The sequence below is a fragment of the Cricetulus griseus genome, chromosome 2, assembly GCF_003668045.3.
Source record: "Cricetulus griseus strain 17A/GY chromosome 2, alternate assembly CriGri-PICRH-1.0, whole genome shotgun sequence".
Taxonomy (NCBI): domain Eukaryota; kingdom Metazoa; phylum Chordata; class Mammalia; order Rodentia; family Cricetidae; genus Cricetulus; species Cricetulus griseus.
In genome coordinates this window covers 207,289,461-207,361,549 of record NC_048595.1, presented here as the reverse complement: position 1 = coordinate 207,361,549, position 72,089 = coordinate 207,289,461, and positions in this window count along the sequence as shown.

The window sequence follows — 72,089 nt, the reverse complement described above, 5'->3', positions numbered from 1 at the left end:
ACTGATTTAATTGTTTTTGCACAACTATGAAGTAAGCATGATGGTTTCCATCTGACAGGTGGGAAAACAATGAGTTACTTTGTCAAGGTCACACAAGGAGTTAATGACAGAAATTTGGGGTTAAATTTTGTTCTGTCGAAATAACTCAGTGACATTAAATATTGTTATAGAAAAATCAGTCCTACATCAGGGAAACTTTTCATTAAAAGATCTAATTCCGCCGGGGCATTGGTGGTGCACACCTTTAATCCCAGCACTTGGGAGGCAGAGGCAGGCAGATCTCTGTGAGTTTGAGGCCAGCCTGGTCTCCAGAGAGAGTGCCAGGATAGCTCCAAAGCTACACAGAGAAACCCTGTCTCGGAAAAAAAAAAAAAAAACTAATTCCCTAAGAGAGAGGTATAGAATGCTTCTGAACCTAAGATCTTACTAGGTCCCCTGCCAATATAAACTGATATATCTATAGAAATGCAGACAATATGGATAAGGTGGTGAACAACATGATGAACATTTCTGTACCTATATCTTATCAATACCTGAATCATTACTTGAAGGATGCTCATTTTCAATGGAAATTAATCATTGGTGTCTTGGATTCTATCTGCAAGGAATGAAATGGTTAAATGGTCCCTTTATAAGATCAGTCTTTCCAACATCTAACAAAAGAACATACTAGTAACTGCCAGCATAAGCTTGCAATTTTGATGCTCCTATGTTATTACCAGAGTGAGTCACTCTAACCAAACTCACAGAGAACAGTCCTTTCTAGTGACTTCTGAAAAGGTGGAAATGAGTGATTGGGACCCTGAACTCACAAGGCTTTTAGAGTTCTGTCCCACAGTGATAATTTTGACAGGCAAAGAGTGGTCAACAGATCTAGGAAATGGCTCTTATATAATACCAGTTGTTGTCCTTCATAGAATAGTCTATTATCCAGGACACCTACATAGTGAAAAGAGAAAAGTCTGGTTTGGACTCATCTTTCTTGCTTGCTCTGAAACAAAAGCTGCTTTGAACTCATGGTTATGTGCCTCCAGACCTGTCTTAGATCCATATTCTCCATTGGAAAAAATCAAATCAATGAACCTGGTGGTTCAGACCTCTAATTCCATCTCAAGAGGATAAAGCCTTGGGTACAGAAAGAATCAAGATCAGACTGGGGAAACTATCAAGACCTTGCCTCATAAATAAAGCTATGTATTCAAATCAGTGTTAGAGCACTTTTGTTTTATACGTGAGAGAACCAAGATTCAATCTTAAATACCATAACACAATTACAAAATCATCAGCACACACACAGTCAGAGAGAGACACAGAGAGAGACAGACAGACAGAGAGACAGAGAACATCAGTAACACAAAGTTCCTTTGGAGGCTAAAAGTGAGGTAGCTACAGCAGAAGCAGTGGACAGGGCTAAACACAGGATGGTAGGCAGGTAGTGCTGAATTGCTAGACTTTTATGCAACCCATTGACCCAAAGTTCTGAAGACACAGCCTGCTGAAACACTTACAATAAGAGCCTTGGGAGTTGTGTGTCAGAGAGACTTTGGGAGGCAGAGGAACATCAGAGTTTGGCCCTGAGCTCCTGGCTTCTCCCAAAAGCTAAGCCAAGTCATTGAAATATGAGGGACTGGCTTGCAGGTCCCTAATCTCAGCTGACACACTGGGCCTGGGAGAAAGTCAGCCTTCAAGGTTCCTAGATAACCTCCACGTCTAGGACAAGATACATTCAGTGACACAGTGGAATCAGTCATAGAGAGACCTAAAAATGACAGCCTGAGCCTCTTAGATTATAATGAAAGGAGTAAAAAAGTTCTTTCTCTCTCTCTTAACATAACGGGTGAGGCTAGGAATGTATTAAATGTGTGTAAACTGTTTATATGAAAGGCTCATGGGAAAATTATTTGAAAATTCATTGAAGAGATTAAACACTGAACAACAACTATATCAAGTAGAGAAAAGTGTGTCCAGAGAAAACTTAATGTTGTTAGACCAGATTTTCAGTGTTTTATGGACAAGCTCCATGACCCCCAGAAGTTCCTCTGAACCCCCATTTTATCACTCAATTATCGAGTGTGGGCACACAGGCCAGAAACAAGCTTCCAATTTTCTACCCATACCCTACTTAGTCTTAAGCCACTGACGCAATAACACTCCATAAAAATTCGCTAAAAGATTGTCTCCACTGGAAAGAAATGTTAAAAATATTGTTCTTGATGATAAAATTAAAGAGGTTACCAACAAAACTAGCATGATCCAAAGATATCTATTAGGTGTAAGTCTTAAAACCTAGGTCATTTGTCAACTTGCCATTTCTTTGCAACATGATGAAAGTGGAATCTCAAGTTATGCATAGACTGTTAGAACATGAAGCTTGCCATCTTGATCTGCCTCCAGAAAAGGACAGCACAGGTGCATTGATCCCAAGGGTCTTGCTCCGAACTTCTGGGTGTCATGAGAATAGACTGTCATGAGCACAGAAAAGGGCCTTATAAAATATAAAAGTCATGAACCTCTACCAGCATTAGTCCCCAGCCAAACAATGAAAAAACTGTCATCGGGCTGGCTTTTCCCTTCCCTTCCCTTCCCTTCCCTTCCCTTCCCTTCCCTTCCCTTCCCTTCCCTTCCCTTCCCTTCCCTTCCTTCCTCCTCTCCCCTCCTCTCCTCTCCTCTCCTCTCCCCCTCCCCTCCCCTCCCTCCTCTCCTCTCCTCTCTTCCTCTCCCCTCCCCTCCCCTCCCTCCCTCCTCTCCTCTCTCCTCTCTCTCCTCTCCTCTCTCCTCCCCCTCTCTTCCTCTCCTCTCCTCTCCTCTCCCCTCCCTTCCTCTCCTCCTCTCCTCTCCTCTCTCCTCTCCTCTCTCCTCTCTCCTCTTCCCTCTCCTCTCCTCTCCCCTCCCCTCCCCTCCCCTCCCCTCCTTTCCTCTCCCTTTCCCTTCCCTTCCCTTCCCTCCTCTCCTCTCCTCTTCTCTCCCACATCTTTCCTTTCTTCCTCTTTGCATATATTTATTTCCTAGGTGATAATGTAGTTCTGAGCAATATTGCAAAGGCCTGAGAGTTCTTTGTGGGAGAACAAGCACTGTTAATCCTTGAGAGTAACAGCTGGCTGGGTTTGATGACCATAGTTAACCCACTAAATTTTTTGTTCAAAGTTTCTCACCTGTAAAGTAGCAGGGCTTTCATCAGCGAGCTTTTAAACCCCCATGTCTGTGCAATGATACTAAACAAATGCTGATGCCTTCTCCCTTTCCCTTGGTTCACTGTCACTGTTGTGATATTCCATTGTCACCACTGTTCTGGCCTTCCACTGTGTAACTTGGCTGTAGATTGTTTATCCATGCCACCATTTGGGAATATTTGGGCAGTGTCATGAGATGTTCAATGATAAAACTGCTCTGCATATCTTGTCTATGTCTTCATAAAGAGTGAGTATCCCTACATGAAAATTTACATGAAAATTTAAAATTCAATGGTTAAAATCCCAGAATTTCTTTCTGTGATGCTACACATCAAACTAGGAGGCCTGAAGGTATTCTGTGAATATCCAATCACTGGTCTACATCCTCAGGTCTTGGTTTATTGAGATAGGTCTCTCTACAGAGCCCAGGCTAGTTTTGAACTAATGATCTGACTGCTTCTACCACCCTAGTGTTGTGATATAAAGCAAGAGCTACCACGTTTGGCTTCAAAACTCCTGAGCAACAACATGACACAGCACATGGTAAACTCCACACTTTACCTGGGTGAGTCACAGCCAGAAAACAAATCTGCTTTTAAAAATAAATTACATAACATTTTCTGCAGACCACATGTGTAAGTATACATTAAAAATATAAATGAGTTTTGTGCTCTTCATCCCAAGATATCTCACTAATTATGCATGCTACACTCAACTACAAAATTGCAAACACTTTTGGTCATGAACATTTCAGCTAAGTGACATTTAATCAGTCATTTAGCTTTCTGATGTGCCACCACTAAGTGTTTTCAATCATTTCGGTGTGTCAACTTCATTGTGACATCTTTCTAAGTCTTCCCACTTCCATCTTCTCTGTCCTCAAGCTGGTTTAAGCTCCATCACCACTGATGTGAGTGATCTGAGTGCATTCTAGTCCACCTCTACCTTTAATCTGTGATATCTAGCAGATACAGTTGTCTTTTCAAAACATAATGGCATCCGTCACCATTGCTTAAAATCATCCCTGGGTTTCCATTTAAAATAAAAGAGATATTATAGAGTATACCATTTCTCACAAGGTTCCATTGGAACTGGTCCTGCATACATCTCTGAACTGCCCTTTTTACAGACTTCTTCCCATAATTCTTCCTGCTCTGAATATTTACAAAGCAGGGCTTCCTTTTCTCACTTAGGGTTCCTAACAATAGAATACCAACATAAATATCTCTCCTGACCCTCCAATCTGAAAGAAGAACTTCATGCCACTCTCCATTCAAATAAACAGAAGTCAGTCCACTACCCCATACTCTGCAACAAATGTCCTTTCTGATGGCTAGCTATTCTTCATATTTCCCTGACATAAGATTTATATAGCAATAGACAAAGTTCATTCTATACGTGTGAAGCTTACTGGGGTTTATTGTACTCCCAATATTTAATTTAAGAAATTTTGGGCTTGGCAGTGGTGTAAACCACCTTTAGCCCAATCACTTGGGAGGCAGAGGCAGGTAGATTTCTGGGAGTTTGAGGCCAGGACAGTCAGCCAGAGCTATGCAGAGAAACTCTGTCTTGAAAAACTAAAAGTGGAGGGGGTGTGCCATGCCCCAAGCATCTCTGTACTTCTGTATCCATTAACAATAAGTGAGCAATATGCTCCCATCAGTTTTCCTAAGCCTCTAGCAGCAACTAGCTTACTTCCTGTAGCTATGGATTTGAATATTCAGGATAGTGAATATAACTAGAGTCACACAAAGTACAACTTGGTATAGCAGTGTTTTCAAATGTTTAGCACATTGTAGCACATATCAACCTATATTCCTCTCCCTCTGACAGGTGGGACACCATGATACTGATACAACACATGTTGCCCACCTGATGAATAGCTGCTGGACACTGGGATTATCTCCACTCTCTCTCTCTCAGTTCTTCTATATATGCTACTATGAATGCTTGAGTTAGTGTTTTGTATGGATGTCTATTTTTATTTCTCATAGGCATAGTTCCAGCAGTTGTTAGCTGGCTCTTGAAACCAGGCTGTCATTCAGTTGCCATAGGAGCACACACTTCTGACCAGCACATGACAGATATTGACCTACATTGGTTAATTCACATAAGATCCCAAAGCAGGGTTAATCAGAGCTGATTATGTTGTACATTTTATCTAAAACTCTAGGGTCATTTACATTTCAACTGCCTAGCAAAAATCCCTTAGGGAAAAGCTGCTTTTGTGAGCTAACTCTCACAATAAATAGTACATACTGATAATTACTCTCTGATAGAGAGATCTGAACTACAAAACACACAAAACAGCTTAACAGAAAGAGCAATTCATGAATAAGTATTCAAAGGAAGGCACCCCAACTCTGTCCACTTCTGCAGGTGATTATGCCTGCAGGAACCCTGGGGAGGATTCCCTATGGAATCAGTGAAGAAACTCTTTCAAGCTAAGCATGTGAGGTCCCCTCAGACACGCTGAGACAGAAGACAAAGTAAATGAAGCAGATGACTTTAAATATTTGGACTGCTGTTTACATCAAAAGCAGAGTCAAATATTGTTATCTTCACAGCTGTGGGAATTTATCTCCAAATCCTTTTAGAACTGCATTTATCTCTCAGCAAGGTTGTTTAAGACCATCAAAGCCAAGAGCTACCCCAGTGGAACCAGACCAATGGTCCGTCCAGTGCAGGATCTTGCCTCTGAGAGTACCCAATGAGGAATAGTGTGGAAAAAAGAAGCAAAAGTTCTTACTAAAATGCACCTAATTGTGCAATGTCAGGGCAGGGGGCTTGGAGCAATCTCTTCTATGCCCAGCTGGTGGCCAGCTTCTGCCCTGAAGCAAGAATCCTGATGGCCCTTGTAAGTCTTAGCCAGCAAGAGTGGCTGCAGGCTCCTGTGCAAAGCACAATTTCCCTCCCCTGGTGTTTTTAGAAAAGAAGGTTGGATATTTACCACCCAACAAGTCTGCTACTCTCACATTACAGTGGGCCATTAGCCTTAATCCATTTGCAAAGGAGAAGATCTTCAGGGAATGGGGGTGTTTAAGTTGAAAATTGAGATAATTTGCTACCACTTCCTCAAAAATATTTTTCTTAGTTTTAAGCCATCTTTAATTTATTTTTTAATGGAAAACAGACTTTGTTATTGCTTTGCTTAGCTGTGTTCTCTTAAACAAAGCTGGCATTCCCAGATAAGTCTTTGTGTATAACAGGCAGGCCAGCCAGAAGCATGAGAAATGAAGAAAAGTTTGGGAATAGATGACTTCCTCTGTGCTTCCTGGCTGCCTTTATTTCTAGGTTTCTGATAAAAGAAAAGCAAATTATTCATTCATTTATTCTTTCATAAAATATTTAGTACTAAAACCTAGGCTAGATCTTGGGAATTACTATGGTGAAAAAGACAGATTTTTAGGCATGTGGCCATAGGGCTTGTAGTGCAGTAAAGTGATAGGGAAAGATGCAAAGAAATACACAAAAGAATCTGAGTATTCATGCATTGCTGCAGAGCTCACATAATATAAGTAAGAAAGAGAGGGAATAAAAATAATTTTCTATCAGATAAGGATGTTAAATCATTGAGATATTCCAACAGAGAGCAAAGATGATCCAACAGAACCACACACCAAATCTCTGAGCCAGCAAGGGACTGGATACTTCAGAATTGAGAAATGATATCATCTGGGAAGAAATAAGACATAGGAAGACCCTGAAGTCCAGACAGTTCTATCATATGCAGCTTTATATGCAATAAACAAAAGTTTAGATTTTATTCTTATAAAATGGAAAAGGAAGCACTTGGGGCTGTCACTGAATCAGTTAACAGTTCCCCAGTAGTTCCCTAAAGTGAATGCAGTTGTCTCAGGAGAAGTTGACCTGGCTCCCTGTTGTCAAACAGCACTTCTTGGATGTGTGTGACTCCTCTGTAATTCTATGTGGTTCCATCATAGACACAATCAGGGGGAATGTGTAGCTAATGAGGCCATAGAGATGCTGCTTCTGGGATTTTGAGCTGTGATATGACTTGGCATACTTCTCTTAGATTTGACCTTAACTTAAACTAGATAAATTATAAATGTAGCCATGCTCTGATGTTCAGAAGTCTAGATGATGTTGCTTTTTTTGGATCTGATGTTTTGATCCAGGAGTCCTATTCCTGAACCTTTCCCTGTATCATAGATGTTGCTGACCTTAGAGCATCTAACCCCACTGGGTAGCTCTTCTAACCCCTGAACTCAGGTTCCATCTGAAAATTCAGTTAAACTTCATAAACACACATTTTATCTTTGAAATTAGCCATGAAAGTGAAAATAATCCAGGATTGAGTACAAATAAAAAGTAGGAACTTCATAATTTTGGAATTTGGCTAATGAACAAGCATGGTAAAGGCTTACAGCAGAGAGAAGCGGCTGTGAAGAGCTTCCTGTTCAGTGAAAGACAAGGGAATACAGTGGAGGTTCCTAGAGAAGACATCCAACATCCTTCTCTGTCCTTCACTTGTGCTTGCACAGGAACAAGCATGTGGACATTTGTATACATAACACACACAAGCATACTCATACACACGTACAAACACATATAGAGATATAAACACATGTTTATATACAAAGCCACATGCACAAATAGACTCACACACATACAGACACACATATAGACATAAACAGGGACACACAAAGTAGACAAACATGGAGAAACACACACACACACACACACACACACACACACACACTACAGTTTCAGCTTCACCTAATGGAGATCTCAGAAGACAACTCCAAGTGTATGGAGCTGATGTTTCTCTGGCCAGTGGGACATAGGGTTTTTGTGCACAAAGAAAGTGAAATAAGGTGAAGAGACTCACAGCGCTTTCTTCCCAATGTCATCTCTTTGAGAACCAAAGGAATGGCTCCTTTTAAGTAGCTAATTTCTGTCAAAGCTTAAACTCTTCTTGTAACCCCCCTAGAGGCTGCAGTTGGATAGTGAGGTGCATCCCACTGCCTGGGGGTCTTTCCTTGATGCAGCTTCCTCTGCTCCACCTGATAGGCTGAGCCTTAGATAGTAAGTAGTTTCCAGAAATGTAACAATGACCACCACTATAGGAGGACTTCTCTGTTGTGCCACACTGTAAGATGGGTACAAGCAGCCCAGAGACCCACATATAAAAAAGCCCAGCAGTTTCTCTTAAAGGACCCTTGGCTGGGACAGCTCATTTTTAGGGACCAGATTCTCAAGGTTTTCTAAATGAAAGATTCCTTCACACTCTCACACTTCAGCATTTCTCAAAGATCATGTCAGAGCATCCCCCAGGGCATCAGACTCTATGTTCTTCTTTACAGAGTAACAGGTCTGGGTTGCAAACATATGGGGACAATCTGAAACATATAAATGGAAAACGTGTTTCCTGCCTTAAAGTAACACTTTATAAATATCCGTGCTTGTCTTCTGAGATCTCCATTAGGTGAAGCTGAGACTGTTGTGTGTGTGTGTGTGTGTGTGTGTGTGTGTGTGTGTGTGTGTGTGTGTGTGTGTGTGTGTGTGTGTGTGTTTCTCCATGTTTGTCTACTTTGTGTGTCCCTGTTTATGTCTATATGTGTGTCTGTATGTGGGTGAGTTAATGACAAAACAAACAATAATAAATAAAAAACTACATTAAACGTCAAAAAATGCCCAATCATGTACCTCACCACAAGCATGGCTTGTTTGGCCTGTATGGTCACTATTTAACAATTACAAGATTTCATACAGTGATCAAGATTTTGAGCTTTGTGTGTGTGTGTGTGTGTGTGTGTGTGTGTGTGTGTGTGTGTGTGTACTCTGTGTGTGTGTGTGTGTGTGTGTGTGTGTGTAGGCTTGCATGTGTCCCAGTGAACTTTTGTATACCAAGATCAACCTTAGATTTGCTCCTTATCATCCAGCTTGATTTTCAAGACAAGATTTCCCACTGACACCTGGGACTCATCTATTAGATCCTATGAGTGAACACTAGGAATCCCCCAGTCTCTGCCCCACAGTGTGCTACCACATCTGCCTTTGTAAGTAAGTGAATGATGGACTCAGACTCAGGTCTTTGTGTTTATGTGACATGGCAAATACTTTACTGAGTTTCTCTTGATTTTTAACTTTTTATAGAAACATTGGAAGTACTGGTGGCATGTTGAGTGAACAGTAGAGCCAATTGGAAATCCATCTCCTTTGGCTGGCCTTCCTGAGATTCCATTACTTATGCTGTCTCACCTTCCTTACTTCTTGTTGCCTCTGGAGTATTTGTGTCTGCAGGGCTAGCTCCACAAGTTGATAGAAAAGTAAAGACAGAGTTCAAGAACCAAGACTTAACTGAGAATATAGATTGTATATTAGATTTCCAACCAATGTAAATTAAAATAAAAAATAGAAGACTTTAAAATCTCCAACCATAATAAGAGAAAGCAACTTTCATTTACTTTTACTTTGTCTTAACTGGCTTCAACAGGATTCATTGATGAAGAAAGCATCTAGCTCTTCTTAAAACCTGTAACTTTAACACATCAAGAAAGAAGCAGCGAAGCTGGGAGATTTGTTCTGGGCTTTGCCACAGCTCACCTCTTGCAGAGTAGTGAAGGCTACTACCATGAGTGTTTCTGAAAGTAAATGGCACTCACCTATCCATATAGTTTGCAAATTGAGTAGAAAATGCTGGTTCTCAGATGTGGTGCCCTGGAGACATTAAAAGTCAGAGTTCGAAAATGGATGACAAGAAGGTACACATCTCTCTACAAAGCCCAGGCAAGAGACTGGGCTACAGGATGTTGCCATGGATGTTGGACTCCACTATTCAACATTCTCTGAGCCTGTAAGAAGTACAAACCAATTGTGATCTGAGGGCCTCAAAGGAGATACTTCAATAATTACACACTGGAGTCAGGAACCATGAATCTTCTTTCACCCTAGCATTTTCAAAACCTAAAACTTAACTAGGGGAATCTCAGGCCTTATGGAAAATGAAGGGGGACTAGGTTTGAAAATAAGAAAGGAAAGTCCAAAACATCCAAACCAGAGTTTCTAAAGTTGGCCGATGCAGTGTTGCTGAGACCCAGCCGTTATTTTTTTAATCTCATTGACAAGATGAAGCTTTCTGCACAATGGGACTTGGGATTTGTTATCTCCACTTCATTGGCATTTTTTGCCAAGAATAGCAGGTCAGATAAAACACAGACTTCAGTCAGCAGGGGAAGAGGACTGGACAGGGAGACTCTGGGGACACTCGGGCACAGCAACAGCTTTCCCTATAGAGCCTGCAGGCTGTTTATTCAGTGAGCTGAGTGTGTACCTGAGGAGAGTAGTAAGAAAGGAGGAAAAGAGAAAGGAGAGGGCAGCAGGAGGAAGTGGGGAAGGAATAAGTCATGGGACAGAGGGCAGGAGGAAGGTAAGGAGGTTTTAATAATGGATTCGAATTTTCTCTCCATTATGGACCTGCCGTCTTAAAACACAAAAGCACTAAGTGAACAGCATGACATTTTCTCACTTATTTCTGTAATGTTTATGGAGGAAATTGGAGGGCATTCTTACACTTTGTCCCTAGCTAGTCGCCTTAAACCCATTCTAGGCTTTTGTCATCTATATTTCCCCCATGAGGTCCTAGCCCTCTACCCAGAAATTCTGTCCTCCCTGTGTCTGAATATGAGGCTGGGGTGAGTGAAGAGAGGGCATGGCACAAAGCAATCCAGTCATTTGAAAATAGCCATGGAGTGCATGGTTTGAGGAACAGAAAGCTGAAGTGAAGGCCGGAATTGGTGGTAGAAGAGGTCTTATGTGGGACACCTGTGAGATATGACACCAATAGAGGAAGGACCAGAAGCAGAGAGTGGGAAGGTGTGCCACCATAACATAACCCTGTATGGTATGCCTCATGATTAGACATGTGCAGTTACACCTAGGGAAACTTGGCCTTTGACATTGGTTTTCTAGGGTCAACAAGACCATTTTTGAGTCTGTTCCTTTGACCCTGTTGACTTTCCCATCAGTACACTTTGCCCACCCAGAAACAGTGAATCTGAGAGGTTTTCTGGAGCAGGTGGTGTAGCTTCTCTGATTCACCAATTGAGGTTTCACTGTGAATTTTTACTTACCTAGAAGCATCCATTGGTTACAGCAGGGTCATGGAACCTTACAAAAAAAAAAAGTGATAGTTCAAAGTTGCAGTGGTGTCCCAAGCATTGACTGAATTATCCAGTCCTCCAGGTGAGGTCACCTGCTGAACACCAGCTCAAAAACAATGCATCTGTTCTCCTGAATGTGTACCCATTGACTTTCCTCTCATTTGTCACTCTCTCTGCTTCCACTTTCCTGCCACACTCTCCTGAGTTATCTCCATTCTTTCTTGAAAACACTCACAAACCCATTTCTTTGTTTGCCATCCTTCACAGCTTTGTATAGCAACCCAAACTCTAAGTGAGGCCATGTTGTCTAACCTTCATTCCTGGTTTGAGTAAGAATGGACTCTATAGGCTCAAAGATTTTAATGCTAGGTCACCAGGGAGGTGATTAGGAGGTGTAAAGTAGGTGTGGCCCTGTTGGAGAAAGTATGTCACTGGGGACAGGCTTTGAGGTTTTAAAAGTGCAAGACAAGTCCAGTGTGTCTTTCTGCTGCCTGCTGTTCTCTATGTTGAACTATCGGCTCTTTGTCCAGCACCATGCCCGCTGCATGGCACCATGCTTCCCACCGTCCTGAAAATATAATAAACCCCTGAAACTGTAAACTCCAGCCCCAATTAAATGCTTTCTTTTATGAGTTGCCATGGTTATGGTGTCTCTTCACAGCAATAGAACAGGGACAAACACACCTTCTTAGTATCTTTTATGAACCATAAGAGTCTGTAAGATCATGGTAACAATTTTAAACATATACCCAGCTTCACCCACTACACTCATTCCCTCTAATGCACACAGTTTCTGTCTTATCAGGCTTGACTTTGTACCTCTTTTATGTTTGTCCTCTCTTTACCACATTGGCCTAATAACCTCCCTCTTCTCTGTATTAAATTGGGAAAATCAGAAGGTACAGGCTACATTTTCCAGCCAAATTTATTAGTCAATCAACATGAATTCCTTCTTCTTCTTCATCTCTCTGCCTCCTACATCTTAAGATAAAAATAAAGCCAACATGTGAAATACCAGTCTTCTGCCACTGTACCCAGGGTATCTATAGAATAGCCTACCATGCTGTTTCTGTCTTCACCTCTTTCCCATTTTGTCATTTGTTTCTGTCTAACTTCCAGTGTTCAGCTAAGACTGTTCTTCATTGCTGTAGCACTGAACTCCATCCTCCCCAGGTTGTGCTCTTTCCTTTCCAGGATCACAGAGCATCACCTGCCATGTTTTCCTCCAGGTTCCTTGGTAACTACTTCAAAGTTCTTTGTCTGGGCTCTCCTGTGCCTGACAGCTGACTGCTACAGTCATTTGGTACTTTTTTCCACTTTGCTTTTTTTTTTTTCTTGACAATATTGCTTTAGTCCTACAACACTAATTGACATAATCATTTTAAAGATTGTTTTTAGCATGACCCTAAATATATTCAAGAACCTTATGTGTGAAACCAAACCTAGGAAACACATTTCTAATACTTTTTCTGGAAATTTTACTCTTTGTTTTCCATGAAAAAAGAGTAGAGGCATGGTATTGATTATGATACGTGTTTACCACCTGCCAAGTATTTTATCTGCATACTTCCACAAAAGCAAAAAGAAGATTGAAATTTGTGTGCACATGTGTGTTGAGTTTATTACTATAAAAATAACTGCAGACAAATTAGAATCTCACTAGAGCAGAGCAAAATTTCATCCCTGATGTTAAATCCCCTCAAAGGTGTCAAGATTATATCCAAACTAAAGTTCAGTGTTCCAGACAGTTATGGTTCTATTCCCAGGCTCCAAGGCACTACTACCTAGGAGCTGATGTTCTGGCCATTCTGAATTGGTAAGAAACCATCACAAAGTGGAATACCTAGGTAGAAATAAAGTTACTGGCACATGAAAGGACAGAACTGAGTTCCTCTGAGGAGCAGTAAATAGCTTCAGATAAGCAGTGTGGGAAGAATTCCAAATGAAATTTCCCATATGTTAGTTTAACTATCATGCAGCTGGGTGGGTGGTGTACTTACCAGTTCCTCAAGAGATCTGATAGCCACTGCCACCCTCCTTACTCTCTTGGCAGAGTGTGGATTGGTTTCTTCTACTTCCTTCTCTGGAGTCTCTCAAGGAACATCCCGGGCTATAAAAAATGGCCTTCAGTAGGTTATTTCTCTTTCAAAAATTTTAAACATTTGTTTGACTTTATTTTCTATACAGAGATGGAAAGGGGCACATGGATTCTGCTTGGGTGCCATATCTATGACTATGCTCTTCAAACAATATACATTGAGCAGCAGAACTTTATTAGACAAAAAGTACCATCAGTATTTAGCTTCAAATGAACTGAATGCTGAAGAGATAATATTTTTGACTTATTTGCTTATTTTTTTGTGTTAACCCATATGATAAAGCCTGAATTTCAACAATTTTGAATGGGATATATGTTCACACATTTATTCAAAAGGCTAAGCAGGTGTCAAAAGACACCTGTGTTTCAGGGTGTCTGCCTTGGCTACGAGAGTATATTGCCAGCACGATGATTGTTAAAAACACGACTCCTGCATTTTGTATTTCTTCCAGAAAACCAACTTTGCAAATGTTGTCCCGAGTGTTGGTTAGTAACATGGTTTTATCAAGACTATAGATGCTGGTTAAACAAATACTTAAATTTCAGTCTAGAGGTGGACTGCTATTTTTCCATGCCACAGATAGTAGCTATATTTGATGATTTACTGTGATATCTCTCCCTCTCTCCCTTCCTCTTTCTTTCACACACTGCTTGCTTATTATTTCCCCACAGATAACTATAGGACGGATTTGGCCGTCAAGATAGCTCATGCCTCCAGTAGCTCAGTAAGGCAGTTTCTGTGATGCCCCTGATTCCATTTGTCACAGAGCCTTTATGAGGAGACAGAAGATATGACTTCGCCTCGTTTTTCATTTCCTGTTATCTCTCTGATTTCAGTCTTCAGCTGCTCTGTTTTCCTGTACCTAAACTGGAGCCGACATTATCAGAACACCACCTGCTACCACCACTGCAGCTGGGGCTGTCAGTAGTTACAGGGGGAGCAGCTGGGAATTCTCTCTGAGCCTTACCAAACTCAGTTCATGGTGATGTCCACAGAGACAGAGCAAAGTGAAGGCACTCAGTGAAAAAGGAAAAAGGAAAGAAGAATCCGAGGCTTACAAAGCATTTCCAGCACACCGTGATTGAACACCGTGTCACCTTTGGTCAGTAGCAGCTTGGAAGGCAGTAGGAGGACTCTTTACAGTCAGAAGGAGCCTAAGAATAAGTGAGGGAATAGTATGTGGAGTGGGTGCTGAGGTCCTCTGGCTGAAGGTGTGCAAAGAAAGGTGGCATATGCAGCAAGACAAGAAGGGCACGGTAAAATGAGGTGATTTAGAGTTTTCAGAAGGAAGTAAAGGAACAGAAGGAAGTAAGCTTTGGCATTCAGAGAATAAGAGACAGGGGGACTCACCAAGGGACCACATGACAGGTCATCAAGAGATCATGTGAACAGTACCTGGGAGCATTTGAATGTGGAGTTGTGAGTACAGAATGGGGCATTGGTGGCTTCACACAGTCCTACAGTGCTTTTCACTGACATCTTTTCTTAGAGTTCATGCCTCCTTGAGGAATCCACTAACTTGGATATGCCTTTTGCCCTTTCCCTTGTTTTTAGAAGGTCTCTCTTCCTTGCTCATAGTTTCTGGATTAAAGGCTCTTATCACTTAGAAAAAATTAATTGGACCCTATTAACACAGATGTAGTAGGGATGTGTTGGTCTTTTTTCTTTATACTTACCACCCCATCTCCTTTCTCCCTTCACACAGTCCTGCTCAGTATCTAGATATAGCTCAAACTGAGGTTTTACTCCCAGTTGTACTGTGCAGTGTGGTCACTAATGCCAATCTTCATCACAAGCTCACACCTTTGATTCCAAAAGGATGGTCTCAGGATAATCCATACCTTTACTAAGCTGGTGATAAGGGCTCTAACCTGCTGGACTGATATCTCAGAATGAGTTCCTAGGCTAGTCCACCTATGAACAAGCTCATCCTATGCATTTCACATGTTTCTGCAACCTAAAATTTTTACTAAGGAGAGAACTCTGTTCATTTCAGATGTCTGAAACAGATGTCTTCCTTAGATTGCATTGTTTTTCATGTTTCTTTATTGTCTTTTTCATTTTGTTTTGTTTCACTCAGCATCAAAGAACATACAGTAAAACTACTCTCAAACTTACAGGACCTAGATGAGACCCAGGGATATGCTATCTTGTCTTCCATTTTTCTATACCTCTCAGCTTTTTGCATTCAAGCATGTTAGTATGATAAAGAGGCCACTGTCAAGTTGATTTCAAGATAACTCACATCCCAGATATATTTGGAGAGATGCATACTGCAGGACAGTTTAGAGTATCAGAGAGAAATGAATAAACTTGAGAAAAGACACATTAAAGTTTTGTTATCATGGAAACTTGAGAAGAGAACCTTGCAAACAAAGATGGGCTACACCTGGTCCTGTGATACCCCATCATGTTAGCACACTCATATGTCTTAACATATTTGTGCAGTCAAATAATAAACAGCACAGAATTAACTTTTTATGAAAAATAGAAATTTAATTTGTTCAGCTCTTTGGATGGAAGACCAATATCAAAGTGTTAGCAAAATCACCATCCACCTTATGAGTTCATACTTGACTGCCTTCTGTGTTTTGTGGGGTCTCCATTATACAGTGATTAATCACATCACTAGGTCTTCACCATTGTGACCTAAACACAGCCCTAAAACCCCATCTTCTCATTCCTTCTCCCTGGAAGCAAGGGCTTCAAAAAAAAAAAAAAAAACTATGGAGAAATGGAAACTTTCTCTTTACAGCACTGGGCTTCTATGTTGTGTTGTTAGTATTTTCCTTCAATAAAAGGCACCATCTTTATTACCACATATCATGTGATCTATTACACCAAATAAAACATGATTAATTGTGTTTCTCTGATACTAAAGATGTATGTGATCTTGCCATCAAAAGGACCTAAATGGGATGATTCTTAGAAAGGAGCAATTTGCAAGGTATTGAAGTCTAACTGATGCTGGAGAGATTGCATACATGTTTTTGCACATATGGTAGGGCAGACAAAGATGAAGAGAAATCAATATATGTAAAACTATATATACTTGAAGGACTAAAAACAGCCTCCTCAGAAATATTATTAGCCATTAGTAACCTTATTGTTTGATACCTTTCCTATAACTTGGCTTCTGAAACAAAAGGGAATTCCAGTTGCTGAACTCCGATCACTGTCCCATCCAAAATTTTTATTGATATGTCTGTGTGTGTCTGTGTCTGTGTGTGTGTGTGTGTGTGTGTGTGTGTGTGTGTGTGTGTGTGTGTGTAGAACTAGAACGTCAACATTAAGTATTTTCCTAACTAGCTACCCAACTTTTGGTTTTTGTTCCAGTCTCTCACTGAACCTTGACCTTGGTGTATCAGCTAGGTTGCATAGCCAGTGAGTTCCAGGGGTCCACATGTCTCCAGACATGGGGTTATAGATGGGTGTCACCATACCAGGCTCTTACATGGTGCTGGGAATTCAACTTAGGTTCTCATGCTTGCATGGCAAGTACTGTACCTAATGAGCCATCTCTCTAATCCCACCTTTGAGAGTTTCTTGGAATTTGTGATAAATTTAACACTAAACTGTGGTGATTGAGAACTGAATTTTCTCAACTATGAAGGGCTGCAGATAGTTTTATGTGTTCCACAAGTTCCCAAATAAAATTGAATTCCATAGTGACAGAGTGATTCCCTTTTCAATTCTCTTTCTCATCCTTTTGATGACACGAAGGATAAATTCTCAGTCTGGAAATTTACTACTTTACCATCTCTCTAGAACTTGCTATTCTCTACTGGCAAGGAAAATGTATGCTAGAAGTTATGGTACATTTCTAAAAATTAGTTATACTCGTTATACAATACTACAAAAGATAATTTCCAAGTTAAGAAGAGTGAACTGATGAAATATAAATATGGATTGAGATTTTATCAATAGGAAGACAAAAAAGACAGCTAACAAGACACAGGAAATGGGTAAATTGGGAGATCTATGTGAAAATGCCTGGCTGCAAACTCTGGCTTCATTTAGTCACAATTTCGGCATTTCCAATAGGCTTCAGAATCCTCTCTCACTTTTCCTGATGTTTTGTCACCTTTTGCCTAAATAATCATTCAGTTGAATGCATCTTGATCGGCACTACAGTTAAGTATACAACCCTTTGGGATCCACAATTTCATTCTGCTGCTGCTAGCTTCATTGATAGCTTAGAATCTTATAAAGGAAAGAGCAGTTTAGCATGGTGTGGGATGGGCAGCAGACTTTATCTTTAGCAATGAAAACTGACTCAGGCAGAGCAAGATATACAGATACATGACAAAGAACACACAGTCTTCTAACCTGCCCCCTCATACATCTCCCTGTCTGGGGACCAGCAGGAAAGTATAGAGAGACCACAGACCATGTATTTGGTTAATGTTTCCCAAAATGAAGTGGAATCTCCTTTTTGCCCCTTTCTTCTCACCTATTTACACCAGCATATTGTATTACCCACAATGAATTTGTCTGTGTAGGTCTATGCAGACATGATGAGGCATTGTTGGGTTTAGCTATTGTTTCTGAACAGAGTATAAAAGGGACATAAAATGTAAGTGAATCAAGCCCTCAGCTAGCATTTAATTGATAAGAACTAAGGCTAATATTAGATAACAAATAAATGGTCTGTTGCACAGGCATTTAATTAAACACCAAATTAATGCAGTAATGACCTACTGGAACTAACAGCCAGGAATGCTTTGCTGCACTCCAGCATCTGGATGCTTTCACCTTCCAATCCCCATCCTGCTCCCCTCCCTTACCTCCAGAGACAGAGATCATAAAGAAATATATTCACTCATCTACTCTGTCTTCCTGTTCTCAGGTCCCAACTCATTATGTGCAATCATCTACTTTGCCCAAGAAAACTTGGCTATTTAGCCAACTATCTCTCTCTCTTCTTGCCCATCAAATGTCCCAACTGCCTGCATTTGGGACCATTTGAAACCATTCTTGTAACCCTTGACTGATTACATCTGCCTTGAAGATTAATTGCAGACAGTTTTTCAAATAATGGTCTCAGGCAGAGCATGCAAAACCATGAGGATGAGTTGGGGAATTGATATATAGCATTCTCTGGTTCTATTGGGAAACTAGGTCACACACTAAAACACATAATGTGCAAAGGAGAGTAGCATTTCTCACTCCTATCTCCTCTTTGAAGTCTCATACTGTCATTTGCATATTTTATGTGCCAAAAATTGAAAGATAAACACTGGAAACACATTGGAACACACTTGATAGGCAGATACCATATATTTTAATGTAGATGTTACCTTCTTCCTATAGTCTGAGATACTCTTCCTTCCCTGACTATCACAGGAAAAAATCCTTGGAGAACCTCTGTTTTTCTAGTTTCTATTTCTGATTTAGAAGAAAACACATTCTAAGTGCATGTAACTCACTCTAAAAAAACATATACCCACATCATTCCTGTGCTGGGCCTAAAAATAAGACATCAAATGTGAACATCAACCCAATCACAGAACCTTTGATCTACAATCTGTCTTGCCTGCAAAGTATGCTAGAGAAATGGAGGCACAGAAATTGTGGGAGTAGCCAGTCAATATCTGGTTTGACTTACTGCCCACTCTACAGGAAGGAAGTCATACCCAACACTTCTTGGGTAACCAAGAAGCAGAGACTAGATACCTCAAAGACCTAGGTTAAAACTAAATAGGACTGGTCAAAACAAATAAAAACAAAATAAACCAAAAACCAAACCAAACCAGAAAAACAAACAAAACACACACACACACACACACACACACACACACTAAAATGATTCCTAATGATATCCTGCTATACTTATAGATCAGTGTCTTCCTTATCCAGTCATAATCAGAGAGGCTTCCTTTGGCAGCAGATAGGAACTGAGGCAGAGACCCACAGCCAAACATTATGCAGAAAGAGAGCCTAAATGCCGGTTCTCTATCAAATCCCTCTTCTCAGAAGTAAGAGAATCCCTCAAGTGGAAAGATTGTAAGAGTCAGAAGGGATTGGAGGACAAGGAGAGCACCACCTTCTAAGTCAACTAAGCAAGGCGCATATGAGGTTGAACAGCAAGCACAGGGCCTACGTTGACCTGCACCAGGTCCTTTTATGTATATCATAGCTATTATCTTAGTATTTTATGGGATTCCTGACTGTCAGAATCAGTGAGTCTCTCTTTACCTGCTCTTGGAACTCTTTTGTTCCTGTTGGGTTGCCATGCCCAATTTTGATACTATGGTCTTTGCTTCATCTTGTTATATTTTAAATTGTCCTTTTTGATTGTTGTCTCTTAGACATCTGTTTTTTTCTAATGAGAGACAGAAAGGGAGTGAATCCAGAGTGAAAGGGGGGAAACCTATAATCAGAATATATTGTATTAAAAAATAAAGAATTTATTTTCAATAAAAAGAGAAAGAAAAAGTGGGGTTTGGGTGAATTTCTAAAATATGTCTTCAGAACTTCAGAACCCTCCATCACTCAATTCTCTTAGAGCTGGGGAAGAACATGGCAGTGTACTCAACCATAGCCCTTACAGAACTTTTCTCATAGGTATCTAACATGATGTGAACAGATGCTGTTTCTAACAAATGGAGGTAGATCCCACATGGGTTAGTAAGTGTGATACAACAATCCATGTTTATTTATATCTGCTTATGTAACTATTGGATATGAGTGTGCACTCATATTGTGTCTGAGATATGATAATTTCAGGAGTCGATTTCTGGATTTTTATTTATTTGCTTGTTTGCTTGATTGCTTTTGAGACCATGTCTTAATATATTGTCCACACTGCATTAGAACCCGTTACCCACAGCCCATGTATCAGCATAGCTGGCAAGAGTTAGATTACTCTTTCATACTCTGTCTACTCTACCAAAATCTGTTTCTTTTTATCACAATATATCTCCTAACAACAATTTCTCAAGTTCCAACTTCTGTCTCTTTATTTGGATCCTTGTGACTTCATCTTCCCCAAGGGTTTTCCTTGTAATAGTTCACACATACAAGAACTTTCCTGTCCCTTGAAATAAAGAGACTAGAAGTTAGCAGTAACATCAATGAACTCTTTCCTTTTGTAAAAAGACTAAAGGGATGATCCCTAGTGGTGGAATTTATTGAGAATTTAAGGTGAGTAGGGAGAATTTCAGAGGTCTGAGGGATGTCACCATCTCTTGATGTCAATATCCATCTTTCTTTCTGCTTGTTTGGTTAGCTATACATGATTAGTAGGTTTCAGTATCAGTCCCTGCATCTTTGGTACTCAAGGGAGATACATGAGGTCTTAGTGACAAAGAAATAAGATCTTATTGATTACTTGCATGTGTCTCACACAGCTCTGAATTTAGAGAAGTTCCTTTTAAATCATAAAACATTTTTTCATTATCTTTCTGAACATTTGTTCAGATCCTGTTTTCTCATCAATTCCTAGTGCTGGCAATTGTTTTTTCCTAAGGTTGAAAGTGCCTAGTACTGAGTTTATTTAAGTTCCCAAATCATTGTGAACATCAGTTGTATATCATGGACATACTCGTCGCCTCTGTAAAATAACCTGAGCAGATATTACTGACCATTTTGAAATAAATTTCTAAAATCCAGGGAACTTTTAAAAAGCTCCCATCACTTCAGAGTTGAAACTAGAAGGAAAACTTGACTTTTAACTCAAGGTGGTTTTTCATGATATCACATAGTCATTTGTCCCAAAAGACTGCTGTAACAAACTAGCTGGGCAAAGGCAATCATGTAATAAATTTCAAAAATAAATAAAGAGATATTAAATTGTCGCCTCTAATTTTTGTTCTCCAGTCATATGTTTTATCCCAGGATAGCAAATTGTTTACAAGCAATTATAGTAATTAAGCATAAATATACCCCAGTGAGGCAAATATTATTATCCACTTTTTAACAGATGGGAAAGCAGAAGTGACGAGATCCATAATGACCTGCCCAAGGCCAAACAGGGTGTCTGTCTGCAGCAGTGCTGACAGGGAGAGCCCAGGTATGTGAACACCTCAAAGTTGTCCATCGACCTCTGGATGACCTACTGTCATTCAAGAAGGCTTGACAATCTACAAAAGGGGAATGGACATGAGAGATGATGGTGACTGGTGGCAGGGCCAGGGAGAGAGGCATCAAAAAGAACAGTCACTAGGAGGTGATTCTGTAAGAGATTGGATTTGACATAACTCATTACCTCCCAGGCATTGAGACAAGGCTGACATTTAGCAAAGGGGGTCATTGTCAGAGTTCCTTTTCTGTTACTGCATTACAATGCCATGACATAAGCAACTTAATGAAGAAAGGATTTCTTTTTGACTCACAGTTTTAGGTAGAATGCATTCTGGCTGGGAAGTCATGTTGGGTGGTAGCTGTCTGAGGAACATGGTCATGTTACATCTGCTTTCAGAAGAAGAAATCCATGAATGCATTCATGTTAGTACTAAGCTCACCTTCTCTATTTGATGTTCTAGTAACTCTTGTTTCAGGAATGGTCCTGCCTATAATTGAACTGACTCTCCTAGCATTAATTAAAGTAATCAAAACTGTCTCCTACAGGCATCATCCCAGGTGGTTCAATGTCCTGTTACATTGACAACACCAACTGCCAAAGCCCCCCACACACACACTTAGCAATAGAAGAAGTCATAGATAGCACATAAGAGAGTCAATTCTAGGAAATAAGAAAGCCCTGGGTAGTTTTTTGTTTGTTTGTTTGTTTGTTTGTTTGTTTGTTTTGGCTTACTACTTTTCTTTTTACTTTTTTTCTCCATTTTTTATTTGAATTAGAAAAAAGATTGTTTTATATGTCAATCCCAGTTCCCTCTCCCTCCCCTCATCCCCTGCCCCCTCCTCAACTAACACCCTACTATCCCACACCCTTTCTGCTCCCAAGGGAGGATGAGGCTTTCCATAGGGTGTCTTCAGAGTCTGTCAAATCCTTTGGGATAGGGCCTGGGCCCACTCCCGTGTGTCTAGGCTCAGGAAGTATCCCTCTATGTGGAATGGGCTCCCAAAGTCCATTCCTATGCTAGGGATAAATACTGATCTACTACAAGAGGCTCCATAGATTTCTGAGGTCTCCTCACTGACATTCACATTCATGGGGGCTGGAACAGTCCCATAATGGTTTCCCAGCTATCAGTCTGGGGACCAAGAGCTCCCCCTATTTCAAGTCAGCTGTTTCTGAGGGTTTCACCATTCTGGTTATGACCACTTTGCTCATCCCTCCTCCATCTCTGCAACTGGATTCCAGTTTAGTGTTTAGCTGTGGATGTCTGTTTCTACTTCCACCAGTTGCTGCATGAAGGCTATAGGATGGAGGCCCTGAGTTTTATCTCAGCTCTGTGTCTTCCAACTGATCCTGAGCCTAAAAAAAATGATCCGTGGGACCACAAACTGGGACAATGTGCTCATGGATTTTCCTTCCAGAAGGGAACTGGAACCTGTAAGCCAAATGTATACTTTCATTAATATTAGGAAAGTATTACATCTGAGGAAATGAGCAAAAGGCAAGTATACTAACTTCCTGAGGTTTTGTCTTTCTGACCATTATCACACTTGAAGTACAGTCTGAATTCAAGCAGAAAGTAGAAAACCAAATAGAGTAAGACATGACTGAAGCAATGGTATGTGGCTAATGAAGCAGATCCTGGATGAGAGGTCAGTGGAAAACTCTTCTGCTCTATCACTGAAATCCAAAGCAAATTCTTCTTTGATTTTTTTTTCTGTTGAAACATTTGGGGGATGATTTTATCTCTGTTACCACTTATCATTATCATATGAAATAAAAGAGAGGGAATTTGAAAGCCTTCCACAGACAGGTTTAGAGGGTTGTATGTATAGGATAGAAGAAGTAACTATACACTCATTTATATATTTTCAAAGGTATCTCTTTTTTTTTCTTATGTCTATGTGTAGCACTGTCGGTGCTTTCTTCCTTACCAGAGATGAGCAAACCCAATTGGAGACAATTACAAACCACAGTAATCAAATGAGCTATGCCTTGTTCCCAACCCAACCACACAAGTCAACAGTGCAACCATACATTCCTCTCCTAAGGAGTAACAAATGAGACTGTCTGCTCCATGCCCAGCTGGAGTTGCCAGACATTTAATGTGACATCTAAGCAGAGTCACTTTTGGATTTTTTTTTGTCAAGCTTAGGTTTCAATTCCTCCCACTGGGTCAGATTTACATGGTCTGTTGTTTTTCAAAGTCTCTGAAGTCATGAGTACGCACCATGACACCACTGACTTCCTGAACAAGTGGATCCCCCGGCAACTACCTCCACAATCTCCCACTTTATCATCTGGAAGTTCAGATGTTTAGTGCAAATAATTATGAGGCTTTAAATGATTTATTTCAAAGCCAATTGCCACATCATTGTTGTTTAATATCTTAAATTTTCTTTATATCTCCTTTGAGCTAAACAATGAAGCTATGGCTTTGGAGAACTTAAAATTAACTTTTTACTGGGAAACTAGTGAGGATGGCTTGCTTATTATTCCTTTTGTTAATAGGTTTATGGGTGGCTAGTGTTTTTTTTTTGTCTTTTATGTTTTCCTTAGTCTACCATGTCTCCATCTTTAACACACGAATGTCAAGTGCATTTAAAAGTCTAACATCTTCCTAGTCACTGCAGTCCTTCTAGCCAGAAGGATCTTTTCCTTCTGAACTGACTCTGGTGGAGGGAAAGTCAAGGTAGGCTTCATTAGTTACTCAACCAGCTAGATGAGAACAATGTCCCTTTTTCTCATAATTTCACATTATTAATAGTTATTTAGAGGACATGTAATTCTGGTCATGAGTCCATTGAGCTTATGAGGATATATGTATAGTTATGGTAACTGGTGTGATGATCAGACATGTTGAGGCATTAATATCCAGCAAAATCACTGGTGATCTTGGGTAACATGGCTCTTGCTCCTATTCCTTCCACTGCTTGTTGGAAAGGACTTGCTGATTAATGGCCCTCTCTCACACTCTCTCAACCTGGTTCCTGCCCACTCTGCTATCAGTTTAAGGTCCCCAAGCCTTCTACGTTGTAAAACATTAGCGTCTTATAATTCACATCTCTTTAAATATCCACCCTTTCATTCACCACAGTGTTTCTCATATCCCTGCCATGTTGAATTATACCTTGCAAGTTTCAATTGTACACTGTACTCTAAGGCAGTTCTGCATGGGTAGCAATAGTAGGGGACTATATGGCACTTAGAATGTCTCCTGATCTTACAGCTGTAGTTTTACATGTGTATATTATCACATTCCTAACCTTTCTTATTTGGGTGCTAGTCATCCAATCACTTGTAATCATGTTTGCATAGTGAGCAATGTATTGACAATGCCAGCCAAATGTATACTCTTAATAAAAGCCTTCCTGAATATAAAAATCAAATTAAAAATTTTCAGCTCAGATTTCATAAAGTTACATTCAAATTGAAGAACATTAAACAATTATTCATTTTTAAATAAAATGATCAATATCCTTGAGTAAACAAACTACAGGATACAAAGCCAAAATGCATGATATTCAACTTCTCAAAATTGAAATTGTAGCACATGCCTGTACTCTCCATGATCACAAGGTAGAAGCAAGAGAATTGTGTGTTGGAGGAGAACCTTAGCTACAATTCTAAAACAAAGAATGCATATTAAGAAATGAACCATTAACAACCAAACAACAAAAACACTTTGAAGTACAGATGAGATGCAATGTCTCATCCTTGTCTCATTTTAGAAAGCCAAGCACAAAGACCCACATTGACCACACAGAAAAGATATAAATGGATTGATTACAAGCATTAGAAGTTATAGTAAGGTGATCATCACAGATGTGCTGCCTTGTAGCTTTTAGTCATTTATTTATCTAGGTATTATTTTGGCAGTGGGAGGTTTGAAAAATTTGAGGCAAGATTCAGTCTCACTAAACTGGAAGTTTATTTTGTAAAGTAGGGAATGTGGAGATAGCTGGGTGGCATTGTTTCTTTCATGAAGACTGCTGGTACATGATGGAAGTGATCTGCTTTCCAGTCTGTCCAGCTTTTAGCTGTGCAGTGTACTTTCCAAGTGGCACATGCCATCATGCATGTACCAACTGCAGGTTCATCAGCTGATACCTGCTGCAGCGAGCCTCTCAGAGCTGGGCAGTCAGAGCATAGCAGATCATGGATAAGGAAATGCTGATGACCTCAATCCTTTGTAGCCTTTTCCCCCTGCTTGTGACTTAACTGATTTTCTTATTAGTTTTCCAAACAGTAATACACCTTTAGTATGTAAACTGCCACCAACAACAGAGTCTTAGTCCAATGTTTCCACTATTGCTCACACCATTTCATCATTTAGCTTCCTATACTTCCAAGATAAGATTAAAGAAATATCCAATAAAAACACAAAGACTTGCTTCTGTCTACAGAAACTGAAAGACAGTTGATGAACTTATCTCTTCTATCAGTTGGAAAAGCTTCAAATCAGGCAGAATAGTCCATGGTCTAACATATTCAAAATTTGAATGAATAAAAGACACTGCATTTATCTACAAATATAGGCTCCTAATAACCTTTAACTATGATAAAATATGAACTGAATATAGATCTGCTGAGAGTATATCTGTAGTAGAGCTTTAAGGTCTAAGGCATATCTCAGATTCCTATATTCTTATACCATGATAAAATAGAGCAGAAATGACAGCTGCAAGATTCTGTATTATAACTGTATTATAACTCAGTACCTAAAGGTGAAATTGTCTTTGTTTTCAACATTTCTTTAATGCTCTTAAAGCCCTTAAAAATGTCATGTCTTACCTGAAGACAGGCATTTATAATTATTTTCTTTCAACATTCCATCATTACCTGCTGTTCCATGGTCCATGGGGAATTTTCCATCTCTGAACTTTAAGATTCCTTTGCCATACTCACTAGAAAAATGTTCTTGAACTTGTCCGCAGCTCTTTCTAATTTGCCAGATCTTTGTCAGTCAGCTTTAAAGAGCATAAAATGTCATCTGCCTCACCTGTCACTGTATGTGCACGTGTGTGTGTGTGTGTGTGTGTGTGTGTGTGTGTGTGTGTGTGTGTGTGTGTGTGTGTTAATGTATTTATCTGACACACTGCTCCTGACTTCTTTGAGCTTGATGCAGGTCTGAATCTTCCCCATCTCCTAATTTATTTCAGTCACTCCTCGGGTGTGCTGAAGCTGAATTTCTCAGGTAGACTCATTTGAAAAGGCACCATGCTCTAGTAATTCCATAAGCAATTATCATCCTAATAGCTTGCAAATTCTGGTTTGTATATTCAGCACTAGTCTGGTGCCAGACAGAGGTACATTTCTGAACTAAGCCCTTGACTCCTTTCTTTTAGAAGCTTTCCCAAGGGAAAAGATGTTGTTTGGCTCTTGTAAGAAGCCTAGAAATAGACGGGGTAGAATGCTTTAGCCCGGTGTGCTGCCCTCAAGATAAATCTATCATGGCTCAACATGGCACCAGAAGCACTTGGTTCCTTTTTTGGTACCATAAAGAATACTTTAGCAAAACTTAAAACTAGTAGTTTCTTATCCTTGGAGTATTATGTTAAGTCCATCATAGTACAGCAGAGCCTAAAACTACTCTTTTTTATTCTTAATGGGTTGCTTCAGATCTTTTGCACACTTGCAGATGATATTATGCTCTAGAGGAAATACTAACTAAAGTAGCAGTCATCATTTCTGTGGTGAATTATGCAGGTAATACATCCAATGGGATTCTAGCGAAGAAATGGGACAGTAATAAAAGACACCAAGACCTGTATAGCCAGGGGGACTAACTGGAGGACAGTATAGCAGCCTGAGCCAGGATGGGTATGATCTATTGGAAATAGAACACAAGCTATGCCATAAGGAAGACTTGTAGCAGAGAACCCTAAAGATCTATGTATATGCATTCAGATCATGGAAGATTCTGTTATTATTATCTTATCAATTCTTAATGTTTGAAACTGAACTAAAATGACATCATTTCCTCCTTTTCTTCCATCAGCCTTCCCAGTTATCCTTCTTCAAACAACTCCCATGTCCTCCAAACTCTCAATGTGATAGCTTCTTTTTCTTTAATTATTATTGTTATGTAGCTACATACAGGTATGCATATTTATATATTTATGTTTGTTTATATAAGTATGTATCCATAACCACAATTTTTAGAGTCCATTTTGTTGTTTGTGTATATATGGTATCAAGGATGATGACTTTGCATTGAACAGACAATAAAGGAGCTTTTTTATAAGAAAGGCTAATTCATCTTCTTCCAACAGTTGTTATTTGCCTATAGTTCTTTATCTAGTGGTTGGACCTTGAAAACCTTTTTCTACTTCCACATTGAGGTATCTATTGATATTGTTATTTGGGGGGTCTTGTTTATGCAGCCATTTCTAAAAAAGAAGGTTTTTATAGCTGACTTCTTGGTATTTTAGCTCTAGTAATCTTCCTTCTTCTTCTTCCATGATATTCCCTGAGTAATGGATGTGATATAGAAGTATCTATTGGGCTGGGCTCCCCATGATATATTGATCTCTGTATTGCATCCAGTTGTGGTTTTCTGTGATGGTCTCCACTTGCTGTAAAAAGAGGCTTTATTGACTAAGTGTGGTAGCTACATTTATCTGTGGGTGTAAGGATAAGTCTTAGAATGTAGTAAGGAATTATGGTGGCCTGGCATAGTAGTGGTGGTAGTAGATTCTTTCCTAAGGTCTGTTATCTCCTTGGCTCTGGGAAGTTGACTAAGTTTACAGTATCAGTCATGGTTTCTCTCCTGTTGAGTGTGCCTTATGCCTATTTAGAGAGCAATTAGTCACCAATAACATTTGATGGTCATTTATGACACCTGTACATGTAAGATTTTTAAGTTGTACTGGGAATTTCCACTTCAAGAAAAAGAAACTGAAAACTATAGTCACTCAATTCATTTGTCCTGAGATTATGATTCCCTTGGTTTCCTGAGTTATCAGATGCTCAATTAGACATTTTGATCCTGCAAAGAGTTCTCATGCCCATACAACACACCATTTCTGTGGCTCAAACAACAGGAATGTAGTTCTACACGTCTGCCATCTGAAAGATTGGCATAAAGAAACTGATGATATTAAGTTGTTATAAAGTCTCTCTACTGGTTTTGCAGGTAATGACTTCTGGTGTCACACACATGGCCTCATTTTTGTGATTATATCCTACTGTGTTTATTCCTGCTTTTGCCAGGATACCAATTATACTAGATGGTACCACAGCCTTGTTCTAGCAAAACTACCTGTGTAAGAGTGGTTGTCTAAACAGAGAGAGAGCCCAAGCATTGATATTTAGAATTTTAAATGATATTTTATAATGTGTGAGGGCAGAATTCATTCCACGAAATGGAACTAATATTCTCTGGTAGAATGGGCTCCAAATCTTTATAAAAGTGGACAACTTGGGGGATTACCTTATTGTTTCCCCCTTGTAATCAACACTTCTGAGTATGAGATAACTCAGACCTGATGCCCAGACTTAGTACTCTGTGGCTCTCATATCAAAATGCCCTCCCTTTCCTTCCTGGCACTATCCAAAAAATAGGAAAGTATAAACAAGTACCCATTTTTTCCACAGTATGCCTGCTACACATAATGTTTTCCTTGGGATTTTATGTATGCTTTATCTTAATCTAATTTCTTTTGAGAATAATGGAAACAAGAGGTTTAGAGTTGTTCTGTGTCCCAAGGATGACTAGAAAAAGAACATGATGGTAGATGAAAATTCTTTGGAAAATGCACCATGAGGAACACAAAATTCTATCTCAGCAGCTTGAGGGTAAAATGAGGTCACATTAATATTAATGATAATTTTTCCTCCTGGCTGACAGTACAAGGTCTCTGAAAAATCTCTCAGTTAATTTTGGACAGTTCCAGAATGAGTCTTACACTGTTTTTCTCCAGGAAAAAAGTACAACTGCCTTTTCTTTCTGAGGTTCAGATAGAAAGCCACTGCCTTGGGTATTTAGAGGCCCTATCTCTTGACCACCACAGCAAAAGTATTTCTTTGGGAGTTCTGCTTCCAGGCTACTCTACCCTCTACTGCCCATTCCCTTCCATTCTTGTCCAGACTGTTGCTTGACATCAGTGAAAGAATGTCCTCTCTCCTGGTCAATCTGCCTTTGGTCAGTACACAAACAGGAAGGCAGTTATGCTGTTCTGCAGGGTCCTAGTCCTATGCAGCTCTTACAAAAGTGGCCCCTGAAATTGGAGGAATCAATGAAATCCTCTTCAGTCTTAGTACTCATACCTTCAATCAGAACAATTCGTGGACATCGATGGCTGCATACAAGAGTATGAATGGTAATCAGGAGGCTGTAAACTTGTATAACTTAAAACCATTATTGCCTACCTGATATTCACTGCACCACATTAAAAAGGAAAGTGCATTTTGCAATATGCAAGGAAGTGACAGGAATTTTTTATATCACAGACATTGCCATTTAGACATTACTTATTTAACTCCCTACCAAGTGCCATATGTCAGAATAAAACATTCAATATTTATTCCAAATAATTTCCTAAGATTATAATGAATTCAATCATCAGATATTTTGAGCATCTACTTTGTACAGGGTACTGTGTAAAGGGATATCAATGGTATGTGGGTTAGAAAATCCTCATCCTGTTTGAAATAAATATTGTTTTTCCTAAAGTATCAGTGGTGACTGGTATAATATTACTTTCTCTAGATACAAGGAATAAAACTCACATCTTTCCCCCCCAAGATTGTCAGAATCAAAGATAAATGAGATACCCAACACAAATGAATAGTTCGTAAGTAACATACCTTGTGGCAAGTGGGGGGTATCAGTCTTCTACCCTGAGTCACAAGAACTATGGCTCTCTGCAGACCATCATTCAGGTACATTAGGATCACATCATAAGCCAGTGGGCATCCCCTTGGTTTTCTTTCTAGGATAAACATGTCTGAGGTTTCAAAATACTCAATCTGCTGCAGGGGAGAGAACTACTAAAAATAAATTATGAAGCTAGAAGGCACCAAATTGATGACTGGCTGACCATTCAGTTTGGAACTGTTTCTTGTGTAGGGTGCACTTAGAGCATGGTTCTAGAAAAACTTTCCTGCACAGAGAATGTTGGGTTGATTTCTATGTAAATATGTGTTTGAAGATCATTTTTAAACATATGGTTTATAACATTCAAAAATAAATATCACCAAAAAGTCAGCAGTGAACAAAAGAAAGTTGAAATAAATAGACCCATTGTCCTCCCAAGGACTTTGTGGCTTCCTAGGGCTTTGTTAGGGAAAGATTACATTAGTCCTTAGATAACCCACAAAGCAGTGATTAATAACTTAAACCAATGGGAAAATCAACAAGCACAATGAGATATGGGCTTAACGGTGTGTTGAAAATCAGAGAAGGGTCAGAAAACATGAAGGTAAACCAGAAAACATTACCAAGCCTAAACATCATAGAACATTACTTAACAGAGTCTCAAAGTTCCAGGAAGTTACTATTAAGATCTAACTTACATTTTTTTTTGTTTTTTTCGAGGCAGGGTTTCTCTGTGTAGCTTTGGAGCCTATCCTGGCACTTGCTCTGGAGACCAGGCTGGCCGAACTCACAGAGATCTGCCTGCCTCTGCCTCCCAAGTGCTGGGATTAAAGGCGTGTGCCACCAACACCCGGCAAGATCTAACTTACATTTAATTTAAGTTACTGGAGAAAGGGAGGCTAGAATCAAATCCAAAATGTTGTCCTGTGACCTCCACTATGCTCCATGACAAGCATGTATCTCCATACAGACACACACCACCACCATCGTTATCATTATAATAATATACAAAAATTTAAATGAAGAAATAAATATCCACACACATTTGTAAAACTCATATTTCTGCCAGAAAAAAATATAGGAGAAAAATTGGGGAGGATTAATTTAGTTGAAGATTTCTTTGCATGTATCATTAACTATGCATATCTAAGAAAAATGTATTAATTCTATCTCATCAAAATTCAAAACTTCTCTTCAAAGGCTACAATTAAGAAAATGAAAAGGGAAACTGGAACAAAGCATTTCCAGAAATTGGAAGAAAATGTTTGAACGTATTTAATGAAGGATTTGAATTCTAACTCATATAAAAAAGAGAACTTATGGGCTATCTAGAAGGAGATGGAGATGGAAATGGATATTTTTAAAAACACATTGTATTCATTTCTGAAATTCCCAGAATTAAAAATACAGAAACAACTTTCAAAACTCCTTAACAAAACATATAACAAACAAAAAAGACAAGTAATTTCAACAAATATTAACACCAAATAAGGCAAAAGGATAGTTAGTGCTGTGCAGATGACTCAATAGTTAAGAACACTTCCTGGTTTTCCAAAAGACATAGTATGATTTCAAGTACCCATGTCCAATGACTCACAAACACCTGTAAACATCTACTTTAGGGAATACGGAATTCATAACACATGTACACACACACACAAACACACACATTATAAGAAAGAAAAATTAAAAATTAAAAAAAATAATAGCAGCAAAGAAGACCACAAAGGAGTTTCAACAACATTAACAAATACAAATTGAGACAATAATGAAATATCACTGCACTCTATTAGAAATCATTGCAAGTAGCAATAATGGTAGACAAGGGGATAATTTGTAATTGTTTATAGTTTCAAAATGATACAAACTTTTATTAATTTCCTATACAGTGAGATAGCATGATCTTACCTCCTCATTCCATACCTCGGTTCTTACCCCAATGAAAATGGGCAGAGGTATGCATAGAAACACTACTCATGAGCACTCACCATGGTTTTATTTGTGATAACCAACATTTGCAAATGATTCAACTCTACATGGGCAGGGAAGTGGGCAGTATGCAAACAAATTCTTTAGGCAGACTTGCTCTTCAATAAAAGAAAAAAATAATTTGCACCCATTATGGTGAAGCTTGAGATAATTAGAGTGAAAGACATATACAAGAGTACAGATTATGCACCTCACTTATAAAACTTCTAGAAAACACAAACTAATCAATAGTGACTAACTGCAAATTAGTGGTTGCCTGGTAACACGAGAGGTGCTTAAAAGAGTGTGAGAAAAAGCCCCTAGAGGACATAAAGAAACATGGAGAATGATGGACACTTTCCTGACCTCGATAGTAGTGCTCACACATTTAAAAATCTTATCAAATCAAACACTTCCTATACATGCAACTTACTTCACATTAATTATATCCCAGTTGAAAATGTTCAAAAAGAAAACAGGATATTCATAGAAACACTTCCTAGGAAAGCAAAACTCCATGTGCTGGAAATACCAATCAATAGCATATAGATTATTTATCAGTTAGCATGCACCAATAAAAAATGAAAAACCCTATAACTATAAGAACATGGATGGAACTTTGTGACACATTTTTGTTAAATATCAGATCATAGAAACGTAAACAATATTGTTAATATTGTAAAAGATGAGGTAATTACATAGCATATTTAGGAATATCCATAACAACTATAAGTCATAGAGAACAAAGTGAAGGAGAAGTAGCTACAGAGTCCAGATTCACAGCACCTGGGTAAAAGCAAGAAAGGCACACTGTAACAGTACTTTCTCATAGGGGCCTCCAGCACCCCAATGACATGGAGACAGTATTAATTATGAAAGCATGGCATTAGTTAGGATTTTTCCCAACTAGCTCTTATAACTTAAATTGCCCTGCTTCTGTTAATCTAGGTTCTAACACATGGCTCTCCTACCTCAATCTGCACCATAGTATGTCCTACTTCTTCAGAGTCTTGCTGGTATCCTGCCTCTCTTCTTCTCAGTATTCTCTCTCCATCTCTCTCCCCCAGAAGTCCCACCTATTCTCTCCTGCCTAGCTACTGGCCACTCAACTCTTTATTAAATGAATCACAGTGACACATCCGCAAAAAGTGTAAGCAAATGTTCCACAACAGCATGAAGTTTTCAAAATATAATTATGATGTTTTACTTCTTTACTAGGTGTTTGCCAACATAAGTATTCCTAGTTCCACCAGTCTTTGTGTTGTTGATAGTTTGGTAAACACTCATTTTGATCTGATCAAGGATTGATGAAAGATTTCAAGTCAGAGCTGGTACTTCACCTATGAGATTGAGACTGACAGGCAGATAAAGAAAGCATGTCTATGTATATACCATTTAAAAATGGCACCCAAAAAGTGAAAGGTAGAGGTTTGAAGTACCAAGATGGAATATTAGTCAGCACAGAAAAGCTGCTGTGGCTACCTCATATCTGTTCAACTAGACTTCAAGATAAGAAGTATCATTAACAATGTAGTGTAGAACTCATGTCTGCTACTGTTAACTGGGCCAAAATCCATGTCTGGCTTGGTCATAAGCGCTATGGGAAAACCTAATAGTATTCAGCTAAATGAGAACAGTATTAAACTAACGCCTAATGACTTAGCTTTATACGTATAGATTAGTGTATCTCTCAGCCCTCCTCAGAGGAACTTATTTCAGCAGTAGATAGTGATTAATATGAAGAACCACTACTGTAAATGGAGTTCTTAATTGTTCTAAATAATAAAAACCTGGAGTCCACTATAGAGGAAAATGCTGAGATATCAGAGAGAAGAAGGGGCAAGCCAAAGCCACCTTTACTTCATTAACTTACCATCCAGAAAAGAGAACAAGTTCCTCATTCTTCCTGCGTATATCCTCTCCCTGCCCAGCCATCTCACTTCCCATCTCTTCCCAGCCATCTCACATCTTGTCTGTCTGGACAGACCTCCAGACATTATGGTTAGCTAATGGTAAGCTCCATCCTCTGATCTTCAGACAAGCTTCATTTTATAAGCAAGATATCACCACTGATCAACATGCAGAGAATAAGAGTACTCAGATATAAATGGGGTATCTAACTCATACCTCCTCCACCAAAGGTTCAAGGATCAAGGAAAAGTGGTTAAGTGAGCCAGAAGGAATGGGCATTTGTAGCAAACAGTGTTTTCCAGACAGGACATGGCTGTTGCACACATGAACTCAAAAGTTCGGAACAGTGACTGTATGCATAGACCTGCATGCACAAGAGCAAGCCAGGAAAAAAAAAAAAAACAGCATGGAAGAGAGGCTCATTAAGTCCCAACCTTAGCTGAGAAACCATCGGCAACTGATGGCTACTGAGGGAGGAAAAGACAATATTCTTCAGGGAATCCATTCCTGAGAAGCTGACCGTGCTTCAGCACTCGGCCTTACACATATCCACATGCTGGCAGCATTAAGTAGGCTCAATGGAGTTATAAAAAAAGTACATGAGGTTGGGAGGGAAATGTGGTTGGAGCATGGATAGTGGAGTATTAGATGGGGGGAAATGTGTAGGGGACTGATATAAGTGTATTATATGCATGCATGCAATTCTCAAACAACAAAAATAAAATAACACTAAATATAGAATGAACATTCTACAATATTCAAATAGGTTGTGCAACCAAGAACCGGGGAAGAAGTGAAGGAGCTACCTGTAAATACTAGGGCAAACTGGGTGAATGCTGGGGGATATCTGAAAATTATGTTTATTTTTTATCTCTCTTGAAGCCAGAATGAAAGGCACAACCTTCTAGTCTACTGTGTGGGTCCACCATTCCAGTGTTGAACTTATTCCCTCAGTATTCTCTTGATTTCTCTTAGCATAGTCGAAATTTGCTTTTAAAGAGAGAATGAATCATTTTGAAAGCAATAAAATAAAATAAAAAGTTTCAAATATAAATAAAACAATCAATGTTACAGCCATCAGCATTTAATTATTCATTATAAAATCTCATATTATTTGCCCAAATCTAAAGACAAGCTGCTTGCAGAACACACTTTCTCCTCAATTCTATCTGTAATTCACTCTTTTGCACAGATACTTTTTCTCTATTTGATTTTGTGTTTGCATTTAAATCAGGAATACAAATATTGAACTCACAAATAAATTGATTTAAGGTTGAACCTATGTGTGATCAGAAAAATCGAAATCATTTTTCTTTCCAGACAAAAGTATTAAAATGAATTGCCATCTTCGTTAAGTTGGGACATTATGGTGACATGAGTAATAGTCCATATCACGCAAAAGCCTGAAGTGTTTGCTGATTACTCAGTGGCAAGAAACAGGGCTTAGGTACAGATTTTATCCTCTAAAATTATTTCCTCTGAGGCAGAGAAGCTGCCACGTTGGTGATTGTGGAAGAATAAACAAAACAACTCAGGCAACTGAAGTAGGCCAGGAAGCAGTACAAACTCCCAGCCTCACCCATTGTTTTCCATCCAGTCTTCCCTCCTCTTAATTTCCTGGTGGTTTTATATCATGGAGGGATATATCCACTTCTTTTCTCCAACTCATAATTCAGTTATTCCAAGTTGGGAAAGGTTTCCTAGCTCTAACTCCCCCAAGAAAAAATTTTGGACCCACATAGACTAGGCTTAGCCATAGAGACGCCATGGTTCTCTTCATGTATCTTTCACATTGACAGCTATCTCCATAACAATCAGAAAGACTATAGGCTATGGAAAGGTGAGAGCCAATAACACTGATGGCATTAAGCGCTGTCTCTGGCATGAGAATACACTTTTTTTCAATGTATGTAGCCTTATACTGTATGTAGCATTGTATTATGGACTTCTGACTGCTGAGGTGTGGTCGGGCATTCATGTGATTTTCATAAACTACACCTTCAAATTCATCACCTCGTGCTAGTATACACACATTAACATATACCAAGCTACTGGAGCAATGCCTGTATTCACACCAACATCACCCGAACAAATACTCATTCATCAAATACACATTGGTCATCTGAGATACAACAACCCAATAGATGTGGGGAACTTATGGTAATGAAGTAATCACGGACCTTTCCCAAAGAAGCTGATGACCTGGAGTCAGAAGCAACCCAAAGACTCAAAGGTCTATTTAAATGTACAAGTGATGGATGCTACAAGTAGTTTTAAAGGAACCTGAAAGTGAGAGACTAACTCTGGAATTGCAGCCTATAGAGGATATTCAAAGAATGCAAGGTAGAAGAGGTAACTTTCCAAATGGCCATATGAGCTGGCCACAGTTCAATGGAGGCAGCTTGTGGATACATTGCACTGAAGCACATTTCATATAGAGAGCTGCAGAAAAATAAAATGATTGCTGCAGAGTCAAATGTATTTGTCTAGTGTGGTCATGTCCTCAATAACAGAGCAAAGGAACTTGCCTTTTTTCAAACACCTATTCTTACCTGGAGAAGATGAAGAGTGTTGTTTTGTTTTGCCATTAAATAGGACAAAGCAAACAAAGATGGATCCTGTGGGATTTTGCCAGGCATCCGTCTTCAAGAGCTGGCCATCGCCATTATATGGCTGCAGTGAGCAGCATCTGTGCTGGGGATAGGAAGGCTCCAAGAAAGACATGGAAATGGCTGCAAATGAGACTTGTGTGGAGAGGAAGGCAGACCCCTGCAGGTCTTCAGGATGTGTAAAATTGCTTCCTCTAGTAATCATGAAATTATTCTTCAATTAGCTGAGGAGTGAGGGGAGGAGGTGGAATGGTTGAGATTCATCTACACTGTCAGAAGAAAAGAAACCCATTTTCTGTCCTTCATAATTACCACAGCTTACTTGAAATGTGCCAAGCGCCAGAACATATCTTTGAGGCTAATTTTTCTTGTCACAAATAATGCCAGTCCTTAAAATCACTTGTGAGACATCACCTAGGCATTTCTGGAAAAGACATCAACCCAACCCTGTGATGCAGAGAAAAGGGAAGGGACTAAACCCCATCCTGACTTTTACTAGTGAAATGGGCATAGCAATGGCACTCATGTGGTCATAACCAGATGATTTTCAAATTTGACATGGAGAGACAAACAGTGTCTACAAAACATAGTTGTGAAGAGTGAAAAGATAACACATAAAGCAGTGTATGATAAGCACCCGGGAACTCCCAGTGTGTGTTTGTGTGTGTGCATGTGTATGTGCACAGATGCCCATGTAGTTGTGCATACATGCAGTTGTACATGTTCATATTGGGTTTTCGTTTATATATGTTTAAGCAGCAGTTGAGACAGAATTTAAGTTAGGCTATGGCAGAAGTTTTAGGTCTCCCATGTTTCCCTTGATTAGTCTGCCATATTTGAAGAATCCAGCACAATTCCAAACACAGTGATCTGTAAATCATCTAATACTAAAACAGATTGAACTTTGGAGAAAGGTCAGGATAAATGGTCATACCTTCTCCTCATCTGAATTTCTTAATTTCTCAATCTGTCATAGAAAAGAGAGACATACACATAGTTAACAGGAAGAATGCCAGGTTCTTAGGGAGGCCTTAACATAGAGCTGTAGAATTAAATCACCCTGCAAGGTGACCAAGTGGCTCATCTGTTCTAGCTACATGTTCTAGAACAGACAAGCTCAGCTTATAACCGGGTGTGCTCAACTTAGGCCTCATGCATCCCAGGATATCTATGAATGCCCCCAACCGCAACTGTGGATGATGATGTCACATCACAATAACATAAGGTAGGATGCTCCTGTTAGACATTTAAGTGAATTTTTATTCATTCCCCATGACTGTTAATACAATATGTTAACCACTCCAGACTTATTCTGTCATCTTGGTAGTCAGAACTCACTGAATTAAAATCAGAATATGGGCATGGCCACTTCCCTTCTGGAGGCTTTGAGGAAAAAATTATGCCTTGCCACTCCAACCTTCTAAAGTTCCCCAGCTTACTGGCCTGATAGTCATTTTCCATCTCTAAGAGAGCTATTTGCTCAAAAACATAGAGAGATTAGTGTTAGTCTGATGTCTTTTTCTGCCACCAAACTTCTTCTGCCTCTCCTGCTTCCTTTTTCTATTTTGAGTAGCCTTGTGATTGTAACATGACTACCTAGATAACCCAGGATGACATCGTTGTGAGATTCTTAACTCTTCTCATCTGCAAATACAAAGTCTATTTTTCTATATTAGATAACCTACTCAGACATGCCACAGGTTAGCTTGCTTTTAAACACTGTGACTCGACAAAGACCAGTTAGCTGAAACCCTACGTGAACATCTTTAAAGACTGTTATTCTGCCTACCACACTGTCATCCATTTTCTTTACTGGGACATACCTCTTAACTGACTAGGTCAGCATTGCCCCTGAACTTTACAAATGCATCATCTTTGAAAAGTTCCTTCTGTGGGCATGGTTGCTTCCCTAGTGAACTGAACATAAGAATGAATGCTCAAAAGATGGGGAGGGTTCATCCTGTAGGCATGCACACATGTACACTCAGCCTCTGCTGTCTGTGCCTCCTCTGGATAGCAGCTCACACCAGCTTTCGCACTTGGGTAGACATTTTCTGAAGTTCTGAAGTGTCTATTTTGAGAATATAAGCCCTAAAAAGGACAGATATCACAGTGACCTGCCTTTCTTTCTGAGAATAGACCCTTCCATTTAATTCTTGGACTTAACACATATAGGTTCTGTGATCAATGAGAAGTTTTATGTTTCATTTAAATATATCCCTATGGCCGCAACCAAAGAAAATGACACCAAATAAAAGACTTTTATTATCTTCTTTTACCTACTAAAATCCAATTCTGAGAATGTTCAGAAATGATGTACAGAGTCAAATCTCGTATTCATTTATATTATCAAACATTAACACCATAGCCACATTTTCCTCCTCAGTAGTGAGAATCAGCCTCTTCCCATATTGTCATTAGTAACAGCACCAGGATGCCCAGGCTGGGTCTGATGAGACTAACTGTGATCTTGGTCCCTTGGGCAACAAGGTGATTTTTATTTACAGTGACAAGATGATCTTTGCTGTTTCTCCTTGGACAGTCCACACATCGCTGTCTCTCAAACACAGCCCAGCCATGCTCCCCTTTCTGCCCTACTCTCCCTAAGTAGTAGGGTGTCAGAATTCATCTCTCCACAATGGGGAAGTTCTATCTCTCTTCCCCCCAGGAAGTCTCCTTGTCCTCTCTGAGCTTGTGATCTTGGAGCAGTTTGAACTTTTCTCAGAAGCTCCAAACATGTTCTTTCATACTACAACAATGATGGGCTCTACTGTAGCTAAAATGATCAATGTATAAGGAAGCTTAACATCCAGATCATAGCAGTTCATAACTACGCAGCCTTCCAGCATGAGTTTTTTTTTTTTTTTTTTTTTTTTTAGCTGAACCTTTAGAACATGTACGCTGATTCACAGGCAGCCTTTATCAGTGGGAGCTTCCAACAATGTGCTTTAACATTATAATCAAGCATAATTATGTAAACAAAACCAGTTAAATTTTATGTAATCAAAGTATCTAATTTCTCACCACTAAAATACTCATGTAGTTATTATGATGTTTTTAAAATTATGATTGGGTTTCGCACAATGGCTGGGAAAAGGTATGCTCTGGAGTTGGTTTCTGAGACTCAGGCCACAGCAAGAAATAACTGGGCTGAAAGTGAACTAAGCTCAGATCAACTGTGAGTTAAGCCATTTTTGCTTCTTTGTACTTGAAAGTTATAGATCAATTCTCATGCAAGTTCTGTCTAATTCTGATATTCTAGAAAGAACTAACCACCTGGTACCTTTGACCTTTATTAATCTCTCCTGTAGGTTGTTGCACACTTGTAACAAAGAAGGCATTCCAAAGCAAAACACCCACACTTAGTATTGCCAACCACATATATTCATATATTTTCACTACCTGTCTATAGACAAAGAAAATAGGCTGGAACAGGTAGGAGTGTGTCTTTATTCATGGAGAGAATAATTCACAGAACCCAAACATGTGAAGGAAGTTAGAAGAGCATCTAGCTGTTGCTTGTTTACTAAGAAAATTTCCTCACTGCCCAAGGTGAGGAAGATTTTAATCTTCTAAAGATAAGTTTTATTCTGAATGTTCTCATTGTATTGCCTCCATTTTCCAAATGGCCATTTGATTCTCCTGTCACTGCTTCTTCCGTCTCACCTTTTTTTCTTGAAATTAAATAAGAAATTTCCCCTTTGTGTATCAGCTAATATAGAGTCTCAGAAGAAGTGGTAAAAATGAATATTGACTTCTGAGCCCTAAATGGCACATCTGTATCAATTCCTTCCTCTGTCAAAAGTTCAGAGAATATCATGAAAGAGGAAGACAAAGGAATGTAAAAGCCAGAGGATGGGAGGAATGCTGGGAAATTTTGTCTCTTGAACATGACATGGCTGCTGCACTGATGAATTCACTGCAGCTATGGTCACTTTCAACTAACTCAAGATAATGAAGTCGGTAATATTTACAGCAGTTATAACTGATATAGGAATTTTGAGTTATGAAAAGAAAAATGAGCAGGAGACATGCCATTAGGAGGGAGACATGCTGGGAGCCTCATGGGAAGCAGGAGGAGAGAGGTGGCACAAGATATGGCCCAGGTATGTTGTCTGTGTGCAAGAATTTGTTGATGAATAAATAAAATATATTCTTTAAAAGAAAAGACAAAAGACCATAGATTCCTTAAAATAATAAATAATATAAAACTAATCAATCCTTATTATCTGTGGAGAGTATTCACTCAAGGAGAGTTGGCTGTGTCCCACAATCCCCGCATCTAAATGTTAGTACTATTTTGTCATCCATTCAGCTTTGCACAGGGCCATGAGCTTTCTTCCCTTTCACTCTGACTTCAGGCCTCAGAGAACAAGTTTTCTATGACAGGTAGACAAATACTGCGCAAGCTGATTCCAAACCATACTTATAAAATGTCTTGTTCTCAATTAAATCAAGAGGACATTGAAAGAAGAAGGCATGCCTTTATATTGGAAGGAATAAGAAATAAATGTCATCTGGAGGGTGCTCATAGATAGACCTTTGTGTACCTTGTTCTCAGTTTGTGATGCCTTAACCAGACACATCCTGTGAGACCTTAGAAGCACAGCCTCAGTCCCGGTTGAGATGTACTTTGCCAGAGATACCTGGGCTGTAGTCACTGTCTGGGTTCAGGTATATTTTGTATGTCAGTATTTGCATATTATAAAGATAAAAAAATTCTCTCATCTTAGATATCACAGGTTGCCTCATCCTACTTAGTCAAATATGTTGGAAGTGTGTGACTGAAATGGAAATAGATCATGAACTATTGGTAGCTATGTGCATAATTCCATTCATTGCAGTGATGGAGGACTATTGAGGGCACAGTAGTGGCTACCACCTAGGCCCTTAAAATCTAGTACAATGTACATAGCAGATATGCATAGTGTTCTAAAGATGTTTATTCATTTATATAAATCAAAAACGACTGACATTAGCATCCTACTATAAATTGCCATTTACTTACATCTCTACTTAAATACGGCTAAAAACACCTTATGGGAGACCCTGGGGTGACTCAGCTGATATTCCTGGAATAGTAGGTACACTTTCTTTAGTTTTTGAACCTGAAACTTGCTGCAAGGTAAGCATCCTGTATAAAGGCATCAGATATGCTGTTCTTTGAAAGACTCCATTCATGGTCAGCACTGTATTCTCCCCACCTACCTTTCTCAGCAGCTGGATAATGCTTTTATTGCTCTATTTTATTGACTTATTTTGTCTCTGTTATTTTGAATTACAAATAATATTATTTCTGCCAGTGACTCTTTACTTAGCTATGGTTTGGGCCAGTGGCCCTGAATACTAGATAGAATTACACAAAGAGAAGGCCTTGGGAATATTTAAGTTTAAAGTTTGTGTAGATTTATGTGAGGACAAGCATTACTGGAGGTGTGAGAAAAGAGAAAGAATTAGTCGACTAAAATACACCAGCAAGATTCCTGATGGTTAATTACCACTTTTCAGAAATCTTCCCAACCTGTCACTGGCTCACTGATGGGCAGTGATTTCCTTTCATTCACTGTACACACCTGCAAGCAATTGCCTTCTGCTGCTTACCTGTGATTCAGGTGTGAACAAGAGTTGGTAATAATATTTAAAGTTATGCAAATGCATGGGAAGGTAAAGCACAGAATGCTAAAGATATCTGGGAGTTTAGCATTAAAAATAAAGTCAGTAAATCAATAGGGAATGTTGAAATACTTCTCTACTACCTACCCCATGTTAGGCAGTCAAAAGTCACAGTCCTCTTTGCTGTTTGCATGGTATGTAAACTCGGAGTTCAGACATAGAGAAGGTAAAAAAGAGAAGCAGGACGTAGGGACAATAGAAGAAAAGTGGGAAGAAAAGAGAGTGGAGGAAATCAGAGTGAACGGGATCAAAGAAAATAGTGAGGAGGAACAGGAGGGAACAAGAGAAGAAAAAAGAGGAAGTATAAGAATGATGGAGAGAAGGGTGGAAGGGAAGGAGGAAAAAGAGGTACCAGAAAGAGATGGAAGAATGAAGGGACCAATACCACAGATGGAGTGAGAGAGGAGAGAGGGAGAAGAGAGGAGAGGGAGGTAAACAAAGAAACCAATAAGTAAAACATTGTATGGAAAAATTATAAAAGATCTAAAGAAACATGTGTGAAGTGATTAAACAGGTGAGTATCCGAGAAGAGAAAGCATTCTCTACATGGAAAGTAGAGAATGTAATAAAGGTGTGTTTCAGGTGGCACAGTGTGTTCACTGTGGGTTCACGCTCTTCTCATTAGAGCAGGTGAAAAGAATTCTGACTGCTTAATGCTTGTCAGTGAACAGATAAATTACCACTCAGCTTACCCCTGATCTCAAAGGAGCTTTTGACGCTGCAGCAAAGACACTAACACTAAAGGCACATCAACTCATTAAAAAAAGGAGACATCTATTGTTACATTTAAAGTGTTTTTGCCATTTCCTGTTCAAATCATGTGTTAAATTTTAAAATAGAATTGAACATTGGAAGTTCATCAGGAAGTTCACCAGGAAGTTCATAGAGGAGAAAGAATTGTGAATGAAAAGCAAGAGAACTAAGTTAACTGGATCGTCTGAGATCTGTAGAACCCAGGTAGACCTAGAATATACATTGCTTTCCATGTACATACATACATACATACATACATACATACAGTTTAACTTAAAAGAACGCCTGTTAATTTACAGATTACAGATTAGACTTATATCCATTCTAGTACAGACTATTAACTATTAACCTAAATACTACCAGTTTGTCAATATTCTACCTCTTTCCGTTTTTCCAATTCATTGTCAAGTCACATATTTATCACTGCCTGGTAAATAAGGCCATAGTAATATTTCAAACTGTAGTTCTCTGGTTCGCAACCTGTGGTTCATGACCCATTTGGGGGTTAAACAACCTTTCACAACCCTTTCCTGCATATCAGATATGTATATTATAATTCATAATAGCAAAGTTACAGTTATGAAGTAGCAATGAAAATGATTTTATGGTCAGTGGCCACCACAGCATTGTGGATCTATTAAAGGGTCACCGCATTAGAAAAGTGAAGAAGCACTGATTTAGAGTATTAGTTCCTCAACACTCCATAACTCTTAAACTATTAACTAACTTGATAATTGAATTATTGCAGTCAACGGGCAAAGTTGTCAGATTAACTAATGGAAATATTTATCAGAGGCCTTTTGTGTACAAATGAAAGGATTCTTAAACAGTTCTTAATACTGTAATCTTTAAAACGTAGACAAATTTCAAATCCAGGCAATTCACTGGGGGACTAAAGCTTTGTCAGATCCAGGAGAGGAGAAGGAGTTACAAAGGGAAAGCTTTTAGGTTAGAATATGTGTTAGTTACTCTTCCCTTGCTGTGAAGAATCACCATAACCAAAAGCAAGTTAAGAAGGAAAAGTTTATTTTAGTCTCCATTTCAAGAAAGATATGTCTCATAATTATGAAGAAACATGGCATTGGGATCAAGAAGCAGGGTGATCATATTTCATCTACACAGGAAGCAGAGGAGGAAACAGGAGGCGGAATGAAGTTATAAACTCTCAAAACTTGCCCCCAGAGACAAATTTCCTCTAGCAAGTTCTCCCCTCGTAACAATTCCACAACTTTCCCAAAAAGAGCCACCAACTGGAGACTGTGTTCAAATACATGAGACCATAGAGACCATTTCCTAACCAAACCACCACACTGGTGTAAAAAGACAATAACACTTCAGGAAGAAACTCAGTGGAACAAAAGGGGAGCAAGGAAGCTCAGATGCTGAGAAAGACCAGTCCCAGGGATTACATCAATCCAGTGTTGGCCTCTATCTGGGAAGAAACAGTAGAGATTTGGTTCACTCTTGGTGTACATAGGCAGTCTTGGTTCAAATGATGAAGTATGACTAGATGGTACTGGGCCTGGAGAATGTTCTCTGCATTGTTGCTTTGAAGTGGGATTTGTGTGAGACACCTCAATCTACCTTTTGCTCCCCAATAAAGCATGGAGGCAGGGAAAGTGAAAAAACCTATTATTAGTAAAGACATGGACTACCAAAGAATAATTCTCTCAACTCTCATGCTGAGTCAGTCATTCTTGATGAACTGAACAACCAATGGAAAGCATATAGGATTATTATTATTATTGATTCCTTTTGTATTGTCATATTTTTATGGATTCTTTGGAAATTTCATATCATGTACCCCGTTCCCATTCATTTCCCAGTCCTTCCATGTTCATCCACCACTCTTGTAGCCTCCCTCCCCCAACAAAAGTAAATCAAAGAAAAAAGAAAGCATTTCACTCCTTAGTCTTTCCCACCTACCCATTTTGTGTGTGTGTGTGTGTGTGTGTGTGTGTGTGTGTGTGTGTGTGTGTGTCTATCTGTGTAGTCATAGTGGCCTTGGGAACTGTGGAGTATCACAAAATGTACCCTTTTGCCCAAACAGCTTTACTTGCAAAAGTTCACTGCAACAAGTTGTTGGTCTGGTTTAAGGACCCTGGTTTCTGGCACACCATCAATTCTCACAGAAACTTCTCTTGGATATCCTGGTGTTGCTCCCCACCCTGTTCATGGAGATCATGGAGATCCTGCAGCTATGATTCCACAGGACAAGTTGCTTCTTGCCTTACAGCAGGTCATAGATTGGGTAAATGTTGAGATGTGTCAACTCAAAACCCTGGATGCAGGCCTGGATGGCAAATGAGTTGGTCAGTCTGGACCTCCACTAAGACTGCTGCCTTAAGGGGAGGGTCAGGGCCAGCTCTCCCTCACCCATGCTATTTGGGTGGTAACACATGATATGGACATCAACACAGATGCTGGCTTCCATAGGGCCACAGTCCCAGACATGTTCCTCAGAAGCAGCACATCATATGACCACAGGTGGCAGCTTAGACCAACCATATCAGCCTGCTCCTCACCACTGTTGCATCTTTTGTTTCACTTGTTTCACAGCGCACAAACAGCTTTGCTTCCCCTTATCTCCCATTTCTCCACCACATACCTGTTCATCATACTGCAGCCAGCCCTCCCACTGGGGCTGATTAGTGCCAAGCAGGCTGGTGACTGACTTCTGCCGTCTCTGACTCGTGGCTGGCTTCTTTTCTCCTGGACCACTTGGTGCCAGGTGGACTGGTTTGATTTCTTTTAGATAGATAACTTTAAGAGGGGTGGATAATAACCTAAGCAATTTGAATAGCTACAAGTGTCATAATGTGATTGTTGTCAGAAGGAAAAATCGTGATGCAACTTCTATAAAGATCATAGGAGGAAGCACTCATCTAGACCAGGTAGGTGAGGTGTATCAGCAACCTCAGTCCTGGACTTTATCCACTCTGCTGTGCTCCTTGTCCATCATTTGCAATTGCTTTGGAGGCCCCTCACATGTTTGCAACTCTGACCCTGTGGTGTACCTCTGACAGCTTTTCTCTTTGCCAGACAGGTCATCCTGATTGTCAACTACAGGAACAAATCTCTAGGCATTCTGTACCATGCATTATACTTTTTCTCTTCCCCTGCCATCAGAAAGCTGACACACAGGATTCTGTTTTCCTCCACTTTTCTATCTTTTGTTTATCTCTGCTATTGATATCCTTCTGCAATGCTCAGAGAGTGAGAATGTATCATCTCTGTATGGACTGGACTACAGTGTCCTTGTGGATTGAGCATCCACTGTAATAGGGTCCATATTCATCATGACTTCAAAGTAAGAAAATGCCCATGGTCTTCAAAAAGTTACAAATTAAAATAGAAAGATTAGAAAGCAACCATTAATACAGAGTGTTGGAGAGTCAGGACAAGAAAAACTTGAAGAATTTCATATGCTAAGTTTAACTGTGTTACTCAGATGATATCACTTACATGAAGAAGAAATATTACTGTTGTGAAGAACACAAAAGAATAGTCAATAATTCTAATTTTACAAAAAGACACCAATGTTTAATGTCATAATGAGAAGTAACTAGGTGATGAAATCAGGTCAGAACCTTTTCTCATTCATTCTTGATCAGCAGGTATTTCTGAAGCAAGAATTTCTAAAACACTAGTGTTATAGTGTTAAATATAAACCTGTTCCTACATTGGGAAGATAGCTCTATTCTTAACAAGGTTGCCTTGCAAGGAGAAGAACACACTATTGAGTTAAATCCCCAGAATTGAATAAAAAAATTCAAACAGGTAGTACCTGTAGTGTTACAAGGATGAACACAACTTTCTAGAAAGCTATTCTAGCTTACTTGGGGAGTTGTAGGCCATTGACAAACAGGATGAAGACACATGGGGAATGACATCTAATGTTGTCTTCTGGCCTCCATACACATGCTCATAGAGGTGCACAACTACACACACGGGCACACACACACACACACACACACACACACACACACACACACACACACACACACACACGCAGACTGCTAATTCCTAAGTATAAATAGATAGCTTGTAGTCAGTTCTCCAGCCCAGGCAGGGAGGAAAAAGACATGAACCTGCCCAGTGCCATTAAGATTGAGAGGGAAATGATATGGAATTCACAAAGAATCAATAAAAGTTAAAGGAATTAAAAATAAAAAACAATTGAGCAAGATTAGAGGACTCACACAGCCCACCCTGGCCTCTCTACCCTGGACAGAGAGGAGAAGACAAGGGCCCACCCAGTGCCACAAGACACTCTAATTGTGAACAAATTTTTGGTGGGATGTGGGAGACAGAGATAGAATAGCTGTAGAGAGAGGCAGATGTGAGGAAGTGAAGGTGATGAGGAGTGAGCTGAGGTGGGTGGCCTGCTTGGCATCCAGGGCCTCCTATGTCATGAGAACTCCTGTGGCAGCCCCACTGAGAACAGCAGCAGAAGTGCACCTGCACCCTAGCACTTCTCCAACTCTGCCCAGTATATGGGCTCGTGTGGTAAGGTGTTTCTGACAAAGGACTTACCATACTTTGGATCATTCACCATAAACATGGACATCGCTGTTCTACTCAACAGTATGAGAATAATTTTTTAATGTAGAAATTTCCCCCTCCACTCCTTCTCCTCCTTGGATTTTGAACAAACTTTCCACTCTTCTTCCACCTGAGTAAAGGTTTGTGCTGTCCTTTGTTGACCCTTCAGTTTCACTTGAGACTGGGGACTAGGCTTAATAAGGATATGTAAAAACAGAGCATGGACCATTAGTATCTCCAGTCTACCACACTGTGAATTCCAGCATTTTCAATATATATTTTTAAAAATCAGATCAGGGCAAACCTCAGCCTTCCCTCAAAATTGCCACCGCCTGTGCCAGGATCTCTGCATTTTGCATTGTGTCAGTGTGTGTCAGAGGTTTCAGGAAGGTAATATAGAAGATGAATGAAAGTCTATCATTGTGGTGCCAAGATGAAAAAGTGACAGCTCATAATGAAAAGAAAAATAGTTTCCATTTTGGGCCTCTGTAAGTAAGAAAGTGACAGAGTCTTGGGAACTGTGAGCCTGAAAAATGGTCCCTTTGACAGACATGCCTGTAAGTGAGAGGGCCCCCGATATAATGCTGCCTATAAGAGAGGGAATGATGCTTATTTTAGGCATTTCATGATTTTGAATAAATCCTTGGCTACTCCCCAGGAAATAGCATGGAAAAGATATAGTGCTGGGTTAATTTAAAGAGTACATGATCGTTTATATTTAGTCTTTTAAATTTAAGTTGGTTAAACATATTTATTTCTGTCAGAATGAACAAAAAGTCAATATTATGAAAAAAATTAATAAACAATAAGAAGGAAAAAATAGCTTTTCAAACTTGCTTATGATTTTTTTCCCTTTTGGCAAGAACTTTACAAGGAAGCTGTAGACTAGCTCTTATAATTTGCAAAATATTTAAATTAAATTCAATAGAAGGTGAGATAACAGAATAAAATACCAATAATATTTGAAAATTTTAATATCCAATTTCAGCATTCTCAGGATTAACTGATAAAATATTTTCATTCAATATCTGATAATTCTTCTTTGTAGCACCAGGCATTACCTATTTGTATTGTTTACAATGACCTAATTTGCATAATCTCTTCACTCACCTTGACATAGAAACAAGGAGAAACACATGTCCAAATCACTCAGTGACTGCCAGGCCACTGGCTTTCTGCTTACACACTGAAGCTGCTGGGAACATATGCTATTGTATTGATTCTCTTAAACGAGGCTGTACAAAATCTATCTTGGAATTGAGGCTCCCAGAGTTTTCACTCCCTTGGTTTCAACCACAAGTTCAAAGAAATAAATGATCACTGAATGGGCTGATTGCTAACCACTGAAAGATCAAATCTGAAGCCTCAAGGAAAAGGTGAATTTATGTATTACAGAATCAGATGTGGAACAGAGTTTGGGACAGCACCTAGGCAGGTCTCAGCACCCCTGGAACAGGACCTTAGGTGCTAGGTCACAATCTAGACTCACCCATCCCATTGCTGCAAGCTCTGACTGCCAAATCAGTTTCCTGATGCTATCAGTATTGCCCTTTTACCAACAGGTATAATTTTGTCTTTTCTGCGATGCTAAACTTACCAGAAAATGAATCGCCCTGTTCCAGATAATAAAAGTATACCTGGTTGTTGTTAGCTGCTGTGACCCCACTTGGCATACTTCTTACCCAGTATTATTCCAGAAGGAGAGGTAACAACATGAAGAGCATTGGGAGAGGCATCTCCAAAGTCCTCTGTACTCTCGTGGACACTGTTCCATGCACTTACCTTGCTATGTAATGACATATAACTATATAAATGAACTGTGACTACAGAGCAGTAAAAGATATTTGGAGGGGACCTGAGTTTGTATCTAGCTTGGCCTTTTACAAATTTTGTGAACACTGGCCAATCATTTTATGAGAAAAAGAAACAAAACAAAGCAACACCAACAGAGAGAAGGGGATTCCTATATGGGATTCTTGTCAAAATTAAATGTTTTCTGAAGTATAAAGCTCCTGAAAAATTGTAGGTATTTGATAATAACACAATGTTTCCCCAAGGCTAATGGTTTAACTGTAGTTACTTTTGTTTCCTTAGTAAATACCCTATGATACACATTCTGGATATATTTGAGGAAAGAGGAAAAGGGGGAGCTTAAGTGAGAAAGAAGTCTTTCAACTCTACAGTGCCAAAGATGGAGACAGGACAAAGTGGAACTATATACACTGAGTTCCTGCTGTTTGAGTTTTACTTTTACTCATATTCTGTCCCTAAATTACAGCAATGTTAGGTGCTAAAACAAAGTGCCTAGGGCAATCACCACAATCTGCCTATCCCCGAGAATGTCCCTGAGCAAAACCCAAAATAGGAAACTAATGAATAACACCATAAAAAGTGCATTTGAATATAATAAGTCCCACACAAATAAAGGCTAAGACTCTGGGTGAGTACAGAAAAGCAGTCCCCGGTACTGAGATGTATTAGTCATGGACAATCTGCCCAACTACATGCAGGCAGCTTCTGCTGTCAGAGAAAAAAAAAAGAGAACAGCAAAAGAGGGCACAGGAAAGACTGGCATTATGCTCAGAACAATGCAACTATGGAAAGATGGTGAGGAGATGCCCTGAGGCCTGGGGGAACTTCCATTGCTCACTCATTCAGCAAGGACAAACAGCACAAAGAGAACAAGCATTTTCACAATGTGCTGGAAAAAAAGAAATAATTTCCTGAATGAAGATTCTGCCAATAAAAATGAGTGTTTAGTGAACTCCCAAAGACACCAATAAACAAAACACCAGCTTACAATTCTGAGAAGAGAAAGTGAATAGGACCATTATCTCAAATACTTTGTGTTTTCTACACATTCTCCTCCCTGCTGCCTACCTCTGTGTTTGCTGATTTCTAGCCTAGAAGGCTTGGTCTGTAACCCACTGATTACACTATGTGGAAGAAAGATGGATCACACACACACACACACACGCACGCACGCACGCACGCACGCACGCACGCACGCACGCACGCACACACAGAGACATTTGTGCACACGGGTGCACACTTGTTTGCACACACATGCATGGACAAAAGTTTGTGTCTACACAGAATGCGTCTAGATGAACAAACTCCAGATCACCTGCTCCGTGTGACTCCAACTGAAACACCATCTCTGAATTCACAGAGCACTGAATACCAATGAGAGAAAGAGGCTACACTGGACATTTTCAGAGGAATGGTTAGGGCAAAAAACACACCATTAAAAAGATCTGTGTTGAGGAGAGTTGACGAGGTCTGCAACATAACCTTAAATCAAGGATCTGACTTCGATAAAGCTCTAAGGAAAGAGAAGCAATTTCCTAAGTACCTAGTGAAGTACCTGCTCACCTATGGGAGTTTCCTCTTGTTGATTCAATCAAGATAGACTCCATATTTAGCAGTCTTTTGGTGTGATGAATCATACCAAGCCAAGGTTTACAAAACTCACAGAGAACACTGAAAACTGCTCCCAGGGCTGCCGGCTGTTCCAACCTTAATCAAAGGTATGGACCTGCGTCCATCTTCAATTTCCCCTATAGATAATGACTTAAATAATAAAATAGGAATACCTAAACCTAGACAAGGAAAATTCACATTGCTAAGGTTTTGAAGACCTGCCACTTTGGATTTATTACCTCTTAGATAGCATTTTGATTTTTAGTTCTACCTTGAGGAACCACAAGCAAGACACTGCAAAATTCTCTGCTTTCCTTCCATTGTGGGGTGGGCAAGACACCAGCCTCAGGAATGCTCTTCTGAGTTTCCAAATGCCTTCTCCTAGTTAGTTTTGACCACTGTTAAGGATGGTGGTTTCTTTCTCTCATTAAAACCACTGTTACTTTTAGGTCTCTGTTCCATGCCTGTAAGAATTAATCAGTTTTACCTATCAGTTCTCCACATACCATTTTTCTTGCATTAATGACTGATGCAGTTTATTGTGTCTGGTTGTCTTAGTTAGGGTTTCTATTGCTGTGAAGAGACACCATGACCACAGCAAATCTCATAAAGAAAACATTTAATTGGGTGGCTTGCTGACATTTTCAGACTTTCAGTCCATTATCTTCATGGTGGTGAGCATGGAGGCATGCAGGCAGATGTGTTTCTGGAGCTGACAGTCCTTACGTCTTGACTCAGAGGTAACAGGAAGCAGACTGTCACACAGGGTGAAGCTTGAGAAAAGATACTTCAAAGCCTTCCCCAACAGTGGCACACTTCCTCCAATAAGACCACACCTTCTCCAACAAGGCCACACCTTCTAATAGTGCCTTTGGTGGCCATTGTCCTTCAAACCACCACACTGGTTTTCCTTAAGGAGAGCAAACTTCCTGTAGTTGGAGAAGTAGTGGAAAGGTGGAAAAAGAGGAAAAGCAAGGACAGTAAAAGCAATGGGAGAAAAAGAGAGAAAATGGGAGGAAAATACAGATGAGATAGATGATAGGTAGATAGATAGATAGATAGATAGATAGATAGATAGATAGATAGATAGATAGATAGACAAATAGAAGATAGATGATAGGGAATGCTCTAAAATGCCTGCACGTTCTATATTAACTGTTGCTATAGTCAGTGTGTCATGTTTTTAAAGATCAATTTATTTTTACCGTGTGTATATGTTTGCCTGCATAATGTGTAATACATGTATTCCATGTGCATAAGGAGTCTAGAAGAGAGTTTTGGATCCTATGCAACTGAGATACAAATGGTTGTGAGTCACTGTATGGGTCCTGGGAGTCAATTTTAGGTCCTCAGCAGGAGCAGCAAGTTCTCTTAATCACAGCTCCTCTCTCCAGCCACACAACTTTTTTTGTGCTGTCTCCTCGCCCAAATGTTTCCCCCTCTTCTTCCCCTTTCTCTGATTTCAATCACAAAACTGGTTAACAGTATTTTATTAACTATTTAACAACTAAGCTTATCTAATAGTAGAATACTGTAGGGAAGGGAGAATTGTGCTTCAGCCCTCTTCCAGGCAAGTGTCCAGGTCATATTGCCTCTTTTCTTTGGGAATATCTTCACTGTAGTACCAATGCCTTCCAGGCAGGTGACTTTTGTATTCTGGTATTGCCACCTTTTCATGTGGTTTCTCCAGTTCTATGGATCTTCCTATTGTTGATAATATCTGGTTCTGTACTCTAATGAACTCCCTTTTAAGAGATTATCAGAAATAAATTCCCACTTCTGAACTACCTAGAATAACCTCCATTTCTCTAATTAGATTTGACTGATAACTGCAGCAGAACCTCTCACATAATATTTATCAACTCATATACTAAAATGTTCTCTAATACTGTCAAATACATCCTATTTCTTACTTGATTTTTCTAGACAGTGTCATGGAATATAACTTAATTCCTCTTGTCAGTTCCCTTTCTTCTTCTCCCTCGTCCTTTATAATGAATAACATGCAAATGAGTAAATAACAAAAGTGGGTGGTGCATCCTCCTGAAATTCCCCACCACCACACAGCACTTTCATGCATGTAAGAAAGAAAGAAAGAAAGAAAGAAAGAAAGAAAGAAAGAAAGAAAGAGCCATCTCCCAAGCCAAGCCACCTTTTCTCTAGCATGCCTATGCAATGAAAGCAGATACATTACTTCTTCTTTTTTTCCAACTTTTTTTATTTGAATTAGAAACATGATTGTTTTACATGACAATCCCAGTTCCCTTCTCCCACCTATCCTCCCCTACCGCCCCCTCCCAACTAAAACCTTATCTGTCACATATATTTTCTGCTCCCCTGGATGGTGAGGCCTTCCATAGGGTGTCATCAGTGTCTATTGTATCCTTTGGCCCACCCCCCGTGTCTTGGCTCAGGGAGTATTCCTCTATATGGAATGGGCTCCCAAAGTCCACACCTATGCTAAGGATAAATGATGGACTTCTACAGGAGGTCCCATAGATTTCTGAGGTTTCCTCACAGAAACCCATGTTCCTGGGGTCTGGATCAGTCCCATGCTGGTATTCCAGCTATCAGACTGGGGATCAAGAGTTCCCAGATGTTCAGGTCAGCTGTTTATGTGGGTTTCACCAGCCTGTTACTTCTACTTCGACTTGTGAATTTCTGGCTTAAATCCTCACTTCTGCTAGAAAAGATGAGATGAAAGGAGGAGAGATCCATAAAAGGAAGAAGAGAGAAAGAAGACATTCCAATTATTGAGTTGGATACCATTCTTATTCCTATCTTTTGGGTAGAAGGAATGAAGTTCCCATAAACTAAATATCTTGGTTCAAGTCTCCTACCACCCACTGTTGGGAGCCAAGTGGACTACTGCTTGGACCTCAATGCTTTGATACAGAAACAGGAAAGGGATATCCCAGGCCTTGAGGCAGAAAGACACTTTCAAGACTCCAATGTACCAGTAGAGCTCATCAATAAGTCCAAAGCTGCAAGGATTATATATAGAAAGTGTGCACTGAAGAAGAGGAGAGGTGGAGGAAAACTTCCCCTTGTTCTTTTTTATGTGGCATGGGCAGCAGCTAGAGAAGGGCAGATGGGTAGCAATGGCAGGAAGAATATTCTGGAGTGAGAAGGTGACCACTTGTGAGAAATGAGCAGGAACTCTGTGATGGCACTGACAAGGCCAAGGAATATTTTTAGCATATGCCATCTCCCTAATACATAGGTAATTGCTTTTGGACCCTAGTAGAGACGAGCCCTCAGTTTGGGGTACCTTATTAAGATGTTGTCAGACCTTGGAGAGCTCAGAGAGGAGCAGAGAGATGATTACGGGGGCTGGAGGGGTTGATTTATGAGACAAGATGGAAAGACTGGTGCTGTTACCGCTTGGATAAATGATAGCTAAGGGAGGCATAATGATATCTATAAATATTTGTAGGGCGGAAGCAGTGAGGGGCAGGGATTCATGTGCAGTGCATAGAATACAATACCCTCTGCTTCCCTTTACTGAACTGCCTGCAAAACTTTCTGACAGCAGTGTCATCAGAACCAGCCACAGGGGAAGAAAGTGACAGCCAGGATCACGGGAAAAGCAAGCTCCACGAAAACCCACAAAGGGTGTTGAAGGGCATCCTCTACCTAGCCATGGAACTGGATGCAAGAGACCCCAGAGCAGCTGGAGCCACTGCAGGCTGCAGAGCTCATCTTGTTCTTGCTTGCCACTTCATGTCACTTCACCTTTGTTTGAGCTTTTCCATACCATGCAGTCCTCCTTTCCGATCTGAATTACTGCTCTGGTTTACAGTCACCTGGAGGCAAGGTGCTTAACTAAGAGCATGGTATCAAAAACAAGGAGACCACTATTTGCAAGCAGATCTGAACTAGGGAGTAATCCAATGAAAAACCACACAAGAAAAAGCAGGGTTGTGAAACTAATGGCAGATGCCCAGGCAGCACCCAAAACAAGCATGCAAGCTGCAGACCCAGGCATAGGAACAGAGAGGTCATCCCTGAAAAGTCAGTGTTGAATTTTAGCAGAGCCTAAAACAGCCACAGATAAAAATAAAAAAGCCCCCTGCCTCTCACATTAAAGCAGTAAGAAACACCCTTACCTTCCATTTGCTGTTGAGGAGGCTGCCCTCTCTTCCTGCAACTCTCTGTATGACTCAGAGATGACAAAGTCAAGGTCAGACCTTGTCTTGACCTGTTGAAACACCAGACCTGACTAAGGTCCCCAGGCCTCATTCTGTGTATCAGGAGCTGAGATAGATGTCTTCATGAAATCAGACCCATTTCTTGTTTAGTCATCGTAGATGCCTGATTACAATTCATCTCATATATACCAATCTATCCTCTATTCTAGCAAACAACCCCGACCACCAGATCCATTGTGCTTGACTGAAACAAGCCTGATGATTATGTGTCCTGCATTGGTTCTTAAGAAAAGAAGCAGAAGAGGAAGCATCAGTTTGGGAAATGGAAAGACAATGTGGACACAAAGGAAGTTAATGGAAGGAAGCACATTATAGACAAGTCTGGATCCGAGAGACAGAAGGTATTATGGGTATTAGCCAGTATTGGAGTTTGATGAGCGCCCCCCACCACCACAGAGAGACCCAGGGTTTGTATCCTAGAGCAAGAGTTGGGACAGAGATACATAGGTACACGAAGAACTGAGTCAGTCTTGTATGAGGCAGTACACATCCGGGGAAAAGAAAACAGGCTGAAGCAGAAAAAAGACCCCCAACACCTCAGAGTGCTCACACTCGAACAAAGGACAAGGTTTCTCTGTGGCATTATGATAACTTTCTGAGTCCATGGCATAGAGAGGGCTTTCTTCACTGTGCTCTGTCTATTCCATGTAATCATGAGCAAAGCTTCATGTATCACTGTCTCCCCACCATTTTAAACCTTTGCCCAGACATGTGTGTTTTAGTCTTTGAACCACGGGTCATTTAGACACTCCAAAGTGAGTCTGTACCTACATACCTGCACAAACTGGATTTGATCAGCTTCAGCAAGTGGAGGAACAGTTCCATCGTTTCTCTTTGGGTACTGACTTTTCTCATATACTAATTTCACAGCCTTTGTGCAAAGCTCTCCAGAGCTCACTCTGCCTTGCTCTCCTGCCTCACTCTTTTCACCAACAGTGTATCAAGACTTCATCTATGGGGCAAAGAAGGGAGGCCTTAGTTTAGAGAGGCAGCACATATCAAAGGGTATGAACCTAGCCCAGAATCTTTCCTTAGTTTCCTTAATATGAAAATGGCAGGGAATCATGGCTGTGTTGTGAAGCAGATCACACAGCAGATGCTCAGTGGCTGTATAGCTGCAGGATGGTGTCTGACATCTGGTGGGTAATTAAGAAAGGCTTCTTCGATGTCTGGTGGATTTTCAGTGGCTGTGTTGCTGAAGGATGGTGTCTGCAATTTCGTTGGTAGATAGAAAATGTTAATTGGAAGGCTCGTGGATACTCAGTAGATGTGTGGGCAGATGATTGTCCTCGTATCTTACAGGTTGGCAGAAAATATTTAAGTGACTGCTGGAAGCTCAATAGATGTGTGGCTTCAAGAACGTGTGGTGTATAGTACACAGGTTGGAAATGTTTCTTAGGTGGCTGGTGGGCTGGTACTCTCATCTCCTCCCACACTAGAATGAGTCATCACAGCACTTCTCTTGCCAGGTGTGTGTGAAGCCATCAGCAACTGGTTCTGATATTTCAAAGTGTATGTTAATGAGAGTCCCAACCTGGTTTGGGGTATGCCAGTGTGGTTTAACCTTCTCTAAATTTGAGCAAAGATAGACCACATCTCAGTGGAGGACTTTGGTCACACTAAAACATCAGAGAAGGGAAGACTGAGTGTGTCCATGAGAAGAGAAGCAGTGCTGTGCTGGAATTCAGACAACATGGTTCACACTGGATACAGGAAGCCTGACACTATGCTGACCATAATGCCAGTCAGAACCACTGCTACTATTGTAGGTGCAGGAATGTGGACAAAACTGTTTCCTGCAAGCAAGTCTATCTTACATAACATGGTTTCCATATATGTAATGGAACATATTTTTTAACAGACACTATAGGCTTTAAGTGTGGTTTTGTGAAAGAATAAGCAACATGGTCAAGAGAAAGAGCAGGTAAGAGGGCCAGTTTGTTTTTGTCATAAGATGGGACCCTGGGTGTTGTCCTCTCCTAAGGGTCCTTTCTCATCCTCCCAGCCTAGAAAAACGAGAGGTTATGGATGGAGATTCTCTTTGTATGAAGCCCCAGCTCTGTTAACCCTTCTTGCCATGCAATGCAGCCACAAGAGAACCCATTATTTAATGTTAATGTATTGTTTTCCCACTGCCTGGCTCTGGGAGATCCAGATTCTTGGCTTCACAGAACTGAGCATTTGCCAAAGCAATAAAGAGGGGACGATTGTTCATTTCCATTCCTGGAAGCTACTCAGTGACAGGGAGCTATGGTTTGAGTCTGCTATGGATGGATTCAAAAAGCATCCTGGAATTTTGATTTCGGTGGCAATCAGCTTGATCTCACCTGACATCCTCATCTCTAAGTTCTCAGAAAATAGAAAAATCACAAACAATAGCAAGGACAACTACAAAACAAAATTTAGAGCTTTCAGAAGACACAAGAGATGGCAAATTTGGGCTAGTTAGTGTTTAAGACAAGGATGCCCTCTCTTCTTTCCTCCCTTCATTTGCCACACCCATGATAAATCTCTTTACTTTGTCTTCTCTTTCCCTGACATCTTTCTTCACATATAAAGAAAACTCTGTCTGTGAATCAAACCCCAAATCCTCACCACAAATTTGCCTAGTTGTGTCAATGTGCAAATCAAGACAGTTGTTATTTCTTCTCTGGTGTAAGTTCTCCTATATTCTCTCTAACTCCACCATTTATAAATAAAATTTCATTTACTTATTATATGCCTTAAATGTGATTTTAGAACCAAGCAGTGCTATGTGTGTCTTTGATTTCATTCTTCCATTCCCAATAAAACAATACAAAGGAGTATCCTGGTTTCTGTTGGCTGGAGTCAGCCTTGTAAATTGCATGACCCAATAAAGATTTCAAAGTTTGATTTCTAAATAATGTTTCATATTTACACATCATCATTTTCTGAGCTTCTGTGCAGCTAGCCAAACACACTGAGATGACCATCTTCCTGGACACTGTGGGCAAATGAATACTTTGGATCTGAGAAAACAGACCTTACTTGAAAAGCCAAAGGTAATCCTGAAGGACTACCCTTGTGTTTGTAGGAAAATTCACATACATTTCTCTGTAGCAAGCGTGGGCAAAGATATTTTCAAGGTCATGTTGGCACATGAGGGACATGTAGTGGCTACTTGCTTCTGTCCATGTGCACATCGTTGCCTGCTTTTTGTTTGTGAGTTTCAATCCAGAGTTAGAGCCATGAAACCCCCTCTGGCCCTGGGAACTATGGGAGAGCAGCTCCCGTTTCTTTCACCCTGGCTCTGATACTGAAAGCTTTGCCTCCTGGAGCTTGTGAGCATATCACAGATGCTGGGCAGGTGAGCTTCAGAAGATGGGGTTCCATCTGAGTAATCAGTCAAGCTACAGATGACAAAAAAGCTATTTCTGAATGCAGCCAGAATGAGCGATTACTTTGATAACAAATTAAAACAAGCTCAGAAATTGGAAATTACCAGAATTAAGCTATCTCCAATGAATGACTGAGCAGCCCCCTTCAGTACATTTTCTTCTATATTAGCCATAAACATGAGCTCTTCATTAATAGAAACGGGTTCATTGCAACCAGCCACAAGGGGAATCTATTGGATGTGGGACACTAACTTCCAACCTGATCGAGGAGACAACTTGTTCTTAACTCGAGTGCTTTCTTGGGAACTTAAAAATTCTTTATGTCCCCTTTGGCTTCCTGCATATGAAGCCAATTGTAATGTTCAACTTTTAAATGTTCAAATATTTTCTCTGTGTGGGATGTTTATGACATCAAATAATTCCTAGATGATTACTGTTTTTAATAACTACCTAATGACTGTATTAATCAGAAATGTCCTTTTGGCTTATAGAAGGCACAAGGGACAGAGGTAAGAAACAAAGATATTCCTGCTGTGAATAAGTTGCACACAACTTCTAAGATTCTCATTCCAAAGACTGGGGGAATTTTTGAATCCAGTATACCCTGCAAATCTTCTAAATTGCCCAAGATGCAATGAGTGCCCTTTGACATCCCCACCCCCAACATCCCAGTTCCTGTGTCCTGAACACAGAATTGCATCATCCTTTTATGTACAATTTTATACAGTGGAAAATGTTGAAGATATTTTTTTCAGACATTTGCTGCTATTGCTTTTTTCCCCCTGATCCAAGGACCCAGCACATAACAACCTCACACAACAATGAAACAGAGAGGTCACCATTCTAGAGATACCAAGATTTTTCTTTTAATTGGTGACCTTTACTACTTAGTAAGTTAACAAGTTTGTCTAAATCACAATGACAATCATGCTGATGCTCCCCTTAGCCTGAATTTTTGTGGGCATTTGCTCAGGTGATACAGAAATCTTCCATTCTCCTTCACATTCTTCTTGCAAGAATGTATGGCATGTGTGTGATCATGCACGCATGTGGTGCGTGTGTGTGTGTGTGTGTGTGTGTGTGTGTGTGTGTGTGTGTGTGTGTGTAAGAAAATAATGAAAAATAACCAGTAAGAACTTTCCACATTATTGGGTGTTTCATTAGCAGAATCACACTGACTATTTTTTGCATCTGATGAGATGGTAATTTTCCTTCTCTTTCATACTGAGCTTGATGGACAGGCTTTTCTTTAATGTACAAATAATCTTTATGACCCTTGTAAGCAGGTCTGATGATACTCAGCTGAGTAATGTACCAGAACTGAAATTTCCATCTACTTGATGTTTTGCACGGGGGTTTTGATGAAGTCCCTGTCACCTGCTATTAACTTAATATCAAGTCTTAATAGGGTCCCTTTCTCACCATCTCCACGCAGTCGGGGTCCAAATTAATTACTAAGTAAAAATTCTGCCACATAAATCCTCACTTCCCAGGGAGGAAAACACACAACTGTCTGACTTCATTTGAGGACTCAGAGAGCATCCCTTGGAAGATCTGCCTTCAAGACATGTCTAAGATATTTGTGTGCCAGTGGGAAAATCAAATATTCCTATACAGAAGGGTATTCTTCCTCATGTTCAAACTCTTGTCTTCTTTTTCAGCAGCTGAAAGTTTGTTCTCTGTGGCATGCTTTGTGTGGTGATTAGCAAAATGTTCCCAGAAAGCATTTTGCCTTTCTGGTTGTTTGCTTTTTCTGTGGGGGGAGGTTTTTCAAAGCAGGGTTTCTCTATGTAGCCCTGGTTGTCCTAGAATTCAATCTGTAGTGAATTCTACAGAGTGACCAGGGTAGCCTTAACTCAGAGATCTGTCTGTCTCTGCCTCCCAATTTCTGGAATTAAAGGTATACATTACCCACCAGCTAAGTATTCTGTTTTGTTTTAAATTAACAAGCAATATATTTGAACATTATTCCTTCCCAACTCCTCCCATATACTCACGACCCACCATAGCACTTCATGTTCTCTCTGTGTCTCTGTCTCTGTCTCTGTCTCTGTCTCTCTCTCTTTAAAGCACCAGAGAATAACACAGGTCATAATAAACCAATAAAAACATAAATAAGATAAAGACTACATATTAAAAGTGCACACACACAATGGAGTCTGGAGTCTTATTGGTTGGCGAACTACTCCTGAGCATGCAGCCTGCTTTTGAGTGTGGTTGATACAACTGGTGATATTTCATTGGAGAAAACTGATTTTCCTTTGCTAGCAGGTATCAATTGCAATTGCTTCCTAATTAGAGATGAGACTTTGATTCTAATTCTGCTTTGCAGTACTGGGATTTTGTCGGGAGCACTTGATCATAAATGGTATGTCTTTATCCAGCCCTTACCCTGAAGTCTCAGAGATCTACGCAGAAGAGAGGCACAAAGACTGTTAGAGCCAGAAGTGGTGAATGTCTCCAAGAAAACGACATCTTCCAGACACACCAGGATTGACACACATATAAACTCAGAGACTGTGACAGCATGCAGAAGTTCAAAAGAGTATTCTGTTTTCTATTACTTTTTATATTTTTAGATTATAATATAATTACATCACATCTCCCTCCCCACTTTTTTCTTAAAACTGTCCCATCCCACATACACTTCTTTTGATATATATTCCTAAATAAAACCTGCTCAGTCTGTATAATGTTACTTGTATGTATGTTTTCAGGGCTGACCTTTTAGTATTAGATAACCAACTGGGAAGACTATTTTTCCCACTCTGAACATTCCTTAGTTGCCTTTAGTTCTTTCTTTGTGTAGGGTAATGCCTTGTGGTGTTTTCTCTGTCTACTTTAGCATACTATACAGATAAGTGTAGTCCTCACCCCCATCATGAAAAATTCTCTTTGTAACAGATGGAGACTCTTCTGTTTTGAAATGCCAATGTTTCATACATGACAGTGTGAGATGAGCATAACTAAATTTCTCCTAATCTTAATATTCTATAAAAAGTTATGTGTCGATAAAAGCGTCATAATTTTAAAAAGAAACTGTGTTTATTATCTGACATCCCATAAGATGTCAGTATTATTAGAAATACATTTGTTATTAAATACCATCCCTAAAAGTTCAAGAGAAGGGAGGGATGGTGTGAGAAGGTGAAGAGGACCCTTTCTGTTTGACCTCAGGTGGATCTGTTCATCCCACTTTGATCGACAGAATGTTGAGAGAGTCCTGAAGAACATGGGGTTGACAAACATCAGCATTTGAAAAGATCCATCACAGTAAAACTAACCTAACTCATCCTCAGTTGCTGTCCTTTGACATACTTCTACATATGCCCTGAAGGTAGTCTCTTCTGCCATTACCCTAGTGTTTGGTTCATTAACACCCAGCTAATGAGATCATGCCTGTCAGTAGGATCCCTTTCAGTTTTTCTACAAGTTTTTCTGCTGTTCATGTAAAAACACATCTCCACCCTGCCTTTACTCATTGTAGCCCTCCTACACTGTGGTATGGGTGCCTCTGCATCAGGCTTCCCAGTACCAACCCTGAATCCAAAATGCCTGTTTTTCTCCAGACCTCCATTTAACCTTTCAATCTAAAGGCTTCAGTAGCAGACACTTGTACCTCACATTTGTTGGGGTTTCTATTGCTTGTTTTTTAAGAATATATAAATATATATATGCATATATATAATAAGTGAAAGGTTCAAAGGTTGTGCTTTTGAACTGTCTTCCTCAGTATAGGCAGATCAATTATTACAGACTGAGCCCTCTACTTTACCATATACGCAAAGGCAGAAAACCCAGCTCTTAAAGTCACTCCTGCACTTTTCCCACTAAGTCTCCAATCTGGTATCTCAGTGGCTATTATGCAAATGACATGTGCATAGAGATGACCTCCCCAGTGACTTCCTAGTAATTTTTTTAAAGTGTGTGAATTATCTTGACACACAGAAAAGAATGATGTTCCATCAAGGTAGTGTGCACCATTATTCATGAATTAGAGAAAATGAAGAAGTGTTGAGGTTGTGGCTCAGTTACAGGGCTTGTCTAACAGGCCTGGAGCCTTGACTTTGATCCTTAGAATTTCGCTAATCGCTTGTGATAACTCTCCTCTGTAATCCTATCACTTAGAAGGCAGAAGAAGGAAGACCAAAAATCATCTTGGCTAGGAAGTTCCAAGCCAGCATGTGCCTCACGAGACCTGTTTCAAAAAAAGCAATAAGGAGGTTCTTGTTTTCCAGAATCTTGGCAAATTTTCTCTATAAACAGCAAGGCACCTGCAGCCCAGGAAACTCACCTGAAGGTGACAGCAGTGGTCTACTGCACCCCTGAAACTCAGATAGTCTCAAATGTTCTCCATGGTGATTCTATCTGTAGAAAGGTCTGTGCACCTGATGCTTCCTTTGTTGTCATAGGTTGTAACTAGTTACTGCTACATAGATGCATAACAAAACACTCAAAAAAGGAAAATTTTAAGCAATGATAAAGGAGAGAAGAATGAAAACACAAACAGGGATAGTCTGTCTTCCTCATTCCCATTGAGAGTTCATACACACTGAAAACCCACACTGCTAATGAATATCCCTGAGATGGTATGAAAACCTGCAGCTCTTACACTCAAGGGATGAACAACATAACATAGCTGGAGTAGAAGCAGACAGACAGGAGTTTACCACGCAACTTCCAAATGCCTATTTTATAGCATCTAGTGAAGCTCCCTGTGTAGTTGGACCTACATTACTGGTGTCTCTCTCCATTCTGTGTGTGTGCATAAGTGGATGCCCTCATGGAGGCCTTAGGATACATTCTCCTACTGTACAATCATGAAGAAACTTGGGGGAGAGGAGACATCTCAGGTTCTCTAAAGTCTCCAAATTTGCTTTGCTTTAAGGAGTCTCTATTCCACTTTGTATGATTCTTCCTGGTGGTGAATATGCAAGAATACTTCCAAGGAAGGTTGCAGGTGCTGGTGTGGAAAGAGGATGCAAGGGCCTAAGTACTTTTGTTTCTATCTAATAGGCTTCTACTGAAACCAGCTAAAGGGCATCACAGGCTGTCCTTGACTCTCCAGAGCACAAATAGCATTTATCTCTGGGCAGCGGGCAGCGCCAACGCAGGTTTTTGTCAACCTGTCAATTTTTTTTTTCTTAAACAGAAAGCAGAGTTCAGTAAATAAAGATAAATGATTGTGCTCCTTGTCTGCGGACCCTGGAGCTAAACTGAACAGGCCTCTTATGGTTTGGCCCTGCTTCATTGACTGTTCAGACAGCCCAGTAATGCGACAGATGTACCCAGCCGTTCCCTCTTCCCCGCTGTCCATTACATTATGTTCATTTTGTCTGAGATGCCATTAGAAGTCTCAAGGTCAAAGGAGTCACAGGGAAGAAAAGAGGATGACTAATTTTTCCTTGCAGCCCTTCATTGCTCAAAGAGCCTCCAGACAGGTGGGCTCCTGCTTTGCAAGGGGCACCGGGGGAGGGAGGAGCTTGCAATTTACTTGAAATAAAATGCAGGTGTGCAATTAACCTAGACACACTTCTGGCAACCGGCGCAGCTTGGCATTGGAAATTTTATTTGAATCAGGGGAGAATATTATTTGTGATATTTTCCTAAATGACAAATGAATGATTTACCTGCAGCGATGTGCTAAGGAACAGAGCTTGTAGTGCATAGAACTCTTTCTCTCCTTTCTTTATTTCCTCCTTTCTTTCTTTCATTCTTTCTTCCTCTCTTTCTTCTTTGTTTCTTTCTCTCTTTATTTCAGGAGGAAAAGGTAATGGAACTTCTGATCCTAAATAGTGTTTCCCTTGAGGTTTCTGGAGGACATCATGCAAATAGGGAATTTGTCCCTGCTTAGCAGCTGTGATTATGCACGTAATGGTCCTTGAATTTATATAGTACGCTACTCCCGAGCTCAGAGCACTCACTGCACATGGCCACATCATTAACACTTAGAGTCAGAGAACGTGAAAACTGCAAGACTGTATAGACCACCTGCTTTAGCTCTCCCACAGACAGAAAACCACGCTGAGCTCTCATAGACCCTCCTCCACCTGCTTTGTCCATGGGAGATGGGCTATTTTTACAAAAAGTGGCAGTGGCTATGTTTTCTCCATTTCTAGAAGCCCTGGCATCTTATGTAAGCTCAGTATGAGAAGTGAGGCTGTATCATACACAGGCAGTTGGAATTATATAACTTGAATATAGTTAACTCCAGAAACCAAGAGTTGTGAATATCCAGAAAGGATAGGCACAGAGAGGATCCAGTTTGCACCACCATTATAGTGAGACCTGTTCATATTTGTTTTATAATACATTTTAAGATGTTATATTACTATTGGAAGAAAAATTAGCTCTTTCTTAAAATACTTTGAACAATTGGAGCTGTGCAAAGCAAAGTATTCCAGAACAGTATAATAATCAAGTGTGTGTTTCTGAGTCTTTTACTTCTATCTGATTGCATCCAATGAGCATTTACTGGGCATCTTATTTGAATCTATTGTTGTAATAAATGGAAAACTATGTTGAGGACCAAAGAATGCAACTCTTCCCAAGCTTTTCAATGTGAACAAAGAAAACACAGAAAAAGCAAAAATAGCCACACCTTTAGAACTGACACATAAGTATGCACAATTCAGAAAACATGGGAACAAAAGGTAACTTAGATAAAGAGACAAAGTAAAATTGAAGTCTATATGGGAGATTGGAGAACATTTTTTCCATTTTTAAGCTATATGCATGTACATATAATATTTTTATTTGTGGGGGCCACATATTTGGGTGGTTACATGTGCATGTTTGGGAGCATGAGAAGGACTGAGATGGTTGTTGGTTATCACCCTCTATCTTCTTTTCCATCTTATTCATTGAAGTAGGGTCTCCTAATCAAACCCAGACCTGGTCAATGTGGTTTGCCTAGATAGCCAGCTTACCAAAAGGATGCTATCTCTGCTTTCCAAGGATAGAAATACTGGGAAGCACCAGGCTCATCCAAAACTTATTCAGATTCTCATGTCTACACAGCAAGCACTTTAAACACTGAGGTATATCTCCCCATCCTGAGAATGTTTCTTTAGCAGATAAGTAGCTGAGAAATGACTTGTCCATAATTGCCCCCCTCAGAAGAAACATAACATGCTTCCCCATGCTCTCCCCATCTCTAGGCCATAATTCTTTTGTGATCTATTCTGCCTCTTTAGACCATGCACAACTGGAGTGAAACAAGAAAACAGGATTTAAGGCAGGAAAGGAACAAGCTTTCTCTTTAAAGCACGTATCTTGGTGAACAATGACCATGATAGTTGGTAAAGGATAATCATAAAACACAACCACATTTGATAATCTATCACTGAGTAAGGTCCCAATGTAGAGCTCATTATGGTATACCCTGAAATGGTTACATTGAGATAATGGGTGATGCAGAGTCTCTCCTACAGACTCCACGCTAGAGGAGGGGAGTGATAATTCAAAGTAAGCTAAGCTGCCAAAGTAAGCATGGAGATACCAAGTAAGCTGGGGACACCCAGTAACTGTCACACCATATCCAGACTTAGCTCCTATGTTTCAGACCACATGATACCTTCATGCTGGTTTGTTTGTCTAAAAGTCTTTCACTCTCTGTCTTAATTAGGGTTTCTATTGCTGCAATGAAGCTCTATAACCAAAAAAAGCAAATTTAGGAGGAAAAAGTTTATTTGGCTTAAATTTCCACATTGCTGTGTATCACTGAAGGAAGTGAGAAGGAACTCAAACAGGGAGGATCCTGGAGGCAGGAGCTGAAGCAGAGGCCACTACCCAGGGATGGAACCACCAATAGACTGGACCTTCCATATCAATTGCTAAGAAAATTACTTATAGCTGGATTGTATGTTGGCATTTTCTCAGTTGGGTTTGCCTCCTTTCAGACACCTCCAGTTTGTGTGTCAAGTTGACATAAGACTAGCAAATACACTCTCATCAATTTAAAGATCCAAAGCAAAATCCACACAGCTTATTTCCCTAGAAACTCTGATCTGCTATCTTCTTCTTGTGTTTCCCATCTTGGCAAAGGGGAGCACCATGTTTCTCATCACTTCTCCATGCACTCAGAAAAAGCCCCCCTCTCCTTCACTTTTTATACCCAACCATCCCTTAAATAATCCTAAAAGTTTCTGCTCTGAATCAGTGACCTACACCAAGGTACTATTCTCTTTCTCTCCTGGATGACAGTAACCCTTGCTGTCTTCTCACTTCCTGGGCTCTTGATTCACTGTTCACAAGAAAGGATGTGTTATTTCTCCAATACAATAATTATAGTTTCCTTTTTACTTTTGACCTTAGGATTAAAAGCCAAACTGCTTTATTTGTTGCATGGTTTCCCCTGATGACTTTGCCAATCTCCCTACCCATTAGTTTTCATCCCTTTCACAAACAGCATTCAAACTTGTTAATATTGGGCTCTACTGGATTCCTTAGTATCACCATGCTTTCTTCCCCCAAAAAATATTTCTTTCATACCTGAATTCATGCTTTGCAAACTCACTAAGGCATAAAACCAAAACCAAGACAGAAATAGGCATGCAAGCCACTTGGCTAGTTCCAATTCATCCTTAAATTTCAAATGAAACTTCACTTCCTCTAGCTTTCACCTGTTCCAATCCCACCTTGATTGCTCTGCCATAATATGTACCATACTTGATTGTTTATTTATATGTACATCCTTAGGATGGATTATGTGGTTCCATAGTAGATTCCATAGCGTTCTCACCTAGCATTAATAATTACCTGTGTCCAGTCCCCAGAACCAAGGAAGAAAGAATGAATGAGAAAGAAAGGAAAGAAAGGAGAGATGGGGAGGAGTGGATGGTAGAGAGAAAAAGAGTGAAGGGATGGAGGGATCAAAGAAGGGAAGGAAGGAAGGAAGGAAGGAAGGAAGGAAGGAAGGAAGGAAGCATCTTACTCAGAGCACAGACAGGTTTAACTTGTGCCCAGCTTAATCCAGTTCAGTAAGTAATGAATGAGTGAGTGAATAAATGATTATGAGGTGAGATACAGAGCATTTAATCTCAGGTAAGCAAGTATCCATAGACATAAAAGATACCCTTTAAGTGAAAATGAGGTACACTGGAAACACTTTAAAAGGTTCTTATCCCAGCAGGGTGCATCAGGACTGAATCAGTCTGTAGCTGAGATTGTCATTTTCCTGAGCATTAAATTCGTTCACAATTGTTAATGGGTCTGGAAAAAACAATTATAATGGTAACAAATTAGGGTCTGTTACACTAACTAACTTTTCTCTATTAACACAGAATTTACTTTGAAGAGCAGAAAGAGCCAAGTGGGCAGATTTCATAATTGCAGAACTTTATTTTCACTTTGCTCTAACTTCCACAGTGAAACACAACATAAAAAAAAAAGCTTTTCTCAAATGGGTCATTACCCCCAGAGTCTCGAGAATACAAGATACTATGTAACCTTGCCTCCTTTTCCAAGGTGCCTGGGGGTCATCATGATGTTAACTCTGCCCTGATGAGGCTCTTAGATTTCATGTTTATTAACACACAGCCATGCAATTTTTAACTTACAATATTTGTTCTCAGCACCCAAAAAAGATGATCTGGATGAGATTCTAACTTCCACTTCACAATGCTGAAGCAAAGGTCAAGAAAAGTTAAGTGCCTCCTTCTGAAACAAAAATTCTGGAACAAGAGAAACTTTGGTCTAATGAACAGCAGAGGTGTGAAAGTCACCTTGAGGTGCAGGAGAGGAGAGGAGAGGAGACAAATGTCAAAGCAAATGCAGTGTAGAACTTTGCTCATTTGGATGGAATAGCTTAAGATAGCTGTGCATCTCATACATTGCCCTGAACTCAGAGAATATTTGGAATGACTTAAGATTTCCCTCCATTGCTGACACTAGAGTAGACAATGGGCCTGCCTGATGCAGGTGAATCACTAGCTCAGTGTGTTTTGACACACTTAGCAGCCCCATGCATCCCTGTCATCAGTGTATAAAACCTCTTTGTGCATGTACACAAGAACTTGCAAGGTCAGCCTTCTTGGTACTGCTATCCATCTCATCCAAGTGTTAACAACAATTTTGAGCCACTTCAAGGTTTAAATTCAATCCTAGTTTCTAGGTTTTGACTTCCAGGATCACGGTGGGCAAACATGCAGTTCAGTTGGCTCTTTGAATGAACATAGCTGGAACTGTGTTTATTACCATGTCTTATCTTTTCCATATGTTGTATTTAGATTTGTCCATTGGAAAAGTTTTTACAGCTGACAAAACTAGTTCATGTATCTTACTAAGCTAAAAAAAAAATATAAACTAATAAAAGTGAGAAAAAGATTCCAAAGTAAACAAAAGCTTATCTGTCTCATTCACCTATCTAGAAAAGTAACATAACAGGTATGTTTTCAAGAAAGATTATGACTTTGGAACATGCAGGAAAACCATTGCTTTAAAATCAAAAGTGAGAAAAGAGTCAGGAATACCTTCTTCATGGTTACTACTAATTATTAAATTCTCCTCTTGTGCCTCCCATGAGCAAAATTGCATATTCCTAGTGACTTTTCCTGATGTTGTGAGTAAGAGAAAAGGGTTTACTCTGGCTCGTGGTTCAAGTTCTTGATCAGTTGTAGCAGATAACTCAAGACAGATAGTGCTTAAAGCATTTGGTTCCATCACAATCAAGAAGCAGAGAGAGAGAGAGAGAGAGAGAGAGAGAGAGAGAGAGAGAGAGAGAGAGAGAGAGAAATGCCTGCTGCTGATCAGTTTCAGTTCTCTTCTCCTCCCATACAGTTCAGAATCCAGATTCTACTCCCAGGTAGGGAGTGGCCCCACCCACAGTTGAGGAGTCCTACCTCTTCGGTAAACATGAGCAAAATATCCCTCATAGAGTATGTTCACTGGCCTGTCTTTTATATTATTTCAAACACAGACAAGTCAAAAATTAACCATGATAATGCATAGTCATAGCCTCCCTCTGAAATTCTTTCTTCTGTTAGCCTGTAGAACACCACTCTTATTTCTCTTTCTACCATACAGGTGCCTCATTATCTTGTCCCTAAGTTCTCTTCATTTCAACAAACTAACACGAGGCTGCTCCAATGCTAAGACCTAGATTTATTTGTTATGTACACATATGCATTTACTGGATTCATCCATTCTGTGTCATGCTTGGATGCATGAAAGAATGATTGATGATTGTATTAAATAAATATTAAGTCTTCTTTTTTGAAAAAAAAGCATAGCTCTTTTGTATAAATGTTGTAAACAGAGGAATTGGGTCTCTAGTTCTTAGTCAAGAAACCAGGGCTAGTAAAAAGGTAAGATTCCTCCCCCAATGCTAAAAACATGCAACAAATATTAAACACGAAAGAAAGACTAAAATTTTGTTCCCAAATAATAACAGTCTCTTGGGAAGAAGGAACCATCCCATTCATAAAGCTAGCATATCACCTGAATCCTGTTTGGCTTAACATAATACCCATCACTGTCAAAAGTGAAATACTTCCCCCAAATATTGAGCATGTTTGATGTCCATGGGTCTTTAGACTCTCCTGCTTTTATTGTGAACATGATAATTGGGCTGGGCAATGGCTGAATCTTCAACAATCTTTCCAAAACAAACATGAATAGAGCCATGAGAATATTTCATTTTGTTTTTTCCTTCTGTGTGATTGTGGTTTGTGATTTTGGGAGCTTGTTCTTGCATTTCACATTGCTAGTTAGCATTCCTATGGCTAAGCTTTGCATGATGGTGGTATTTTCCTCCATCTTCTTCCAAAAGTGTCAGTACCATCACTACCTTACAGTAGTATACCTCTGTGTAGGTGGGGATTGTAAAGGTTTACCTTGTTTAGAATGTTTACCTACAATGTTTACTGTACACATGTTCTGTCAGGACAGTGTATTTCTCATGACATAATATATAAACAATAAATATTTTCCACTCTCTATAGAGTAGATATTCTTTAGGAAGTCCTATACTTGGGTGTTAAGCAGCTTTGCACCTATCTAGACTTTATGGTAGTTTTTTTTTAGTTGGAAATGCATAGGAAGTTCAATCTTGCTGCATTGAACAACCTAATATGTGAAAGTTGACATCTGTCTCACTCTTTTTGACAGGGCTATGGTAAGAAGTAATCCGTAGACACTCTATTGTTAGTAGAAGACATCTCTACTGTTAATAGAATCCCTATCAGAGCCAAATGTTCCTGATGATCAAAGCTTCAGGGCTTGCTTATAAGCCTAATGAGCTGAGCTAGAACCCCAGAATCCACAGGATAAAACGAGAGAAGGAACTCCTGTCAGTTTTCTCTAACTTCCATGGAAAAGACGTGACAGGTATGCATGTGTGCATGTGTGCGCACACACACACACACAGAGAGAGAGAGAGAGAGAGAGAGAGAGAGAGAGAGAGAGAGAGAGAGAGAGAGAGAGAGAGGAAACAAAATAAGCAAAAGGAATGCACCCTTTGGGCCTGTGTTCCCAATGCTGGTGATAGCTGAGTAATCTTTGCATGATCCCTAGGCTTCACCTCACACTAATTGTTGCCCAGGAATATGGTCATGGATAACATTTCAGAATTCTCTAGATGCTTCCAAAAAAACTGAAGTGTCTATCAACATTATGAGCTATATCACTGGGGTCAAGTGAGTCAATCACTCTCTGCTTATACATTTCAGGTTGTGAAATGGGTTAATATTCATACCGTCATAAATGCATTGCTGCAAGGATTATGGTGATCCACAGAGGAAGTATAAAATGTCCTCCCGGATAAAATATGGTACACAGTAATGAGAACTAGATTCATAGATGTAACCAGATTAATCTCATTCTACCCACTCTCAGGAATGCTGCTTTAAGTTCGATTTTCCTCACATATATGTAACCCTCTGTCTACTATAATTTTCATTTCTGTTTATAAAGTTCTTTCAATGTATGTTAGGATTCAAATAGAATCTCAAAATAAGCCAATTTCCAGTCACAGACTAGACAGATCAATTGGGAATGAATATGGCAAGATGTACACCTGAGGGAAAAGGGAACAGTGAAGTGGGAAGAGAAATGAGAGAACATGCAAACTATTGCTCTGATCTTGGTTGCTGCAGTAGGAAGACAACAAGGATGAGGGGTTAGCATATTTAAGTTATAAATAAAATGAATATGGAAGAAATTGTCAAGTTAAGAGACCATACCTACATGGTTTGGAAACCTGAACACTTCCTGGACTATCCTTGGTGGGAAGACTGAGCTGAGCAGTCTACCACACAAGAAGAGCAATAAGAAGATAATTTTAAATACTCATGGTGGAGCTGGAGAGTTGTCTAAGCAAGTAAAGGCACTTGCTGCCCAGTCTAATGAATTGTGTTCATATCCCCAGGACCACAAAGTAGGAGAGAACAAACTTCCACA